Raw genomic sequence first — 69,068 nt, 5'->3', positions numbered from 1 at the left:
CGGCCGGGCAAATTGTACATGTTTCAAAACAGCAGTTGCCGGGCCTAAAACCAAGTGTGGGGCCTGCAAAGCTCAGGCCCCGCGTGACTGCCCAGCCACGGGTCCTTGAGCTGCTCTGCAATGACCCCCTTCCCGGGCTGGGCCAGCTCCCAGCTGACACTCCTGTCCCAGGTCCTGTCGCCCACGGCCTGGGCGCGGGCAGGTATGCGCCCGTGGCTCAGGGGCGGGAATGAGGCTCTGAGAGGTGACCGGAAGACTCACTGTCCTGTGGGCACGGGATGAGGGTAGGATTCGAAGCCGGGTCAGCTGATGCTGACTCTAACGTGGGGGAGGGGGAGGCCTGGGGAGCAGAGTCCTGGGTGTGCAAGGCGGCTCCCTCCTTAGGGCTGGTCTCCCCCTCGCCCGCCCTGGGCGTTCTCCGAGGGCTCAGTGGGAACCCACAGGCCCCACGGGCCCCTGGGCTGGGAAACGGGAGTGGCTCTGCCTGTCCTGGGACGGGGAGGGCGGAGGGGCCAGGGAGGCACCCCTGAGCACACCCAGCTCCGAGGCAGGGCTGAGACCTGAGTCAAAGGGGCGGAGCCGGGCCGGGCCTGGAGGCCGCACTTCCCAGACTGAAGTTCAGCCTCTGCCACGGACAGCGCCTGGCATGCCGTCCCTGCCCCGGGGCCGGAGGCAGCTGGCACCCAGGGACCCCGGCTCCCCTCTTCCATGCCCCTCCTCCCACAGCCCTCCGTGGGCCTCCCGGAAACCCGGTCATTCCCGCCCCAGGGCCGTGGCTCTCGCTGCGGGTCCTGCTGGGAACAGCCTTTCCCAGGCTCCGTCTCCCCTCCAACCCTAGTTCCAAGGTCACCTCGGGAAACAGGTCTCCGCTCAGCATCCTTTCTAGAACACACCGTACTCACCGCTGCCGCCCTGCTGGCCAGTCGGCCCTGACCTCCCTCATCGAGTCAGCTCCTTTGTCCACAGCTGGGCTCGCTTCCCTGGAATGAACACAAACAACCCTGAGCGCAGGGGCCGCGCTCGGCTCCGTCCCCGACGTCTCACCCGGCCACCATCTGGCGGGGACCCGATGGTACATAGTAGTTGAATCCGTGGAGACATCGGGAAAAGAATGTGTGCTCTTTGGGCCTCGGTTTCCCCGTCTGTAAAATGGGTTAATGCCTATTTGAGATTAACCCTCACATGGGCGTGTGGGTTGAAATAAGGCTGCCGTTCACGGAGGGCGTCCTGTGTGCCAGGCGCTGCCCTAGCTCCCCAAACCCGGCGTCCAGAAAGTGCTTGATGACTATTTTTTTGAATATATTTTTATTGATTTCAGAGAGAGGAAGGGAGAGGGAGAGAGAGAGAGAGAGAAACATCAATGAGAGAGAACCAGCTGCCTCCTGCACGCCCCCTACTGGGTGGGGATCAAGCCCACAACCCGGGCACGTGCCCTGACCTAATCGAACCGGGACCACTTGGCTCTCGGATGGACGCTCAACCACTGAGCCACACTGGCCGGGCCGGGTAACTATTAGCCACAACCGTGACTTGTATTACTGTCGCTGCTACTGCTAAACTTCATAGGTTGGGGTCCCTGACGGTTGGGGCTGTGTCCCCCGAGAGGCACCATGGCACCTCCAGGCCCGGAGCCGGTCCCGGCCGGAAGCAGGCACAGCCCTGTGGGAAGGGCCGCGGCCCTGAGACGGGGAGGCTTCCTTCTCTGGATTCCTCCCTGGTCTCGTGACTCGCCCGTCCTGCTCCACCCTGGGAGCCCCGCCCGGCAACCACACTCTAAGAATAAGCCCCACGCCCTGCGTGCCTTGGGTGTCACCGTTTCCTGCCTCTCTGGTCACGGCTGCCGGGCCCCGAGGGATTTTCCAGCTCAGGGCAAGGCCGGGGGCCGAGGCCGCATGACCTCGGAGCCGTGATGCAGGCCCAGGGGCAGAGAAACCCCAGGCGGCCGCCAGCGCGCCGGAGGGGGGCCTGGGCGGGGGAACGGGCCGTCTCTCGGACTTCGCCCCTTGCCCGCCCGGGCTGGCCGTGGCTTGCTGACGGCACAGGCTGTCCTGGCTCTTGGCCAAGGGCCTCCGATTGGCTGGGCCCAGAACAAGAAATACCACTTCGTGTCTGAAAAATCTACGGCCAGGCTGGATCCGAAGCGATTCCAGTCCAGGGCCCTGCCCCTGCCGCCCCCCCCCCCCCGCAAGAAAGGCCGGTGTCCTCTGCCTTCCCTTCCCCTCAGACAGCCCCGAGGACGCTCGTGTCCTGCGCTGACCCCTGGCAGCCTCGGGGACACCATCGCAGTCGGATACCGTCCCCAGAGGGCTGTGTCCCCGCCTGGGCCCTCGCCCTAATCTCCCTCTGATCTCCCCACTCCCTCCGCACCTGTCGAGGGAGCTGGCTTCCAGTCGGCCTGGCACTGACTCACCATGACGCTGGGCCATGCCCAGCCTCCTCCGGGCCTCGGTGGCCCCTCTGCAAACTGAGGCTCAAAGGGTCCCGTTAGCTCTGACCCTGTGGGACTCGGCGTGCAGAGGTGCAAGCACGGGTCCCTACCGAGGCCCGGCCCCCACCCTCCCCCTCCCGGGCCACCAGGACGGGATAGCTTCCCGCCTGGCAGGGCCTGCCCCTGGGCAGCTGTGCCCGGGACTGGCCTCTGGGGTGGACAGAGGGGATGTTTGGAGGACGGAGAAGGCCGCGTGTCCACCAGTGTCCCTGCCGCCTGCAGGTGTGCGCGGCTGGGAAGGAAGCCATTCGGGTTCAGCAGGAAACAGGAAGCCCAAGGTCACCCGCGGCGGGAGAACCCGGCGTTCAGCCACGTTTGCAGCGTCCCCTGTGGGCACCGGCTCGCCTGCGTGAAACGGGGGTCAGGAACTCCGGGCTCCAGTGCAGGAGGCAGAGTCCTCAGCGAGGGCTCTCTGGCCCGAGTTCCCTGCTCCCCAAGCCATGGCCGTTGAGCACAGGCGTGCAGGGGGGGGTTCGCTGCCCACGGCGCTGGCTCGGTCGGCGGGGCCGAGAGTCAGGCCTCAGCTCGTCCCCGGCCGTGGGCAGCCACTGTGCTGCTGCTGCTGACACTGGCGAGAGATTCCCCAAATGTCCTAACGGGGGACCGGGAGCCACATCTGGGCCCAAATTCCACCCCCAAACCTCAGTGCGGCTGCAGGAAGCGCGGCCCGCACGGGGCGGCACAGGGGGCCGTGTTCTCGCGGAGGCGGAGGCAGGAGGGCCCCGTGTCCAGGAGGGCAGCGCCAGGGAGGCCGGAGTGGACGCCTCCCCCCCCCCCCCCCCGGTGACCCCGGAGTGCTTTCCGCGGGGGAGAGGGGGTGAGCACATTGCTGCCGCCCTCCACCGGGCCTTTCCAAGGCCAATTTCCTTCTCCTAAATTCGTTCCTTTCTAAATGTGAAACTTACATTCATTTTTAAATGACCACGGACATTTGCAAACATAGTCACAGGGGAGAGAACAGCATTGAGAACCTCGTACCCGCCCGGCCGGCGTGGCTCAGGGTTCATCGCCCGATGAACCAGGAGGTCCAATTCCCGGTCAGGGCACGTGGCCGGGTTGCGGGCTCCATCCCCATTGGGGGGACATGCAGGAGGCCGCCCATCCATGATTCTCTCTCATCACTGACGTTTCTCTGAAATCAGTAAAAATATATTTAAAAGAAGAAGAAGAGGAGGAGGAGGAGGAGGAGGAGAGACTCCTAACCAATACCTCGTTTCAAGAATGATCCATTTATGGACAATTTTATTTTATTTGTGTTCCTGCCCCCAAACCGGATACATTTAAATCAAATTCCAGACGATCCACAGTGTCATCGGTAAATGCTTTGATTGGTTGCTTCCTTTTTGAAATGCAACTAATCCATTCCAAGGGGGAAATGTTTTTAATTAAAAAAGAAACAAAATTGCCCACAATGCAATCACCCAGCGTGGGTTTGAACAGAGCGGCTCCGTCCGAAGGAGTCGCTCCGACCGGGTTCGGATCCTCTTTGTCACCTGCACTCGGGCGACCCTGAGCCAGGGGCCTTTCGGAGCCTCGGCATCGAGGCCGGGCTGTGAGCAGGAGGGCGACGGGCGCCGCTGGCTCCACCAGCACCGGGCGGTCCTGAGGCCTATGACGGGCTTGGCCTCGGAGCTGAGCCGGAGCGCAGCTGCTTCCCACAGATGCACGGAAGGCTCCGGAAGGCAGCGGCCGCGTGGGAGGGACGGACACTTGTTTGCCGGTGGGGGTTTGGGACCTCAGCTCCCGGCCGCCCACATTGCGTCCAGGAGCGGGCCTCCGTGCCGGGCTGCTGACTAACGCTCACATTTGATCAGAGTGACTTTTGCCTTCGGATTCCGCACACGCCCTTTGCTCCGGAGGGAAAGGAAGAGGAAGGGCTGAGCGGCAGATGCGGCCTGGGCATGTCCACTTCACAGATGAAAAAACTGAGGCCAGCGCGGGAAGCCAGAGCTGGGATCCAGAGCTGGCCAATGGCAGGGCTGGGGCCAGGGGCCAGGGGCCAGCCCTGTGGCCTGGACAGGCTGACCGCGTGGGGAACGCCAGCTCAAACCACCCACTGCCCCTCGCCGGCGCTGGTCAGAAACCTCGGAGAGGGTTATGCGGTGCGACGAGCACGGCTTCATAGAATCAGGGCCATCAGGTCTCTCCCAAGAGACTTTCGAAAGCCAAGCTTGCAGGGACCCCTGTCCAGAGAGACGGAGGTCACGGCCGAGGTGTCTGGCCCAATACAAACGACTTCCCTCCCTGTTCTCAGGAACCCCGATAAAGGGCTTCCTTCCTCTTTCTGGCCGGCGCTCACCCCTGTGCCTCCTCACCAGCCCCTCCTGTCACACTACCCTCCACCCCCTCCACCCTCTGGCCGCCCGCACTTGACCTTGCCCGGGAGTCGGGGGCCACTTGACTCTGCTCGGCTCGCCGGTTCCTTCTCTTCTTTCTGACGCGGACGGGGTTGTGTTTCACTTCTCCAGGCGAGAGCGGGGGGCCGGGGTGCAATATGCCACCGTCACCTTATTTCTGGCAGCTGCGGGGGGGCCCTGGGGCGAGGTGTCTCATTCTGGTTCTGCCACCAGACCCGCCCCTCCACCTGGCCCGCTCTGGTTTCCTCTTTCACGCCCCGGGGAGAGGCGTGTCTGCCGCACAGGGCGGGGTGGAGGGAACCGTGATCGAGGCTCACGGGAACTGAGCACCTACTGTGTGCTGGGCCAGCGCAGGCTGGGTCTCGTGGAACCCCCACGCAGAAAAACAAGCTCAGAGAGAGGGGGTGCTGGCCCAGGATCGCCCCAGAGCGGCGGGTGGGCAGGTGGGAGCATGGAGCTCTCCACCAGGTCACCCCACCGTCTTCCTAAAGTGGCGCCTGCGCTGGCGGCTGCGGCTCAGTGAGCTGGGCGTCGCCTCACGCAACCGAAGACTGCTGGTTTGATACCCGGTCGGGGCACAGGCCCGGCTCCAGGCTCCATCCCCAGTGCAGGGCGTGCAGGAGGCAGCCGATGGATGTTTTGCTCTCACATTGATGTTTCTCTCTTTCTCCCCCTCCCTTGCTCTCTCTCTAAAAATCAATAAAAAAATCTAGCCCTGCCGGAGTAGCTCAGTGGTTGAGCGTTGACCTATGAACCAGGAGGTCACAGTTCCATTCCCAGTCAGGGCACATGCCTGGGTTGTGGGCTTGATCCCCAGTGGGGGGCGTGCAGGAGGCAGCCGGCCGATGATTCTCTCTCATCTTTGATGTTTCTTTCTCTCCCTCTCCCTCTCCCTTCCTCTCTGAAATCAATCCATATATATAAAAAGCCAGCAACCAGAATGCCCTAATGACTGAAAACTGGACCAGTCGCAATGATGCCCACTTTGGCCAGCGAACCAGCCCGATCTGGGGTGGGGCCGGCTGGCCAACCTCCTGCAGCCCCTCCCCTGACCAGTCCTGCCCCCGATGGACCCCCCCACCCCCGTCTCCCCCTCTCTCAATGACTCCATGGGTCCCAGTGGCTCCTGGTAATTTTCCTTCATTCAAAATAGTAGATCCTCTCCCTGTAGAGCACGAGGGTTTGTGGGCTTTGAGCACCCACAGGGGAGGGACTGTTTGGTGGAAGGCGTACTCACGTGCTCTCGCCAAACAGACGGACACACAGCCCGCCCCCCCCCCCCCCCCCGCTCCCCCATCCAGTCTCCTCTCCGCAGGCCTGTCTGCTGAGAGGCATCCACCGCCTAGTTCTGTGGCGGGGGGGGGGGGGTGTGCTCCCCATGTGTGGAGGGGGCTGCCTTGCCATGGGATCGCTGCACGCCCCACACAGGTGTTGGTTTAGTCGTAGTTGGTAAGAAGGCACGAGGCAGGAGGGAGAGGAAGAGAAGAAAAGGGAGAGAAGAGAGAGTCCAACAAGAAAGGGCGTGAGAAACGCAGAGACGAGAGCACGCGAGAAGGAGGAAGACTCAGAGGAGGGACAGGAAGCCCGGCCAGCGCCGCCCAGTGGCTGAGTGTCCACCTATGAACCAGGAGGTCATGGTTCGAGTCCCAGTCAGGGCTTGATTGCTGTTTCCAAAGGCCCACATCCCATCCAAACGTTTCCCAGCTGCCCTGCAGCCCGCACAGCAGCCCGCGGTGTGGGCCACCCGGCCGTCCACGGTCCGTTCCCACCTCCTGCCCAGAGGAAGTGACAGGCTGTTGAGGGTGCAGACAAATCAGTAGGTGGTTCCCACACCTGTGATAAGGGTGATGCCAGAAGTGAGTCCCCGGTGAGTCAGCGCCGGAGGAGGGGCGGCTCCCTCAGCGGGCAGGTGCAAATCAGGGAGGGCTTCTTGGAAGAGGGGGACCACGGGGCTGATTCCTGAGAGGTGAGTGGGAACAGGTTCCAGAAGGATCCTGATGAGGGCAGGGACTTCTCCTCGCGTTGCCTCCCAGGTGGTGGACACGGCTGTTCGCAGCCCTACACCATCTCATCGAACCGGATTGTTCTTCTGGTTTCTAAGCAGAGGAGGCTGAACCTGGCCGGCGTGGCTCCGTGATTGAGCATGGACCTAGGAACCAGGAGGTCTCTGGTCGATTCCCGGTCAGGGCACAGGCCCGGATTGCAGGCTTGGTCCCCAGTGTGGGGCATGCAGGAGGCAGCCGATCCATGATTCTCTCTCATCATGGATGTTTCTATCTCTCCCTCTCCCTTCCTCTCCGAAACCAATAAGAACATATTTTTTTTTAAGCTGTATCTTTTAGAAGAAGAAGAAGTGTAGTTGTTTCTCTCTTTTCCGCGTCCAGCACGGAAAGAGAGCGGGTCCAGTTCCTGAGTAGAGGAGCTGGGGATTGAGAAATGAAAGAAAGAAAAAGAGAAGACACAAAACGGAAGGAAAAAGCTGGGACCGGGTGGGACCACCGTCCTCTCTGATGGAGGGACAGGGACCCAGAGCTGATACAGGGAGTTTATTTATACCCCCAATACCAGGGGGTTTCCCCAGAACTTAGGATCAAAGGAGATCATTTGCATTCCTGAGTAGGTCCGAGCATTCCTGGTGCTTGACTGGATTTACATATCAAAGTCACACTCCCCGACACCTGGGCAAAGGTAAGAGTCGGTGCTGATAACACGTCTGCCTTTTTGGTAAATGTGTCGCCTTGGACTCAGCTGACAATAATTTAAAGAATGCCCATATGCCTTCCCAGGGGGCCCTTTACAAAGAAAAAGAAGGAGAAAAAGAAGGAGGAGGAGGGGAAGGAGGAGGAGGAGGAGGAAGAGGAGGAGGAGGAGGAGGAAAAGGAAACAGGCACAGAGAGGGTGAGTAGCTTGTCCGGGGACACACAGCCCACACACAGCTCTACTGCGGAAAACTCCGTGGGAGAGCCGCAGGCCGTGTCCGGGGCCGCGGGGCACACTAACAGGAGGGCAGGCAGCGCGACGGGGCCGACCCTCGGGGCACATGAAGGACTCAGGGCAAGGCATGTGGTTGGGGATCCAGAGGCAAGAGGCTGGCGGGAGAAAACCAGGCCCTGCTGGGAGCCAGCCTTTTCCTGCGGGGAGAGGGAGGCCCTGAGGCTCAGAGGCCCCACCGCCCCTGCTCCTCTCCCCGCCCCCACTCTACAGGAGAGGTCATGGAGGCCCCAGCACGACCCTCACTTCCCCAGGTCACACAGCCCAGGGGGGTAGGGGGGCGGGGGGGGGCAGGGCTGCCAAACCCAGGTCCGCTCGCCCCAGGGAGTGCCGGGCGCAGGGAGCAGGCCCAGGTCCAGGCTTTCAAGGGTTCCTCGGAAGATGAAAGGGTTTTCTAAGCCAGAGACGCGGGTCTGCCCGCCTCCTTCCCCTCTCACACCGCACACCCGGTGGGCCCACCTGGTTCTGGCCTCACCCTCCCACCCACCAGCCTGTTACAAAAGGCGAGGGCTAAGGCTCTTTTCTAGAACCCAGGCGGGCGCCCCAGCCTGGGCTTCCGCTGGCCCGGCCGTGGGGGAAGGCGGCCCGGTGAGCGGAGCCAGGCCTGCGGAGCCGCCACCGGGAGGGAAATGAAGTCCCGCACAGCACGGCGGCCGGGCAGGGCGGGCCGGGCCGGCCGGGCGGAGGCCAGCCCACGGGACGGGGCCCAGCCTGCGCCCGGGTAGTGCCCACGCGGCTGGGCCGGTCTCTGTGCCGCTGCCCGGGCTGCAGCCCCGACGCGGGGCCGTCTGGCGCCTGACTCTGCGGCCGCGGCTGGGCCTGTGCGGATCCCAACCGCTGCCGGCTCCGGGAGACACTGCTGGGCCTACACAGCACGGTGCCCTCACCCGGCCGGCCCGGGGCCACGGGCAGGCGATCCCTGCTCTCCCTGCTCTCCCGGGGCTCAGGTGACGGCGACCCACACGGGGCTGGTCCCCTTGGCTGGGCTGCGAGGGGCTGTCTGGGCATCTCCAGTGCTTAGCGGCATCGCGGGCAGCAGCCGCCCTGGACACGACCCCCCGCAAGGCCTGCAGACGTCACCTAGCGCCCCCACCGGTGGGGGGGGGAGCGCCCTGGGCCCGGCCCCCGAGGGACACGCCGCCGGCCTCGCGCTCAGCTGTCCTTCCCGAGGACGCGGCAGCAGAAAGGTGCGGGGAGACGAGTTCTCAAATACGTTGTCTCCCCCAGCACAGCCTCAGACATGGGGCCCCCGCACCTCCCAGCTGCACTTTAACAACCGCCCAGGTAGCCGGGGCGCGGGGAGGCGCGGGGGACCTGGGCAGGGCGAGGGCGCGTGGCCCAGGTGCGGGCACTTCAGGGGTGCCGAGGTCGGTACAGAGAGGCTGGCTCAGCGCGCAGACGCCGGTCTCTGTCCGCGAGCCCGGCCCTCGGGGTGCCCATCCGCAGAATGGGGTGTGAGGCGCTCTCCGGGGTGGGGGGGGACTTAGGGCAAGCCCCTTGCACCTTCCTCTGGGCAGCTCCTTGGCAACGGGTGGATGGGGGCAGGACGCCGCCCGGAGAGGGGACCCCAACCCCACGGGGGCCCCCGAGGTGGGACCCTGCGGAGCAGCTGGGCGGGGCCCTCACTCCGAGCAGGCGTGTACGTGCGGGCACGGCGCTCACACTCACACTCAGGAGCCGCACGGGAGCGTGTGTGCGGAGGGGGCAGAGCGCTGCCGCCTGAGCGTCTGTCCCCACGGCCAGAGATGGCGACACGGCCATCCAGGAGCTTTTCCAGGCCCCCGCCCTCCCCCCGTCCTTCCTCAGGAAGCCCCTCCTAGGCCTCCCCCTGCGGCTGCCAGGGAGGGGGCCAGCCCTACCCCCACCCCCAGCCCAGCCCCCAAGATGGATGGGGTAAAGCCCGGGGCTCCCCTCGAACGTCAGGCATTTCTAGTTACAATTCGTCCAAAGTCAAGGTGCTTATTTCACCCCCCCCCCCCCCCCCCGCCCCACAGCTCCACCGGCTCCCTTCCTTCCCTTCCTCAGCTTCAGCCGCTCCCCAGGCAGCCGGAGGGGTGATGGAGAGTCAGGAGGGCCGAGCCTGAACCCTGCTGAGAGGGGGTGAGCAGCCCCCCAGTCACAGTGGGGTTCAGGTGAAACCAATGGTACACCATGCAGGCCGGGATGGGTCGGCTGGGGATGGTTGTAGGGGGGATGGGGGCAGGGGGGATGGGTGTAGGGTGATGGGGGCAGGGGGGATGGGTGTAGGGTGATGGGGGCAGGGGGGATGGGTGTAGGGGGATGAGGGCAGGGGTGATGGGTGTAGGGGGATGAGGGCAGGGGTGATGGGTGTAGGGGGATGGGGGCAGGGGGGATGAGTGTAGGGTGATGGGGGCAGGGGGGATGGGTGTAGGGTGATGGGGGCAGGGGGGATGGGTGTAGGGTGATGGGGGCAGGGGGGATGGGTGTAGGGGGATGAGGGCAGGGGTGATGGGTGTAGGGGGATGAGGGCAGGGGTGATGGGTGTAGGGGGATGGGGGCAGGGGGGATGAGTGTAGGGTGATGAGGGCAGGGGTGATGGGGTCAGTGGGGATGGGTCAGGCAGGGGTGGGTGCCTGGCCCAGAGGCCTCAGGGAGGGTGAACCCTGTGTCCTGCAGCCCCTTCCTGGGGAACAGCCAGAGTGCTGTGTTGGGGTTCCTGCCGTGGGCCCCTCTGGGGGAGACAGTCGTATTTCTGAGGTTGCATTCGGCCACGGGGAGTCAGAGGCCACGGTTGGGGGTGCATTCAGCCACGGGGAGTCAGAGGCCACGGCTGGGGGTGCATTCAGCCATAGGGAGTCAGAGGCCACGGCTGGGGGTGCATTCAGCCATAGGGAGTCAGAGGCCACGGCTGGGGGTGCATTCAGCCACGGGGAGTCAGAGGCCATGGCTGAGGGTGCATTCAGCCATAGGGAGTCAGAGGCCACGGCTGGGGGTGCATTCAGCCATAGGGAGTCAGAGGCCACGGCTGGGGGTGCATTCAGCCATAGGGAGTCAGAGGCCACGGCTGGGGGTGCATTCGGCCACGGGGAGTCAGAGGCCATGGCTGAGGGTGCATTCAGCCATAGGGAGTCAGAGGCCACGGCTGGGGGTGCATTCAGCCATAGGGAGTCAGAGGCCACGGCTGGGGGTGCATTCAGCCATAGGGAGTCAGAGGCCACGGCTGGGGGTGCATTCAGCCATAGGGAGTCAGAGGCCACGGCTGGGGGTGCATTCAGCCACGGGGAGTCAGAGGCCACGGCTGGGGGTGCATTCAGCCATAGGGAGTCAGAGGCCACGGCTGGGGGTGCATTCAGCCATAGGGAGTCAGAGGCCACGGCTGGGGGTGCATTCAGCCACGGGGAGTCAGAGGCCACGGCTGGGGGTGCATTCAGCCATAGGGAGTCAGAGGCCACGGCTGGGGGTGCATTCAGCCATAGGGAGTCAGAGGCCACGGCTGGGGGTGCATTCAGCCATAGGGAGTCAGAGGCCACGGCTGGGGGTGCATTCAGCCACGGGGAGTCAGAGGCCACGGCTGGGGGTGCATTCAGCCACAGGGAGTCAGAGGCCACGGCTGGGGGTGCATTCAGCCACGGGGAGTCAGAGGCCACGGCTGGGGGCCGCTTCCTGGCGCCGTGGCCTTGGGTAGATCACTTAGTCCGTCCGCCCTCAGCGCCTCCTCCGTGCGGGGTCGCTTACAGCTAAAGCCCCTCGCAGCGCTGTCCGCGCGGTAACACACAGTGCCGCCGCCCTCGCACCCAGCGCCCGGCCTCGTGCGCCCGCTCCTTGGCAGTGAGTTGCCGGAGGCCACGCGGCTCGAGCGGAGCGGAGTCCACTCGGCCGGCTGAGGCCCGAGGCCCAGCGCCCCGCCAGGCTGACTCACAGACAAACCAGCTCCGGCCCCCTGACCCGCAGCCCGCCCTCCCGCAGGCTCGCATTTCTGCGCAGGGAGGGGACACCTACTGCCTTTGCCTGCCAGCAGCCATTCCCTTTCATTCCGGAAGCGGCCTTTCTTTCTCAGCCTGGGCGGCGTTTTTGTTGAGAAAGAGGATTTCTCTCCAGTGAGGTGGTTCAGCCGTGAGAATGTGGGCCTCGAGCCACTGGGGAGATTCTCGCCACCCCTACCACACCCCCACCGTGCGCCTACGAAGGCAGAGTTCAGAACCGGAGAGCAGCCCATCCCGAACACTATCACGTGGGCACCTGGATACAGCCGTGCCTGAAGCCGCCCCCCGGATGTCTCTCCCCCTCTCGCTGACTCACGTCCCATTTCTGTCCCTGGCAACCAAGAGCACCTGGCTGACGAAGGCCGGGCTTGTCTGATGCAAGGCTCCTGTACCTTCAGCCATACCAGGCTGAGTCAACCGTGCAGAGACGACAGAGGGAAAAGGCAAAACAAACAAATAAAAACTTTCTCTTTCGTGCGCTTTCATCTTCCGGAGACGGCGCCTGGGTTAACGGTTGCTGAATGAGTGTGCAAGCGCGTTCAAGGAAGCCCCGCCCATGGCCACTCGTTAATAACCTGGTTACCTGCGTCAACACCAGGGCTCTCTGAGCCAACCGGCGCTGTCCGCGTGGCACCTGTGTCACCGCCACGCAAACCTGCCCAGCCCCGTTCCCGGTGGCCCCGCGGGAGCCGGCCGGAGCCGTGACCGCCCCCGAGGCCACCTGCCTGTCTCGGCGGTGCCGGGGACGCGTGCTGGCCGCGGCCCCCCTCCGGCGCAGGACCCACTCAGCAAATGTGTGCCGCCCGCTCCCGGGTGCACTCTCTTAGGGCGTCCGAACCGGGACCAGCAAGAGAAGCAGGTCCGTCCGTCCCACCGTGTCTCGGACAGCTAGCATTCCAGCGAGCAGGACGCAAGCCCTCTCCCGCCCTTCCCGGGGCCGCGGACCCCGACCGGGCAGCCCGGGGCCCCGGCCTCAGCGCGGGCTGCGGTCCCCCGAGGCCTCGGGAGCCCATCTGTCGGGATGTCGAGTCACTGAGTCATGAGCAGGAATGTCTCCCGCTGAACATCGCACCAAAGCTGCTAGACTTGCAAGTCCGCCGGCGGGTGACCCAGCTGCCCCAGGGCGGGGGGGGGGGGGGGGGAGGCGGGGAGCTGCTCTGTGCAGACAGTCACCCCAGGATGACCTCACCTGCCAAGTCAGTGACTCACGCCCTCTGCCCCCTCCCGGCCAGCTCCCGCTCGCTGGGAATACCTGAGGGGAAGGCCAGCCTGGGCGCTCGGTGACAGGAAGCTGGGCGAGGAGCTATTTTTAAAGGCCTGACGCTGTCTTGCTGTGGGTCGGAGGCGGCACCCCTGATGTGGGTCTCCTGTTAAAGCTGCTCCCGCCAATCAACCCCGGAAAATCCCCTGGAGCAGGAGACATTGAGTAAGAAGGGAGACAGCTGAGGCCGTGTTCTCTTCATTTATTTTTTAATACATTTTTAAATATATGTGTTACATCGATTCTTATGGATTTCAGAGAAAAAGGGAAAGGGGGAGAGAGAGAGAAACATCAGTGATGAGAGAGAACCATGGATCGGCTGCCTCCCGCGCGCCCCCTGCTGGGGATGGAGCCCGCAACCCGGGCCTGTGCCCCGACCGGGAATCCAACTGCGACCTCCTGGCTCCTAGGTCGAAGCTCAACCCCCGAGCCAGGCCGGCCGGGCTCTCTTTCTTTTTTAAACTTTCCTAGTTGTGGGGAAATATACAAACAGCTGAATGTGTCACGTCAGCCACCACTGAGTGTGCCATTCCGTGGCTTGAGGACAGTCACACTGATGCGTAACCACCACCATCTCCAGACCGTGTTCACCGCCCCGAGCAGAAACTCCCCATGAAGCCCGGACGCCCCACTTCCTCCCCCTCCCCCACCCCTGGGAACCCTGTGCTACTTCCTGTCTCTATAGAGCTGTCCGTCCGAGGTCCCTCCTCTGCGTGGACGCGGACAAAACGCGTCCTTCTGGGACTAGGCTGGCCTCGCCGAGCAGGTCTTCAAGGTCCGCCGTGGGGTCCCTTCCTTTCTGAGGCTGAGAGCCCTGGTGTGTCCGCGCCATCGCCCCTCCATCCTTCTCCGGGTGACAGACGGGTGGCTCCGTGCCACGTGGGGCTGTGGCGGGGGCAGGGGGGGGTGTCCTGACAGACCCCTTGTTTTCTGTAGCAGCTGTCTCCCCGGCACAGTGTCTCGGAGTTCACCTGTGCGTTGGGACCAAGGTGGCCATCTCTGACGACTTGCTTCTCAAGAGTGCCGAGAAGATGGCGTTAGAGGCCTGGGTAGGGACGTGCTTTTTAACGCTGAAATGTCCTGTAAGAAGCATGTTCTGTCCTGGCTGGTGTGGTTCAGTGGATAGAGCGTCGGCCTGCAGACTGAAGGGTCCCAGGTTTGATTCCTGTCAAGGGCACATGCCCGGGTTGCGGGCTCGATCCCCCAGTGGGGGGCGTGCAAGAGGCAGCTGATCCATGATTCTCTCATCACTGATGTTTCTCTCTCTCTCCCCCTTCCTTCCTCTCTGAAATCAATCAATATATATATATTTTTAAAGAAAACAAGCATCTATCAACCAAAGGACTTATATGCATGCATATGAGCCTAATCAATGGACACAGACAACAGGGGGTGGGGCATGAGTGGGGGGTGGGGGGTAATGGGGGAATAAGGACACATATGTAAAAAAATAATAATAATAATAATAATTTAAAAAATAAAAAAATTTTAAAAAATTTTTTTAAAAGAAAAAGAAAAGAAAACAAGCATCACTTCACTGAAAGAGGGTGCAGCCGGCCAATCTTCTGGAGAGAATCACGAGAAACTGCTCCGAGGAAGGATAAGCAGAGGGAGAGGAAGGAACCCCTGGGGGGACAAAGCCCACCTGGCAGGCGCGTGCTGCCTTCCAGCTTCTGCAGCTTTCGGGGGGAGACCCTCTGAGACCTTGACCCCGCACCCAGGGTCCCAGGAGGCCGGGGCCCCGCAGGGCGCCCTCAGGGGACCATCTGGACCACAGCCAGCGGTGAGCCGGCTGAGCACTGGGTCACTCCCGGGGGCGGGCTGACCTCACCCAGGCTGCCAGGATGCTGTCGTCTCCATGACAACAGAGGTGAGCCAGGAGGCGCCCAGAGTGCTGTCACCCTGCGGTGCCGAAAGCCCCCGCCCCCGCGCAGCCCGGCCCCCGCGGGGGATTCTTCTGGGAAGACGGTGACGTCGCCCAGGACCAGGTCACCCAGGCCGTCCGGGCGGGAGCCCTCGGGAGGAGCCGCAGCTCCGGGCTGGGTCCTCCCCCGAAGGCCCCGGGGGAAATGTGCCTTTGCCCAAACCACTTCCCCCTGCTCTTCCCAGACGCCCCGGGAAAGCCCAGCATCCCGACCGACCGACCGCACTTGGGCCAACGCGAAGGGCCAGCGGGCTCCCAGGCGCTCCCGGGCCGCCCGGATCACGAGGGAGCCCCGCGTCTGGGTGGGGTGGCCGCGAAGGGCCTCGGGCGGCGGGGGCCCGGCCGGGCTGGTCTCCATCGCCCTCTGCTGGACGGACGGCAGAGTGGCCCTGGAGTGCCGCGGGGACACTCCCTGGTGTTGCGGGGTGTGGCGGGACGGCAGCGCGGGGTGGGGCTGTCCTCCTAGCACAGACCAGGCCACCGGCTCCCTCCCGGAGGCCGAGGGACCGGCCCGAGCCCCGAGCTGCCCCGGGACCCAGGACGGAGGGTGCGTTGACACCCCGTGGCCCGGTCTCCGTGCTGTGTAAGCGAGCTTCTCCCCACATCGCCCCGGTTCTCGCCGTGGTCCCGACCCTGGCCCTTTCCGGGGGACACACAGTCAAAACCATTTCCACCGCAAAATCCTACGGGGAGACGGGCCTTTTTCGCGGTTTCTCCCCCACGCCGTGCAGCGGGGGTTTCCGAGGAGCACGGGAGCGGGATGTTGTAACAGCCCGAGCCCAGGAGCAGAGGGAGGGCCGTCCGGGAAGGCAGGGTCCAGGAGAGCAAGGAGGCAAAGCCATGCCCTCTGCCCATCGACTCTTCCCGTGTGAGGAAGCGTAGCTCCTTTCATAAACACATGCTCCCAGGAACTGTTTATTATTTCAAAGCGAATTAACAATATTTTTTAATTCTTTTTTATTGATGTCAGAGAGGAAGGGAGAGGGAGAGAGAGAAACATCCATGATGAGAGAGAATCATGGATCGGCTGCCTCCTGCACGCCCCCCACTGGGGACCGAGCAGGCAACCCAGGCCTGTGCCCTGACCGGGACTCGAACCGTGACCTCCTGGTTCATAGGCCGATGCTCTACCACTGAGCCACGCCGGCCGGGCCAATACTTTTTAAGCTTCCAATATGGCAGATGCTAATAGGTATAACCCACGTGACCAGGCTCTTTAGGGTCCCCAACATCCTGGAGAACATAAACGGTCCTGAGACCCCGCCTGTGGGCGCAGGGCCTCTGTGGACAGCGGCCTCTTCCCCGCCGCTGTCACATCCCTTCTTTCCCGTACTCCACAGGCCTTGTCACTAAAGAAATTCACTTGTTTCATCGATCTGTCAATCAGCTGGGGATCCTGATCAAACTCAGGTTTGGATTGGGTGGGCGGGGCTGAGGGCGCCGTGAACAAGTCCCAGGTGCTGGCGCCTCCGCCGGCCCCGCGGCCACGCTTAGCGAACCGCCGCTCCAGGGCTCGCTTTGTCCTGTCCTTCCCGGCGGGCTTACAGGGGCCCCTCAGGTGAAAGGGACCGCATGGCAGCAGGGAGAGAGTTTAGGATGGTTGTGGGGCAGCAGGGAGAGAGTTTAGGGTGGTTGTGGGGCAGCAGGGAGAGAGTTTAGGATGGTTGTGGGGCAGCAGGGAGAGAGTTTAGGATGGTTGTGGGGCAGCAGGGAGAGAGTTTAGGATGGTTGTCGGTCGGCAGCAGGGAGAGAGTTTAGGATGGTTGTCGGTCGGCAGCAGGGAGAGAGTTTAGGATGGTTGTGGGGCAGCAGGGAGAGAGTTTAGGATGGTTGTGGGGCAGCAGGGAGAGAGTTTAGGATGGTTGTGGGGCAGCAGGGAGAGAGTTTAGGATGGTTGTCGGTCGGCAGCAGGGAGAGAGTTTAGGATGGTTGTGGGGCAGCAGGGAGAGAGTTTAGGATGGTTGTGGGGCAGCAGGGAGAGAGTTTAGGGTGGTTGTGGGGCAGCAGGGAGAGAGTTTAGGATGGTTGTGGGGCAGCAGGGAGAGAGTTTAGGATGGTTGTCGGTCGGCAGCAGGGAGAGAGTTTAGGATGGTTGTGGGGCAGCAGGGAGAGAGTTTAGGATGGTTGTCGGCAGCAGGGAGAGAGTTTAGGATGGTTGTCGGCAGCAGGAAGAGAGAGTTCACACCGTAGGGCCAGCTCCTCTTGCCGGGGGCTGAAGCCCAGTGGGAGACATGGACGGAGGTCAGCTCATTTGCCAATCGGGAGAGATCAGAAAAGCAGGTGTCGGCCTGAAGAGGAAGTGGGGGTGCCTTTGAAAATCGGCACGGAGCTCCGGACAGGAAACTCAGGAGCGATTCCACCAGTGAGCACCGAGCCCGCCGTGCGGGGACCCCGGGGCTGAGGCTGCGCACAGGCGGGGGGCGGTGCTGCTTCAGGTCCGGGTCTGCTGTCAGCCGGACCCATCCTCCGCTCTCCGAGCACGGGGTCGAGGGTTAAAGCATGGGCCTCTGAGTTGTCGTGAAGAAAGCCGTTACTGCGAGAGGGGGGTGTTCCGCGTATGGCACGGAGCATGTTTGCACTGGGTGGGGATGTTTAACACCAAGCTGCCTGTGGCTGCATCCGCCTTGGACGGGAGGCGGCCTCGTGGGCATCTGCGGGCCGGGTCTTCCACGCTCCGGAGGGGAGAAAGGAGGCTGAGCACGGCCTCAGCCAGGCCTGTCCTACCCCCAGGGCAGGGATCACCAGCAGAAGCTTCCAGAGGCCGGGTGAGTCACGCCGGGATCTAGTGGGTTCCGGGGGAGAGCAGGGGACCTGGCGGGTCCTGGGAAGAGGAGCCGCCTTGCCCTGGACGCCCCGGCGTGTTGCCACCAGCATGACGGGGGGCCCCTGGTGTCCAATCTTCCCGTTTTCTGGAGAGAAGCCTGAGTTCAGGGCGTTTTGTGAAATGTATCCTTTTTTTTTTAATGTCAGGGAGAAAATAAAATTAAACATGCAACCGAGCCAGAGTGTTGTGTGGGGGCAAGCAGAGCACACCCTCCAGGCTCTGAGACCAACGAGGTGGGAGCTGGGTGACGGCAGTCCTGGCTGAGCCCCCCCACCTCCACCCCCACCCCCACCCCCGGGGCAGCACCTGAGCGGGAGGCGGGGCTAAGGCGGAAGGGCTGTGAGATGACAGCGTGTCTGCAGAAAAGGAGCCGCTCAGAGGCGGGGCCTGGGAAACACGAGAAGAAAATGTGAGGGAGAGAGAGGGAGACGTGTGTGTGCGTGTGTGTGCGTGTGTGTGTGTGTGTGTGTGTGTGTGTGTGTTTTATATGTATATTTTTTTAACTGATGTCAGAGAGGAAGGGAGAGGGAGGGAGAGATAGAAACATCCATGATGAGAGAGAATCACGGATCGGCTGCCTCCTGCACGCCCCACTACTGGGGATCGAGCCCACAACCCAGGCGTGTGCCCTTGACTGGAATCGAACCTGAGACCCTTCAGTTGGCAGGCTGACGCTCTATCCACTGGGCAACACCAGCCAGGGCTGTTTTTGTGTTTGGTTTAAGCCACTGTCCTGGGTGACCTTTGGGGGCCTCTTTCGACTTTGGGGCTGGAAGCTGCTGATTCAGAACTGCCTGTGACCCTGACACATACGCAGTTTGTCACAGCCTCGGGGCTGCCAGCGTCAAACCTCCTCTCAAGTTGACACAGCGAGGGGGGCAGTCGTGACCTGAGAAGCTGGAGGGCCGTTGAGGTGGTTCACCAATGGGGGGAGGGGGGGCGGGGGCGGGTAGCTGACACCTGGGGTCTCAGGGACCGGAGCCAGAGACGCGGCGCTGCCCCCGGCCCTCTCTGTCCATCTGCCTCTCGGCCCTTCCCTCCCGCCGGGCGGCCCGGAACAGGGAGGCCGGCGCCGCGGAGGGCAATAGGCCTTCTCGCTGGCTCTCTGGCAGCATCTGTGGGACCCCAGGCCAGGACGGAAGGGCCCAGCCTTCCCGGGATAGAGGCTCATTGGGAAAACAAGGCAGGGCCCCTCCCCGCTGGGAGGCCTGGGAACGGGGTACAGGAGCCTCAGCCGGAATCTGATAGAGGAGGGAGATCTAATCTGTTCTTATTGACTTCAGAGAGGAGAAGGGAGAGGGAGAGAGAGATGGAAACATCCATGATGAGAGGGAATCATGGATCGGCTGCCTCCTGCACGCCCCCCACTGGGGATGGAGCCCGCAACCCGGGCCTGTGCCCTGACCGGGAATCGAACCGTGACCTCCTGGTTCACAGGTCAATGCTCAACCACGGAGCCACACCGGCCGGGCTCATTTAACATTAAAAAACGCAGATCAGACTGTTTCATTTCGCTGCCTGAAACCCCTCTGTCGTCTCAGGGGAATGTCCACACCCCTCACTGAGGCCACGCGCTCCGCCCTCTGCCTCGCTCTGTGGCTGCTCGGCACCTCCGCTCCCCTCAGGACACCGACCGTGTCTTACAGGCTTCCGGCTTTTTGGCAAATGCTGCCCCTCCCTGTGCTTGTCATAGCTGGTTTCTCCCCCCATGTTGGGCCAGCACCTACTTTTCCTTCCCGGTGTAGCTTTGATATCACCTCTTGCATGAAGGCCTCCCTGATTGCCTCTGACAAACACCCTCAGTCATGCGTCTGCCTCCTTCAGAGCACCTCTCGGTGCAAAGGGATGGTCCTGTGTGGGCTGGCCCCTGGGCGGCGAGCCCCGTGAGGGGCGGGGGCCGCTGCTGCCCGGTGCATCTGCATCCGCAGACCCAGGGTGACGCTGGGGCCTGGCCAGAGCCCGGGAAGTATTTGCTGGGAGGCTCCAGCGCCTGCTCGCGGCCGCCTCCTCCCACTGGGGAGCGTCAGACTGTGTGGGTGTCCGATTCTGTGACTTGGGGAGCACCTGGGTAAAGAGGGCGTGTGTCCGTGGGTGGACTCGGTTAACTTCCCGAGGGCGCGGCGGTTTATTTGCAGCCTCTGAACGAAAAGGCTAGCGGGGCCATCTGCTCGGGTAGCGGGCGGACTTCGAGCTGAAGAGAGGCTCCCCGGAAACGCATCCCTCCTGGGAGCCCCGCCCCTCCGGGGACGGCTGCCTCCTCCTCTCCCCTGACAGGTGCCCCTCCTCGCCCCCGACTGCGGCCCCTGCTCAGCGTTTGCTGCCCCGCGAGGGGGCTGTTGTGAGAACTGGAAGCGGCCTCTCTGAGAGCAGTTGGCGGCGGGAAGAGCCGGTGTCATCCCGGGGCTGGATGCCAGGGCTCCGAGCAAGACAAGTGGTCCCAGCTGCCTCGCAGAGCACAAGGCTCAGCTTTGCCGTCAGCAGGAGCCAGGCCTGCTGAGCGGGAGCCTTTTCTGGCCTCGCCCGCCCGAGGGACAGACCCGGAGGAGCTGTTCTGTCCGCTCTGCCTGCCCTGGCTGGGCCATCCCAGCGGGCGCTGAGCCTCTGGGCGCGCCGGTACAGGCAGAGGCCGGGCCTTGATGATTGATGAGCCTCCTGTTTGCCAGAAGGTGCTGCGAGCCTGGACGCCACTTCCCCAGAACAAATCCTGCCTGGATTTCAAAGCAGCTCACGTGAGCACAGGCCGCCGACTCCCCCGGTGACGCTGACCTCGATGAGTAACTTCCCGGGAGGAGTTCTCAGGAAGCGAGGGCCCTGCCTAGTCCTCGCTCACGGTGCCAAGCACGCCGCCCCTTCGCGCAGACATGGCACTCGGCCTCCACAGCCCGGAGAGGCGTGAGGGTGCTGCACGGGGGCCTCTGTGAACGGGTGAGGCCACAAGGCGGAGAGGGATCCTGGTTGTGATGCCATCCCGGTCGCTAATCAGCTGACGCTGAGGTGGGAGGTGGCCCTGGAGTACCCACTGTGACCACCAGGGTCCTTGTGGACTGAGTGATGGGAAGGGGCCCTGGCCGGTTGGCCCAGCGGATAGAGCATCGGCCTGCGGACTGAAGGGTCCAGGTTCAGTTCTGGTCAAGGGCACAGGCCCGGGTTGCAGGCTCGATCCCCAGGGCAGGATGATGCTCTCTCGTCATGGACGTTCCTATCTCTCTCTCCCTCTCCCTTCCTCTCTGAAATGAATAAAAGTCTATTTTAAAAAATAATGATAAATAAATAAAGGTGGAAAGGGGCCCCTGGAAGTCACAAAGAGGCTCCCGGACAGCACGGCTCTGCGGACACTTGGTTGTATCCCCGGGAGACGAGTCTGGCACCTCTGACCTCCACGCTGTCAGGGGACCCATTTCCGTGGCCGCGTGTTTGCTGAGGTGTAGCTGACATGGAACGTGATATTGGTCTCGGGGGTGCGCCGTGATTCCCTATTTGCTCTGCAGAATGGCCCCCGCGGGACGTCCAGTTGCCATCCGTCTCCGTCCGAAGTTACCGGAGAGAGAGCCAAGCGGGACCGGGTTCTGAGAGAGGAGGGTGTGGAGTCCCAGCCGGTTCGAAACAGCGCCTCCCGGCTCCAGGAAGGGCCAGGCGAGTGTGGGGGGACAGGGAAGCCGCCCCCGGGGGGTCCCATCTCACGGAGACTTCACAGGGCATGTGGGAGGGAGGCTCGCGCTGTCTCGCGGCTGAGAAAGGGGGATGCGGTAGGCGCAGGTCGTGCTCGGGGCCCGGCTCCCCGCAGGCCTGGCTGCCGGGCTGTTCAGTACCAGGCGGAGGAGCTGGCGGAATTAACGGTTGTTGTTTGATCCTCACCTGAGACTGTTTTCCCCCGGTGACTTTCAGAGAGAGTGGGAGGGAGGGGAGAGAGAGAGAAACGTTGATGTGAGAGAGACACATCGATTGGCTGCCTCCCACAGAGGCCAGGATCACGCCTGCCACCGAGGCTCGTGCCGTGGATCAGGAATCGATCCCAAGACCCCTCGGTCTGCGGGCCGGCGCGCTAACCACGGAGCCACCGGCGAGGCTGGAATCAATTTTCTAAAATGTCCTTTGGAGGAGGAGGTGCATCTGAGCTTTCGGTCCATCGGCCACCGGCCCTGATACAAACAGGATTTCCGAGCCTACGCTGGCTCTTCGCCCAGCTCCCTCACTGACGTCACCCCGGGTGCCCTTTTACCCGGGGCGGGCAGGGCCGCGGTGACAAGGGAAAAAGAGCAGGTGTGTCCATCTGCAACGGGATCCGGGACTACACTTACCCAGAGGAGGGATGTGGCTGAATTGTCTCTGAAGCACCTCCCCGTGAACCAGGGCCCGGCCATGCCCCTCCCCCCAACCCCTCTTGGATTAGCCTCAGCGTCAGAGGAAATTTGGCATCCGTTCCAAATTCAGCCCTTCGCCCGGCCGGCGTGCTCAGTGGTGGAGCATGGACCTGTGGACCAGAAGGTCAAGGTTCGATTCCTGGTCCAGGGCACGTGCCCGGTTGCAGGCTCGATCCCCAGTAGGGGGGCGTGCAGGAGGCAGCCGATCCCTGATTCTCTCTCATCATGGATGTTTCTCTCTCTCCCTCTCCCTTCCTCTCTGACATCAATAACAATATTTTCTAACAAATAATAATAAAATAAAGTTCAGCCCTTCCCCAGCCTTGATAGCCACGCTGATTATGTCCTAAGAGACCCAATCGAAGAGTCCAGGGGGTGGAGCGAGAAGTGCCCCCCAACCCCCACCAGCACGCGGCCCCACAGCTGGCCCCCGAGTTGCTCGCGGCCCGACTCCAGGCCGGGCACTGACTTCAAAGCCCAGGCCAGCCCCTAAGGGAGCTCACAGGTGGCAGCGCCGCTCACCCCATCACCGCACCCTCCCAGCTGCCGGGGAGGCACTTTCCCAGGCGATGAACCGCGGGGGGAGGAAAAGTGACGCGCATTCACCACGGGCCCTCGCTCAGGGCTCAGGCCGGTGGCCAGTGCCTCGCTCTCAGGGCCACGCCCGCCTCCTGCTCCCTGGGAGCCAGGCTTTGTTTCAAATCCCCCTGAGAGGTCTGCGGGCGGCTGTGGACAGGAGGGTCCCACATCGGCTCGGGGAGCGACCAGACACCGTGCCCCGGCCCCGCGGGAGTGAGAGGTGGCGGCGGGCTGCGCCACGCACCCCCCTCCCAGGCCCCCCACGAGGATGACAGCTGCTGTAGAACGGGGAGTTGCCACTTTTTAAAATCACACCCAGGCCCACCAAGGGATTGTGACGGAGCGACCGGCGGGTTGGAGGTGTGCGTGTCACTGTGAGCAGCCCTGGGCGCTGCGGGACCTCCTGCTGTCCAAGGCGCCGTCCGTCCGTCCGTCCGTCTCCCGGGTCCCTGCGGGTCAGCATATTTAAAGACGGACAGACTTGAACTTGTCACTCGGCTCCCGCTCGGTGTGAATCACAGCAGGACTCTGCCCGGGGACAGCCCGGGTCTCGGAACCCGGAACAGCAGCCGGGCTTGTCACAGTCACGGTGGGGCCCACGTGACCATGCCCTAGGCCTGGGGGGCTGGGCGCGTAGCCCCGATCACCTCCGCTGACAGAGACCTGAGTCGCACCCAGTCTGTGGCCGGACCCGGGCGGAGGCCAAGAGCAGGGTGGCCCCTCCCTCTTGGAGATGCTGTTCCCAACGGGAGGATGAAATAACGGCCACAACACACGGCTCCCATTCCCGGACCCTCAGCTGTGAGGACGTCGTGGGCGTGGCTATTGCCACTCCACTGATGAATAAATGGCGCCATCCAAGCGCCCTCTAAGCAGCGATTGTTCTCGCAACAATGCTTGGTGATAAAGAGATCGGATGGCATTTCACGGTTACCATCGCCTCGCGCTGATCACGTGCGTCTGAGACGCGATGACAGCTTGCTGGGCCTCAGTTCTCCCATCTGCAGAATGGAGACCATAATAGTCTCTGCTCCAGAGAGCCATTGGGAGGGTTGGATCGGATCATGTCTGTAAAGCCCTTAACAGCACAGCGAGGGCTCCGTGATTGGAGGGGGTCACTAACTTAGAAGCAGAATGCTGGGAAACGGCTGTTTGTGGGCCTTCAAGAAGAGCTGGCCCAGGAGGTGGGGGAGGAGGGGGAGAAAGGAGGGGGAGGGGAGAAGGGGGAGGAGGAGGAGAAGGGGGAGGAAGAGGAGACGGAGGAGGAGGAGGAGGAGGGGGAGGAGGAGGGGAGGGGAGGGTTGGCCTTGTGGGGCCAACTGCTCTCGGCCTGCACCTGGTCAGCATCTCGAAGGATCTGAGCTTCCCACTAGTGATGATCGGAAGGAAAAACCAAGAATGAAATCACCTTTACAAGCAAAGTGCGCTTTCTCAGCCATGAGCCATATATGGTGGTGCTCAGTGGCCGCCCGTGGACTTGAGCCGGGCAGGGGGGCGTGGTGGTGGGCGGTGGTGGGCGGTGGTGGGCATGGTGGGTGGTGGTGGGCGGTGGGTAGTGGGCGGTGGTGGGCGGTGGTGGGTGGTGGTGGGCGGTGGTGGGTGGTGGTGGGTGGTGGTGGGCAGTGGTGGGTAGTGGGCAGTGGTGGGCGGTGGTGGGCGGTGGTGGGTGGTGGTGGGCGGTGGTGGGCGGTGGGCGGTGGTGGACGGAGGTGGGCGGTGGTGGGCGGTGGTGGGTGATGGGCGGTGGTGGGCGGTGGTGGGCGGTGGTGGGTGGTGGGTGGTGGGCAGTGGGCGGTGGTGGGTGGTGGGCGGTGATGGGTGGTGGGTGGTGGGCGGTGGTGGGTGGTGGTGGGTAGTGGGTGGTGGTGGGCGGTGGTGGGCGGTGGTGGGTGGTGGTGGGTGGCGGTGGGCGGTGGTGGGCGGTGGTGGGTGGTGGTGGGCGGTGGTGGGCGGTGGGCGGTGGTGGGCGGAGGTGGGCGGTGGTGGGCGGTGGTGGGTGATGGGCGGTGGTGGGCGGTGGTGGGTGGTGGGTGGTGGGCAGTGGGCGGTGGTGGGTGGTGGGCGGTGATGGGTGGTGGGTGGTGGGCGGTGGTGGGTGGTGGTGGGTAGTGGGCGGTGGTGGGCGGTGGTGGGCGGTGGTGGGTGGCGGTGGGCGGTGGTGGGCGGTGGTGGGTGGTGGGTAGTGGGCAGTGGTGGGCGGTGGTGGGTGGTGGGTAGTGGGCATTGGTAGGTGGTGGGTAGTGGGCAGTGGTGGGTGGTGGGTAGTGGGCAGTGGTGGGTGGTGGTGGGCGGTGGGCGGTGGTGGGCGGTGGTGGGTGGTGGGCGGTGGTGGGCGGTGGTGGGTGGTGGGTGGTGGGCAGTGGGCGGTGGTGGGTGGTGGGCGGTGATGGGTTGTGGGTGGTGGGCGGTGGTGGGCGGTGGTGGGTGGTGGTGGGTAGTGGTTGGTGGTGGGCGGTGGTGGGCGGTGGTGGGTGGTGGTGGGCGGTGGTGGGCGGTGGGCGGTGGTGGGCGGTGGTGGGTGGTGGGCGGTGGTGGGCGGTGGTGGGTGGTGGGTGGTGGGCAGTGGGCGGTGATGGGTGGTGGGCGGTGATGGGTGGTGGGTGGTGGGCGGTGGTGGGCGGTGGTGGGCGGTGGTGGGTGGTGGGCGGTGGTGGGCGGTGGTGGGTGGTGGTGGGCGGTGGTGGGAGGTGGGCGGTGGTGGGCGGTGGTGGGTGGTGGGCGGTGGTGGGCGGTGGTGGGTGGTGGGTGGTGGGCAGTGGGCGGTGATGGGTGGTGGGCGGTGGTGGGCAGTGGGCGGTGATGGGTGGTGGGCGGTGATGGGTGGTGGGTGGTGGGCGGTGGTGGGCGGTGGTGGGCTGTGGTGGGTGGTGGGCGGTGGTGGGCGGTGGTGGGTGGTGGTGGGTGGTGGGGGGTGGTGGGGGGTGGGGGGCGGTGGTGGGTGGGGGGTGGTGGGCAGTGGGTGGTGATGGGTGGTGGGCGGTGATGGGTGGTGGGTGGTGGGCGGTGGTGGGCGGTGGTGGGCGGTGGTGGGTGGTGGGCGGTGGTGGGCGGTGGTGGGTGGTGGTGGGTAGTGGGCGGTGGTGGGCGGTGGTGGGCGGTGGTGGGTGGTGGGCGGTGGTGGGTGGTGGTGGGTAGTGGGTGGTGGTGGGCGGTGGTGGGCGGTGGTGGGTGGTGGGCGGTGGTGGGCGGTGGTGGGTGGTGGTGGGTAGTGGGTGGTGGTGGGCGGTGGTGGGCGGTGGTGGGTGGTGGTGGGTAGTGGGTGGTGGTGGGTGGTGGTGGGCGGTGGTGGGCGGTGGTGGGCGGTGGTGGGTGGTGGGCGGTGGTGGGCGGTGGTGGGTGGTGGTGGGTAGTGGGTGGTGGTGGGCGGTGGTGGGTGGTGGCCGACCCAGGAGGGAGGAATCGTTTTCAGCTTTCCTTCCTGCCGGGGCTTAGCACCGAACCCCAGCCCTCACCAGCAGATGGAAGGGACGGAGCACCTGCTGGTGGGCAGGGAGGAGGGGAGCCCCCGAGGCCTGTGCTGCCACCCGCTGCGTCGGCGAGGAGGGGGGACGCCGGTCTGTGCTGTGAGCGGGGCCTAGAAATAGGGGGAGAAGTTGCTCCGAGATGCATTTCCAGTCGGGAATGTCGGCGCCTCGTTCCCTTGAGAGCTGAGTTGTCTGCGGGTCTGATTATGTCGGGGAGTCCCGGGCACTGCCCTTCAGGGAGGAGGGATTCCTCCCCTCCCCATCCACGTCCTTTCCGCTGACGTCCCGAGGGCTGACCTGCACCAGCGCCGGACAGCCCCGCGGAGGACACGGGAGAGGGCGCCGCCTGGTGTCTGCCCTCGGGAGTGCTGGCTCTGCTGGGAGGCCCCTGCCCCGCAAGCCCTGTGCCCGCAGAGGCCCGGGCAGCAGAGGGCAGAGGCGGCCCTGAGGGTGAGCGTGGGCCCAGGCCGCGCCCCAGGCTGGGCTCTGAGGACGGGTGTTTGAACCGAGGCCTGCAGCCTGAGCAGGAACTGGCCGGCAGAGTGGGTGCCGGGGACGTGGGTGACGGGACGTGGCTGGGGAAGCTTAGGGTTTTTCGAGAAACAGGGAAATGGCCAGTGTGGCCGGAGGTCAGACGCCAAGGGAACTGTGGCGTGATCAGGAGCTGTGGTGGGGGGGAGCGGGGGCAGGAGGGGCCCAGGGCCGCCGCCTCCCTCTCTCTTTGTATGGCTCCTCGTGGTCAGTGCTGAGGCGGCCCAGACCCGCCGTGGGCCCAGGTCTGCAGGCGGGGGCGCTCCCCCCAGGCGTGGGGTGCTGAGGCTGTCTGGCCTCTCCCTCCCTTTTCTCTCTCTCTCTCTTTTAAATATGTTTTTATTGATTTCAGCGAGGAAGGGAGAGGGAGAGAGAGCTGGAAACATCACTGATGAGAGGGAATCATGGATCGGCGGCCTCCTGCACACCCCACACTGGGGATCGAGCCCACAATCCGGGCCTGTGCCCTGACCGGGAACCGAACCGTGACCTCCAGGTTCATAGGTCGACGCTCACCCCCTGAGCCACGCCGGTCAGGCCCGGCTCTCTTTTCTCTCGGGTGGGGCTGCTCAGCCTGTCCTGGGAGCTCAGCGGCCCCCGCACCGAGCCCAGTGCTGCCCACCCTCAGAGACTGGGGAGCCGTGGCTCAGCCCCTCGGGGCGCCTGGTTTGCTCTGTGACTGGTGCTGCCTCGTCCCCCAGTAAAGAAACCCAGTCCCACGTCTCACCCCGGCACCCGTGTCTGGTTCCTTCTCTCGTCCTCGTTCATAACAATGAGAATGGCGGCCTCCACGGGCCCTGCCTCGCCAGTCCGTTCAACTCGGGGTGACCGTGGCTGCCCAGCGTCCAGTCCCCGGGCACCCAGGGGAGCGGAATCGGACAGGGTCTTGCTCTTGACCCAGGCACCCCGCCGAGCACCTTCCCTAGGACCCTGCCCAGGCGGCAGGGACTGACGTTTGTGCCCATTTCATAGACGAGGAGACTGAGCCAAAGAGAAGTTCAGCAACTGGCCCACGGTCACGCTCTCAGCGGGGGGCAAGGCTGGGATGTGAACCTGTCTGACCCCAAAGCTCAGGTTCTTTTTTGTTGTTTTTTTTCCTCACCTGGGGATATTTTTTCCATTGATTTCCAGAGAGAAGGGAAGGGGGGCGGGGGGGGGGAGGCAGAGAAAGAAACATCGCCGGGAGAGAGACATCACTTGGTTGCCTCTCACACACGCCCAACCAGGGCTCGGGAGTCTACAACCCAGGTACGTGCCCTTGACCGGGAATCGAACCTGAGACCCTTGGTCCACAGGCCAATGCTCTAACCACTGAGCACCCGGCCAGGGCCCAAAGCTCTTAACCAGCACCCTCTGTTCCCTCCACTTGCCTCTCTCTCTCTCTCTCTCTCTCTCTCTCTCTCTCTCTCTCTCTCTCTGAATTTCTGAGGCTGTCCTTACACACTGTGATTCTTCTACAGCCGGGGACTCCTGCCCTGCCTCCCTCCCCTGCTTTCCCGTGGGTCCAGGGCACCCCCTCCCTGCCCCCCCACACACGCCCTGTGTGTCCCTGAGGGCCTCTGTCCCTGTCATCGCCGCCTGGATTCCCCTGTCACAGCACAAGCTGCTCTTCGGAGCTGGAGTTTCACCCACAGCCTGAGGCTCAGCCTGTCACTCAAAGGGGCAGGTGTCCCCTTTTCCCAGCACCGTCATTTCTGCTCAGGGCACGCCACCTGCCTGGCGCACCCCTGGGTCCCCAGCGGGGGGACAGGGTGCGGCGGACGCGCTGAGGTGACCCAGGGAGTGACCGAAAGACCCCAACTTCTCCTAAGGGTCGTGACTTTAAGGACGTGTTTCCCAAAGGGGGTGCCATCCTCCTCAGAGGAAGTCTCCTTGTGACGGAGCTTTTGGTTCCCACGGGGACCCCAAGGGCGGGGGGGCGGGGGGTGGAGCGAGGGAGTCTCCTGTCCGCCTGGCTTTGGGGGGAAGCATTGTCTTGTGTCTTGTGTCCCCTCAAGATTTGAAATGTCCCTCCAGACATTGACACAAACGGAACCTATTTTTTTAATTATTTGAGCACAGACCGTATATTTTTTATTTTTTATTTTTTAATATATTTTATATTTTTTATATGTAAACACAAGCACCAGCACAGTTTTTTGTTTTTTCCAAATGTATACTTTAAAAAAAAAACTTTAAAAAAAATTTTTTTTTTTTTTCAGAGAGAGAGGAAGGGAGAGGGAGAGAGAAGCAGAAACGTCAGTGATGAGAATCATTGGTGGGCTGCCTCCTGCACGCCCCCTACTGGAGATCGAGCCCGCAACCCGGGCTTGTGCCCTGACTGGGAATCGAACCCGTGACCTCCTGGTTCATCGGTTGACGTTCAGCCACCGAGCCACACGGGCCGGGCTGTCCACATGTATTTAAAGCCAGGGGAGCTGACTTTGGAAGTGGCTGTATTTGCCCGTGTTTAGACATCTTCATTGAAAGATTCTGAGTGACACTAAAAGGAGCTCAGAGAGGGAGAGCGAGAGCGAGAGTGCCCACACCTCCAGTTTTATCTCAGGCTCCGTCTGGCCCCAGAACAAGGTTTTAGCTTTTGCAAGACACGGGGCACGAGCGCCACCTGCTGGCCACGGCTGAGCACGTGCCAGCGCGCCCTCAGGACAGAGAGAAGCGTGGCGTTCAGAGAACAGGCTGCCCCGGAACCCCAAAGAAATCAAAGAAATGGGGCCAGGCTGCCGCCAGGGGGGCCGCAGGGAGCACCTGGGTTTGGAGCAGACGCAGCGGACTGGAATCTCACCTTTGCTTAAGCAAGTGGCACGTCTCTTCGCCTCTGGACTCCAGAGCAGCGAGCCCAACAACACTTTCCGCAATGTGCAATGTCCACCATCTGGCTGTCCATCCGGCTGTTCCACGCGGCAGCCACGGTCACCGGTTTGATGACCAGCCAGGGCACATGCCTGGGTTGCGGGATTGTTCCCCAGCATAGGTGTGCAGGAGGCAGCCGATTCATGATTCTCTCTCATCATTGATGTTTCTGCCTCCCTCTCTCTCTTCCTTCTCTCTCTAAAAAATCAATTTTTGAAAAACTAGATATTTTTTAAAGTATGTTATTTCTGCCCCGCCTCAGTGACCTTAAGTTCCTTCTCTCCCCTAAGCCTTATGGTCCATCGCTCAGCTGGTCTGGAGCACACGGGCGTTGGGTAAAGACCTGGGATCTCTCAGGGCGGGCTGTGCTGTGAGAAAAGGTGACGACAGTGTCCCCGGCAGTGCGTGCCCTCTGCCGCCCGGGCTCTGAGAATCGGAAAAGCGCGTCTGGATCTTCCCCAGGGTTCCTTCCCCATGGCCCTTCCCCGCGGTCCTTCCCCGTGGCCCTTCCCCGTGGCCCTTCCCCGCGGTCCTTCCCCGTGGTCCTTTCCCGTGGCTCCTTTCCTGTAGCCTTTCCCATAGTTACTTCCCTGCTGTCCTTTCCCGTGGTCCCTTTTCCGTGGCCCCTTCCCCCCCACCCCCCCGGAGTCCTTCCTCGTGGCCCCTTTCTGGTGACCTCTTCTCCATGGCCCCTTGAAAACCTCCCGCCGGTGCAGTGCACCCCGCGGCCATCAGGGGGAGCTGGGGGACCGGCAGCCGCACTGCCATCCTTCCGTAGCCAGCCCACCTGCCATCCTTCCGTAGCCCGAAACCAAACCGGGCAGAGGTTCACTTACATCTCACTTTTCTACGCCTTTTTCTCTCTTTTTTAAAATATTTTTATTGATTTCAGAAAAAAAGGGAGAGGGAGAGAGAGATACATCAATGATGAGAGAATCATGGATCGGCTGCCTCCTGCACGCCCCCTACTGGGGATCCATCCCACAACCAGGGCATGTGCCCTGAGCAGAATCAAACCTGGGACCTTTCCGTTGCAGGCCTATGCTCTATCCACTGAGCCACACCGGCTAGGGTGGGGGGAGGGAGTATTTTCTAGTCCAGTTGTTTTCAAATGAGGGTCTCCCTTTCCCCCCCCCCCCCCCCGCCCCCGGACATCTGTCAATGTCTGGAGACATTTCTGGTTGTTACACCTGGGGGCGGGGGTGTGGTACGGCACCTTGAGGGACGCAGGAATTCTTAGGGTGTGCGGTGTGGCCTGTTCTGTATGACACGGCGAGGGTGGATGCGTGACGTACACGTCAGTGCAAACCCAGAGAATGGACAGAAGAGCGAACCCCCCCCCCAAAAAAAGAGTGAACACTAATGGGCGTGACGGACTCCGTGAATAATAATGGAGCGATATTAGTTCCTGAACTGGAACAAATAGAACAGATGTGATTGGAGGGTCAGTGAGGGGTGGGCGGAGGGTCATGGAAGTCCCTGTACTCTCTGCTCCATTTCTGTGAGCCTTAAACTCCCCTATAAAGTAATGGCTCTTCTGAAATAATGAAGAAAATAAACTGATGGACAAAATAGTCCTGAGACATGGAAGCGTGGAACAGACTGTGGAACCTCGGAGGGAAGGCGGGGAGGGAGGGGGGTGGGTGGGATCCACCAAAGGACTTGTGTGCACAGATGCATGACCCACGGACACAGACAATAGGGGGTGGAGGCCTGGGGCAGCGGGCGGGCTGGACAAAGTTCAAGGGTCACTGGGGGGGAGGGGACCTAAATGATACTTTCCACAATAAAGGTTTAAAAATAAATAAATAGAACCAAGTAAAATAGAGAATGCCTCCCGTTCCCACGCTGGGCCGCTCGGAGCAGTGCAGCCGCCGCGGGGAAACAGAGGTTCCGGAGCGGGAGGCCCTGCAGCTTTATCTCCCCCAAACCCCTGACCGACGGGGCAGGAAGCCCAGAGGCAGCGGCTGGCCAGGCGGGGGTGGGTAGGTTGGCGGAGCCCGAGGCTGAGCCGGACGGGGACCTCCTACCCCGTTAGGGCGCCTCCTCCCCGCCCCGCGCCTGCGCACCCACGCTGCACCGAGTGCTTCCTACCTTCGCGTTCCGTCATTCCCGAAAACGTCTTACTTTTTTCTTACGATGAGGCGTCTGGCCCAGCTCTAGAAGAAAGAGGCGCGTTTGTCCTGAAGGGAACTCCCTGCCGCTCCCTTCTCTTCTCCTGAGCCCACACTCTCCGTTTGTTTATGGACTAGAGGCCCGGTGCACGGAGATTCGTGCAGGCATAGGCCTTCCTTCCCCTGGCTGCGGCCCCGGCTCCACTCCGCACCCGGGACCCAGGCCTTCGCTCTGGCCCTCCCGCCCTCCTGTAGCTCCCTCCACCCCTACGCCCCCCCCCCCATAGCAGGCGTCCCGCCCCACCCCAGCCACTCCACGCCTGGGCATGCGCGCTGCCCAGAGGCCCGGAGCGGCTGCTGCGGGGTGGAACACCTGTGTCGTCACCATGGCGATGATGCAAGCATCCCGGCCTGGCCGCCGCCATCTTTGTCATGTCAATTTGCATATTCCCTCCTTATTGGCTGTGGGCACCGCCATCTTTGTCCTGGAGTGGCGGTCAATTTGCATATTCCATCTTTATTAGCTAGGCTTTTTCTTGATTTCAGAGGTGATGGGAGAAGGACAGAGACAGGAGCGTCAATGATGAGAGGGAATCATTGATCAGTTGCCTCCTGCATCGAGCCCGCAACCCGGGCATGTGCCCTGACCAGGAATCAAACTGTTCACAGTTCCATGCTCACTCCGGCCCGGTTAGGGTGGGTTATGGTTACGGTTAGGGTGGGTTAGGGTTAGGGTTAGGGTTAGGGTTAGGGTTAGGGTTAGGGTGGGGGTTATGGTTAGGGTTAGGGTTAGGGTTAGGGTTAGGGTTAGGGTTAGGGTGGGGTTAGGGTTAGGGTTAGGGTTGTGGTTAGGGTTAAGGTTAGGGTTATGGTTAGGGTTAGGGTTGGGGTTAGGGTTAGGGTTAGGGTTAGGGTTTGGTTAGGGTTAGGGTTAGGGTTAGGGTTAGGGTTAGGGTTAGGGTGGTTAGGGTTAGTGTGGGTTATGGTTAGGGTTATGGTTATGGTTAGGGTGGTTAGGGTTAGTGTGGGTTAGGGTTAGGCCGGGGCAGCTCGCACTCCTTTTCCCCGCCGGAGCTGCCTTTGCCCCTGCGGGTTATGTCTGAGACCTGAGTGACATCACAGCTGGTGACAAACTCTGGCTCTGGGGCCTGACTCGGCCAAAATGTGGGCACCAGTGCCCCGGCTCAGCACTGGCTGCTGAGATGCTCCGAGGCGACAATTGGAACTGAGGGAACATCACTTCGTTTTCTTCCTTGTCCCAAACCGTGATCCCATCAGACAAATACCAGGCTAGCCACGGGGCCTAAGGGACTGTGTTGCTTTAAGTAGACTGGCCCTGACCTTAAGGAGATGACACTTAAAACAGGTCCCAGCTGCGACATGTGCTGGAAGCTCAAACCGGATGGGTCTCAGGATGCGCCCGCTGGGGCCGCGGAAGCTTCTCTCTTACACAGCAGCCACGCAGCCACGGAGCCACGGAGCCACGGAGCCGCAGAGTGAGGACGGGGGCCAGTCCTCTCTGCTGCCCGGTCCTCGCCGCCCACATCCCGGGGCTCGGACACCTGGCCTTTGCCCGTGGCCTGCCGGCGGTCCTGTGTCTGCGCCCATGATCCCGGAGTCCCATGTGTTGAACTTAGTTCTGGACAAAGTTCAAGGGGAAGCATGGACCCCACCCCCACCCCGACTTCGTACACCAGTGGACTGACTCCCGCAGACAGTGCCCCCTCCGTTCCAACCTCGGTCGGGGTGGTGTCCGCACCCCCGGCCCCGGGTGAGAGCGGGGCCGCAGGCCTGTGCACGGGCCCCGTGCTCCGAGATAATAACGATAATAACGGCCTTTACGAAGGGCAGCCATTGTGAGAGCTTCGTGCGGACGCCTGCGTTCCCTGCTCCCAGCGACCCTTCGGGCAGACCACAGTGCCCGTTCCCGTTCATGGAGCACAGAGAGGTCAGGCAGCTTGCACAGTTCACACAGCCGATGGGAAGAGGAGCTGCTATCAGAATCAGTCCTTCCAACTGTGTAGGCTTCCTACAGCCAACTCTCCACCGAGCTGCCAGAGTGAACTTCTAAAAACAGAGATGGGCCGGCCAGTGTGGCTCAGTGGTTGAGCATCGACCTAGGAACCAGGAGGTCACCGGTTCGATTCCCGGTCAGGGCACATGCCTGGGATTCTAGTTGGATCCCCAGTGTGGGGTGTACAGGAGGCAGCTTATCAATGATGTTTCTGTCTCTCTCTCCCTCTCCCTTCCTCTCTGAAATCAATTTTTTTTTAAATCTTTTCCCAAAACTAATCCCCTGGTGTCCCATCCCAGCAAGAATAGAATCGATCCAGGGCACCGGGCCTCCTTCTCCACCCACAGCCTCCCCGCCCCCTGCCTGCCTCACCTGAGCGCCCGCGGACTATTGCCATTCCTGGAGCACCCTGTCCCTCCAGATGCGGGCCTGGCTCTGCTTCCCTCGCCTTCCCAAGCCAGCGCCACCCCCGCCAGGAGGGCTAGTCGGACCCTAACTAAAACCTGGCCACTCCCGCTGCCCCGTGCCCGCTTTCCTTACAGAGCTCAGCACTGCATGGTGGTACAGCGTCTGTCTGCTTATTGTCACAGGTCTCCTCGCTAGCATGTGAGCTCAGGAGGGCAGGGATTTTTTTAAAATTTGAAAGCCTTGCCCTAACCGGTTTGGCTCAGTGGATAGAGCATCGGCCTGCAGACGCAAGGGTCCCAGGTTCGATTCCGGTCAAGGGCATGTACCTTGGTTGCGGGCACATCCCCAGTAGGAGGTGTGCAGGAGGCAGCTGATCGATGTTTCTCTCTCATCGATGTTTCTAACTCTCTATCCCTCTCCCTTCTGCTCTGTAAAAAATCAATAAAATATATTTTAAAAAAATAAATAAATAAAAAAATAAAATAAAATTTGAAAGCCTTGCACATATTTTTATTGATTTTTTAATTAAGTTGAACTTTGGAACAGGCCATCATTTACGTGGTGGAGAGTCAAAAGGGAAGGTTCATTCACTCCCATGCCTGCCTCTGGCTATCCAGTTTTCCCTGCCCCCAGGAGAAACCACTTTGATTGGTCTCCCAGCATTTCCTTACACATCGCTTCTCGGCCTTCGGCTAAGGTCAAGTGCAGTATTTCTTTATGCAAATGTAATACATATTTGTGCGTATGAGCCCATGTAATCTTCTTTTGCTACTTAGACCAAAAATATCACAATATACATAGGCTGCACCTTGCAATTCTCCCTTGAAAGTGTGTTCTGGATGGACATCACATCAGTTCACTGAGCGCGTCCTCGTCTTTTTCACAGCTGCGTAGTATTCCCTTTGGGGGACATCCTATAGCTGACTCCATGAGCTCCCTGCCGATAAGCACGTGTGGCTTCCGTCTGCTGCTATTGCCACAAACGCAGGGCAGGGACTGTTATGCTGAGCCTCACCCACCAGTCTTTTTTTTTTTCTTTTTTATTGCATTTATTGGGATGACATTGGTTAATAAAATTATAGAGGATTCAGGTGTACCATCCTATAATACGTCATCTGTACATTGAATTGTGTGTTCACCACCCCAAGTCAAGTCTCTTTTCATCACCATGTACCCTCCTCTTCTACCCCCACCCCACCCCTTTCCCCCTGGCAATCACCATACAGTTGTGTGTGTCTGTGTGAACCCCCAGTCTTGACGTCTTTCTGCACGGAGTCAATAAACAATGGTGGCAAGAGCGAATTAACCGCCCGCCTGGTGTGGCTCTGAGCATCCTCCCAGGAACCAAGAGTTTGCTGGTTCGATTCCCGGTCAGGGGCCCTGCAGCAGGCAGCTGATCGATGGTATTCCTCTCTCATCGATTATTCTCTCTATATATCGCTCCCCTTTCCTCTCTCTCTAAAAAATCAATTAAAACACCTTTTTTAAAAACAATGACTTAACACGAAGGAGGGCGTGGTGGAAAGGAGCGCAGGGCGGCCCCGGTACTGCGCGGAGGCCCCGGCAGGGGGCGCTGCAGGCGGCGGCCGCTCCCCGCCGGCGGGTCCTCGCCGCTCTTGCCGCGCGCGCCGGCGCAGGGACGGCGCGGGGGGGAGGGCGAGTCATATGACCCGCTCGGCTTCCTGGCTCGGCCGCCGCCGCCCGCCCGCGTCCGTCCGCCCGCGTCGCGCCGGGGCCCGCAGCCGTTGGGGGGTCGGGGCCGAGGCCCGCTCGTGTGGAAGCCGCCGCCCGCCCGCCCCGCGCCCGCCGCCGCCATGCTGGCGCTCATCTCCCGCCTGCTGGACTGGTTCCGCTCGCTCTTCTGGAAGGAGGAGATGGAGCTGACGCTCGTGGGGCTGCAGTACTCGGGCAAGACCACCTTCGTCAATGTCATCGCGGTGAGCGCCCGCCCGGGCCGCCCCTCCACCGGGGGCCGGGCCGGGCCGCCGGCGGCCGCGCGGGGGGAGGCCGGGGCCGGCGGGGCCTCCGGGGCCGGCGGGAGCGTCCCGAGTGCCGGGCGCTGCGTTCGGGCCGCGGGGAGGGCGGACGTGCGCTCGTCTGGTGGTTACCACGCCGGGGGGATCGGGGCTCCCCTGGGGCTTGCTTGGGGGGGGGGGTGGCGGGAGCAGCCGAGGGGTTCGCCCCAGCCTGCCTGTCACTTCCCCGGAGGGCGGGCCTTGGCGAGCCCGCGGGCCCGGGAGCAGCAGGAGAATCCGGAGGCGCTGTCCGGCCGCCGCTCGGGACCCAGCGCCCGGTGCGCGCAGCTCGGCCCCTGTCCTCCGGGCGCGGGTGGCCCCGGCTCCCGCGGGACCGAGATGAGCTGGTGGCTGCTGCGCCGGCCCCTGGACGTGCCGGGCAGAGGCGCAGCCAGCCCGGGCTGTGCCACCGCCTTCGGCTCTGCTTTTCAGGGTTCCTGTCCTCAAGTAGGGGGCCGGGGGAGGGGGGACGACGGATCTGCAGAAAGTTAACTACCTTGACAAACGGGGTGTGGGGGCGTCGCTTCCAAGAGGAGGGAGGGCACTGGGCGGGGACCGAGCTGATGCCAGGCCCAGGGATGGGTGTCCGGAGGGGAGTCGCCCCGGGAACCCATCCACCACAGCGCGGCGTGGGTTCGGGAGCGACTGCGTGCAAGGGGTGCAAGGGCGAGTGTTCGATTCCGGCGGCGTGGTGGTTGCGGGAAGAAAGAAGAGGGGAAGAGCCTCGTCGATCTTTATTTAGAGCCCACGAGCTGCCGTGACTCAGTCTTCGCCGCGCCCGACCGGCTGGTCCTGGCTGGTGCTCCTCGGGACGAGCCTGCAATTATTCCGGAGAGATGGCAGCGCCGCTTGCACCTTTGGGGTGACAGCTGGGGCCCTCACTTACCGGGAGGCTGGCCGTCCAACTGGTTTGCTTGCAGGAATGATGCAAACACGCTCCCTCATTGGAGAGAAGAGGCGGCATGTGACTGTGAGCCCTCGCACCAATGGAGCAAGGATGAGTAAGGCCCTGAGGGAGGGCTGAGCAGATTTCCTTTGAAGAACGGGGCGTATAAGTATAAGCAAGCTTCCTATGTGCTTGCCTCGTTTGGTGCTGTCATCTTTTCCCCTGGAGGTGACTGTGTTTCAGCAGGTGTCGTAGGGTGGAATGTGGCTCTAATGCCACTAAAATGAATGGGGACAACTTTGGGCTAACTCTCCCTATTAGGACCTTAACATACTTTATTTTGTTAAACATATTTTTATTGATTTCAGAGAGGAAGGAAGAGAGAGAGATAGAAACATCAATGATGAGAGAGAATCAATGATTGGCTGCCTCCTGCACACCCCCCACTGGGGATCAAGCCCACAACCAGGGCATGTGCCCTTGACTGGAATCGAATCCGGTCCGCAGGCCGACGACACTCTACCCACTGAGCCAAACCATCCAGGGCAGGACCTTGATATACTTTAATGTGCTGCGGGAAGGATCAGCTGAGTGCCTGTGAGCTCCGTTAACTGGGCATTCTGTGGCAGCCCCTGTCTGTCAGGCTTGGAGTCTCCTTACCCTTTTGACAAGACTGAGTTAATGAGAAGTGCAGGTCGGGGTGTTGCTACAATCTGTTGTGTTTGTTGCAGTGAAGCAGTTATGAACTTGAGCCAACCTTTGAGGGACTCAAACAGCGCAGCTTAAAATGAAGAGCGGGAGCTGTGAGCCAGGCAGCCCTGGGTTTGCATCTGGCTCTGCGCTCTGCAGCCTTGTGTCCTCGTTGGTCTCTGCTTTCTCACCTGCGAAGTGGAGGTGATCATATGTTTCTCACAGAGTTGCTCTGAGGGGTGAGTGAAATGACGTGTGTGACCTGACTAGCATTGTGCTGCCCACAGAGGTGCTTGGTCAATGGTGACGGTGGGTTTCACTTGTCGTGGGTACAGCCCTTCAATGCAGAAACATTGAGAAGGGAATTAACTGGGGTCATGTCCTTCTTTCAATCTGTGTATCCAGCTGTGGGCTGCAGAAGTGGATTTATGGATTGAGGAAGGTAATCCCAACACATCACATCTCTCCCACCCGCATTTTAAAATTTACATTATTTTTAGCAACAACAGAACTTCTGGGAAGCTGTTGAACTCAGAATGAACCAGTGGTTCCACTATTACTTTAACATTAGACTATTGACTGTGTATTGGCTAAGATGCTGGGGGGAAATGAGGCCTCCGAAAATGTCATACTTTTTCTTTTTAAACCTCAGACTCGAGTCTAATCTGTGATTCTCATGGAATATATTGAGGGTGAGGAAAAGGTTAGTAATTAAGGCTGATTTTACAGACTTTTAAATAGAAAGTGTGTCCAAAATAGTAAATCGTGCATTATCTTTTTTTAAATCAATTTTATGTCCTTTGTATTTTGTATAAAATGTTTTATAGGCTCAAAAATACAGATGTGTTGAGCACTGTGTCCCTTTTATTCAGATTCAATAAGTACCTTCTCAAATATGAGAAGCTTCAGGTGGCCGAAACCGGTGTGGCTCAGTGGATAGAGCGTCGCCCTGCGGACTGAAAGGTCCCAGGTTCAATTCCGGTCCAGGGCATGTACCTTGGTTGCGGGCACATCCCCAGTGGGGAGTGTGCAGGAGGCAGCTGATCGATGTTTCTCTCTCATCGATGTTTCTAACTATCTCTCTCCCTTCCTCTCTGTAAAAAATCAATAAAATATATTTTAAAAAAATAAAAAAGAAAAGCTTCAGGTGAGGCCAATTTTCTTTGGGTAAAAACCCATCTTTTGTAAACATCAAATTAAAATTTGGCTGTATTTCTGTCTTAAAGGTTTAAAAAACATACCAGATGTTATTTAACTTACTCCAATGGCTTGTGAAGCTGAAATACATACAGTAGGGTTTGGTTCATTCTGAAATGAACTTACAGAGGGTGTCACTCCTAGAATGCATATTCTTGTGGCTTTAAAGCTGAAATGACAATTCCTTTTCCCTGATGTTCTGTGCAGAGGCACTTGATGTACATAGTGTTCTCTGTGTTAGACATTGAGAAAAGAGACGCCTCTCGTCTCTACTGCTCTGCATGGTGTCAGGGACGATACAGGGCCCGCAGCTAAATGTTCCGGCAGTTATTGCGCAATAAGTCATGTGTCCTATATGTGTAATGTATGTTGAGCAATCTTTATTTTTAACTGAGGCTTAGATGGGTCATAGGATAGTTGCTAAGAAATATTTAATAGGCTCTACCAAAATGTTATAGGATAAGTTTTGTAGACATTGTGTATTTTTGAAATGAATAGCAGTATGAATTTTTGTTTACATTTTTGTGACGTGTTATACCACAAAGGTTAATCCAGTGAAAAGTTTATTACTGCTGAGAATTAGGGAAAGGAAAATTTGGGAAGATTATAGAAATATTAACCTGGAATCACTTGTTTTGTTTGTTTTGAATCCTCACCCGAGGATATTTTTCCTTCCTTTGATTTCTAGAGAGAATGGAAGGGGGAGTGAGAGAAACATTGACGTGAGAGAGACACACCAATCAGCTGCCTCCTACATGTACCCCAACTGGAGCTGGGGAACCTACAACCTAGGTCCGTGGTCAGCAAACTGCGGCTTGCGAGCCACATGCGGCTCTTTGGCCCCTTGAGTGTGGCTCTTCCACAAAATACCACGGCCTGGGCGAGTCTATTTTGAAGAAGTGGCGTTAGAAGAAGTTTAAGTTTAAAAAATTTAGCTCTCAAAAGAAATTTCAATCGTTGTACTGTTGATATTTGGCTCTGTTGGCTAATGAGTTTGCCAACCACTGTCCTAGGTGATTCCCTTGACCGGGAATCCAACCCAGGACCCTACAGTCTGAGGCCTGATGCTCTAATCACTGGGAAAAACTGGCCAGGGCATGGAATTATTTTTTTAAGAATTTGTAGAAACCTCAATTAAGTGGTCTAATTTTACCCTCATTTTATAGATGTAGCTAGGAGATCCAATATTCCTACACCACAGAGCTAATGAATAGAGAGAGAAAATTGGAACCCAGGGCCAGTGCACTTTCTGCTTCTCCTGTCTGCCTCTGTAGATCCAGTTGAGGTTAGAATCATAGAGCTGTGAATTAGGAGATCTTAATCCTTAAAATCTCTTTGTATATAAGTATGCTCCTCTTATGAGTCTGGATAGCATTATTTCATTATTTGGGGTAAGAATGGCAAAAGTAGTTCTTAGTGAAAATTTGCTGTGGCTCATTCTAAAGTTGGACAAGTCTGAACCTTTCCTGTGGACACCAGCCTTGCCCTGAGGGATTTCTTCGGAACCTGAGGTCCTGCCAGGGAGCCTCTCTTCAGGGTTCCTCACCCCCCTCCCCTGTCCCATCATACTTTCCAAGCAGACCCCGCACCTCCAAAGCCCATGTCTCATTAGCAAGCTGTTCAGGTGCAATAGTGCGTTTAAATACTGACCCAGGACATTTCACACCATAAAGCACTTTGCAGGTTTCTCCAAGATGAAGTGGATGGTCACTGAGCATGGATACAGAATGCATCTTGCACCTATAAAAATGGATGTTTAAGTGTTATTTTTAGAAGTTTTTTCTGATTATCAAAATCATACAGGGCCATTAGTAGACATTTAAAAAGAAGAGTGTAAAGTAAAAGACACCACCTACCCCCCACCATCCAAGGTTGGCTGCTGTCAACATTTCAGAGTAGTTTCTTTTGTCTTTTGTAAATGCGTGTATCCAAATGCCCTTCTTAAGTTTTGAGATTATACCATCTTTTATGTGTGTATCCTGATTTGTTTTCTTTTAGTTACAGTGTGTGCATTTTTCTACATCTAAAACCACTTTTTCCATTTCTTAAGGCACTGTTTATTTTTTCCAGTTTTATTGAGAAATAATTGACATGCATCCCTGTATAAGTGTAAGGCGTACAGCATGATAGTTTCATTTACATGCATTGTGAAATGGTTACTACTTTGGGTTCAGCTAACATGTTCTCATATCTACCTATATCTTACCTAATAATAGAGAAACATGTAAATTGACTGTACCTCTGCTACGCCCACAGCCAATCAGAGTGAGTATGCAAATTAACCCAACAAAGATGGCGGTTAATTTGCATACATACCTGGGTCCCAGGAACCTCCTCGGCACCCAGGTCACTCCCAGCTGGCCATCAGGCAGAGGCTTTAGGCTTGGGCAGGGGCCGAGCCTGGGATCGGAGGGAAGAGGAAAAAAATCAATGGAAACATATCCTCAGGTGAGGATAAAAAGAAAAATAAATGTCATATCCTATGAAAGACACATCTTGAAAATGCTTAAAGAAAGTTGTCATTTTTTCATGGTGAAGGGACTAGAGTCCGTGTTGATGAAAACACCTTGGCTGCTGTGCTGACTGGCAGTGGCTGCAGCAGCAGGGTGTTGGGGCTGGTGCCCTACCCTGATCAGCCCAGTTGCCTCCCACAAAGGGAGGCCAGACTGTGGCTTAGGTCCGCTCCTAACAGGGAGTGGGCCTAAGCCATCAGTAGGACATCCCCTGAGGGCTCCCAGTATGTGAGAGGGGGCAGGCTGGGCTGAAGGACCCCTCCCCAGTGCACGAATTTCGTGCACCGGGCCCTTAGTATATATATAAAAGCCTAAGCGACTATCCAACCATTTGACTGGTAGCTATGACACGCACTGACCACCAGGGGGCAGACGCTCAACGCACAGGCATGGAAACATGGAACAGACTGATGAATATCAGAGGGAAGGGGGTAGGGGGAGGGCAGGAAGAGATTAACCAAAGATCTTATATGCATACTAGAGGTCCGGTGCATGAATTCGTGCACCAGTGCGGTCCCTCGGCCTGACCTGCAGGGATCAGGCCGAAACCAGTAGTCCAACATCCCCTGAGGGGTCCCGGATTGCGAGAGGGCGCAGGCCAGGCCGAGGGACCCCACCGGTGCACGAGTCCGTGCACCGGGCCTCTAGTAGATACAATAAAAGAAAAGAAAGAGCCCTAACCGGTTTGGCTCAGTGATAGAGCGTCAGCCTGCAGACCCAAGGGTCCTGGGTTCAGTTCCAGTCAAGGGCACGTACCTGGGTTGCAGGCTCCTCCCCAGCCTGGGCCCTGGTCGGGGTGCATGCAGGAAGCAACCAGTCAATGTGTTTCTCTCACATCGATATTTCTCTCTGTCTTTCCCTCTCTCTTCCACTCTCTCTAAAAATCAGTGGGAAAATATCCTCAGGTGAGGATTGAAAGAAATTTTTTTAAAAAGAAGAAAAGAAAGGAAAAAAGTTCTCCTTGTGATGAGAACTCGGGCTTTCCTCAACAAGAGCAGTGTTAGCTGTAGTCATTGTGTTGTGTGTTAATCACATACCTAGACTTCGCCTGTAGATGCAAGTTTGTGCCTTTTGACCACCTTCCTCCAACCTCCCTCCCTCCACCCTCTGCATCTGGTCACCACAAGTCTGATTTTTTTTCCTATGTGTTTTGGGGGGGTTGTTTTGTTTTTCAGATTTAGTGAGATCTTCCAGTATTTGTCTTTCTCTGTCTAACTTATTTCACTGGGCATAATGCTCTCAGGGGCCATCCATGTTGTCACAAATGGTAGGATTTCTTCATTATTTATGGCTGAGTAACGGTCCATTATGTATGTACCACAGCTTCTCTGTGCACTCATCCGTCAATAGAACACTTAGGTGGCCTCCTGTCTTGGCTCCTGTAACTAATGCTGCTGTGAGATGGGGGAGCGATGTCTTAATGCCTTAGTTTGCATTTCCTTTGGATCTCTTCCCAGAAGCGGAATATCCAGATCATATGGTGTTTTTATTGGGAATTTTTTGAGGATCCTCCATACTGTTTTCCATAGTGGCTGTACCGGTTTACAATCCACATCCAAGCCAGCATTAGCTACTTCTTGTCTTTTTGATGATGGCCATTCTAACAGGTGTGAGGGATCAATATCTCATTGTGGTTTTAATTTGCATTTTCTTAATAACTAGTGCTGTTAGGCAGCTTTTCATGTATCTGTTGGCCTTTCATATGTCTTTGGAGAAATGTCTATTCAGGTCTTTTGCCTGTTTTGTTTTAAGTATGTTTTTATTGGTTTCGGAGAGGAAGGAAGAGAGAGAGAAACATCAATGATGAGAGAGAATCATGGATCAGCTGCCTCCTGCATGCCCCCCACTGGGGATCGAGCCCACAAGCCAGGCATGTGCCCTGACAGGGAATTGAACTGTGACCCCCCCTGGTTCATAAGTCCATGCTCGACCACTGAGCCACGCTGGCCGGGCTTGCCTGTTTCTTAATTGCCTTAGCAGCTGTTGGGTTTTGGTTTTGGTTTTCATTTTGCTGTTGAGTTGTATGAGTTCTTTTAACATTTTGGACGTTAATCCCTCCTGAGATACGTGGTTTGCAAATATTTTCCCCCATTCCATAAGTTGTCTCTTCACTCTGTTGATGGCTTCCTGTGCTGTGCAGAGCTGTTAGCTTGATGTAGTCCCTCTTGGTAATTTTTTATTGTGTTGCTGGCGCTTTAGGTATCATATTCACAAACTGTTACAAGACCCATGGCAAGGAGCTTTATTTCTGTTTTCTTACAGAGTTTCATGATTTCAAGCTTACATTTAAATCTTTAATCCATTTGAAGTTCATTTTTGTGAGTGGTGTGAAACGTGGGTTTCATTCTTTTACATGTGAACATACATGTGATGAGTATACAATTATCACAGCATTGCTGATTGAAGAGCCTGTGTTCTCGGCTCTGTTGTCAAGTATTAGTGGACCGTATGTGCTTGGGTTTGTTTCTGGGCTCTGGATTCTTCCCATTGGTCTGTTTGCCTATTTTTATGCCAGAATTACTGTTTTGATGACTATAGCTTAGTGCCATGGTCGGCAAACCGTGGCTCGCGAGCCACATGTGGCTCTTTGGCCCTTGAGTGTGGCTCTTCCACAAAATACCACGGCCTGGGCGAGTCTGTTTTGAAGAAGTGGTGTTAGAAGAAGTTTAAGTTTAAAAAATTTGGTTCTCAAAAGAAATTTCAATCATTGTCCTGTTGATATTTGGCTCTGTTGACTAATGAGTTTGCCGACCACTGGCTTAGTGTATAGCTTGAAATCAGGAAATGTGATGTCTTCTGCTTTGTTCTTTTTTTCTCAGAACTTCTTTGACTAGTTGGGTCATTTGTGGGTCCCTATAAATTTTAGAGGAGAGTAAAACTGTTTTGAATGCCTTCATAATTAGTTATGGCACCTCTTGTGGATATATCACAACATATTTGATCATTTGCTCCTTATTGGACATTGGTATCCGGGGTTTGCGGTTGTACATCAATTCGATCTGCATTTCCTGAGGATGGGTTCCAGAGGTGGCATTGCTGGGGTCAAAGGATGTGAGTCTATTTCGTATCAGATGGCCCCTTTACTTCCCAGAAAACACATTCCCGCTAAGGTCTTCCGAACAGATTTCATATATAAGGTTGGACTTCAGTAAAGAACTTTGTCCTTTGATATTTTTAGGGCAAAACATATTTACTAGTAGTTTGTCGGTAAGGTGAAATACAGCAGCAGTATTTTAAAAGTATCTTATTAGCCGAAACTGGTTTGGCTCAGTGGATAGAGCGTCGGTCTGTGGACTGAAAGGTCCCAGGTTCGATTCCGGTCAAGGGCATGTACCTTGGTTGTGGGCACATCCCCGGTGGGGGGTGTGCAGGAGGCAGCAGATCGATATTTCTCTCTCATCGATGTTTCTAGCTCTCTATCCCTCTCCCTTCCTCTCTGTGGAAAAATCAATAAAATATATATTTTTTAAAAAGTATCTTATTAGATAACTAGAGGCCCAGTGCACATGTACCGGTGGGGTCCCTCAGCCTGGCCTGTGCCCCCTCACAATCCAGGACCCCTCGGGGGATGCAGGGATGGGGCAGAACCGGCAGTCAGACATCCCCCGAGGGGTGTGGTAGTGCGCAGAGCAGCAGGTGGCCAGGGAGGAGCCCGAGCCCACGCCCGGGCCGGGTGCCGTGCCGCTCCCGCTCATCCCAGCCTCACCGCGCTGCTTGGTAAGCTCGCTGAGCGGTGCTCCCGCTGTGGGAGCGCACTGACCCCCAGGGGGCAGCTCCTGCATTGAGCGTCTGCCCCCTGGTGGTCAGTACGCGTCATAGCAACAGGTCGGTCAACTGGTTGACTGGTTGCTTGGGCTTTTATATATATATAAATTGCTCTGAGTCTGTGTTTAATGTTTTAAAAAGTAAACTTTGCAATCAAGCCATATAAGTACAACCCATTTCCTTTAGCTATCACAGTCTAATTAGTTTTAACCCTTTGCACTCGCGTGCTTTTTTCTCGATTCCTTTATTCTAATGCTAACCATGTCGAGTCACACTCGACATCCGAGTGCAAAAGGTTAAACTTACTGGTGGATTGCATTAGGAGTTTATCTTCCAGAATTCTGACATATTTCCATGTGATCCTTACCATGTGGGATGCTGGTTTTTTGGCATGGTGCGGGGGGTTAAAAAATATTCTTTATGAAATCAGAGTCTAAGAAGTCTGCCAAGTAGACCATTTTTGAAGCTATAGTATATGAACTTTTTAAGTTGTATGACTTGAGTATCGTTTATAATTACAAAAATCGATGCTTGCCCTAGCAGGTGGGGCTCAGTTGGTTGAGTGTCGTCCCATGTACTGAGAGGTCACAGGTTCGATTCCAAGTCATGGCACATGCCCTGGTTGTGGACTCAATGCCCAGGTTTCGGGCTCCAACCCCAGTAGGTGGCATGCAGGAGGCAGCTGATCGATGTTTCTGTCTCATCGATGTTTCTATCTCTCTTACCTGTCCCCCCCCCCCCCCAAATAAACAAAGGGGAAAAGGGCCAGGGGCTACCTTAAAAAAAAAAAAAAGACACAGTTGAGGGCAAGAAATTGTGTTGGATGAAGGAGAAAACGAAAGGCTGGAGAAGTCGATTGAATCCGCCCCACAAGGCCGCTGCGGAGCACGGGAGCCGCTGCAGGTTTGTCCGGGACTGAGGAAGGCCTGTGTGTTCAGAGGGTGGGTTAGGTGCAGAGACTGGAGAAGGGAGTTGATTGCAAGGTTGTGACAGAGGTCTGTCTGGCTGAGACAGGAGGGTGAAGACTGGCGGAAAGACGAGCGTTATTATGGAAGTAGAGTGGGCACAGTTAGCAGTTGGGTCAGAGGTGCAGGGCAAAGGGGAATTTGTAGTCTAAGGCCTTTTTAAGGACTGGAGTGAGTGACGGGGAATGTGATTTTGCGATCAACAAGTAGCGGGAATGGGGTGGAGCAGGGGTGGGTCTGGAAGAGAAGGGGCTGTGGGGCAGCAATGTACTCTAGTTAATGCTGAGCGGATGCTGCTCGGGGAGGGCATTGACGCTGAGTTTGGATACAGTGTGACCCAGACTGGGAATTCAATGCCATCCGTGCGGATCGCTATCCTCCGGCGGAGTAGGAGCCGTGACGTACGACAAGCCGTTGAGCATCCAGCCCTGGTTTCTCCTGGGAAGCCCGGGTGTGGGTGTTTGCCTCCCTGCTGCTGCTGGTTGTTCGGCGCAGGACGGAGCGGGCTGTTCTCTGCTCCTCGCGGCGCCAGAGCTGACTTGGTTTCCCTGTGGTGCGGGTGCGGTGTCTGCCCAGAGCGCAGGCGCCTCTGCTCTGATTGAAGAGCCTGTTTCTGGTTTGTGGCCTGTCTCTCTGCTAAGAGGGGAGGGTGGGAGCTCTGAGACGGCGAGCCCGAATAAAGGGTGGCCGATCTGGGACTCGGGTGCTGGGAAACGCGCTGGTGTTGGCTTCAGAGTATCACTGTCCTTTCCTGTCAGGTTTCCTCACTGAGCACCTCTCCGTGTGGTGGGACAGACAGAGTGACGCTCAGTCTTCACGTTCCGGGGCTGCTGGGTGTCTGCGCACAGACCCGCTCTCGCCGTCTGCTGGGGGTGGGCAGCGCTCAGAGACCGCGCCGTGTCAGACAGTCAGGAAGCGACTGGCGCCTGCACCGGGTGTTCTTGAGCTGGTGACCCCAAAGGTCGCTCTGACCGCCTGCCGCCCTCCGTCAGAGACGCTTACTGGGTCACCACACAGTCCTGCCGTGATCCACTGCGGACGGGCTGGAGGTCTGGGCAGCCCGCGGGACGGCTGCTGTTCGCTCAGTCTTCGTGGAGGCACGCTTGCTTGTAGTTGCCGGTTTGGGCGTGGCCAGAGAGACTGACTCTGAGTTGGCGTTTTGCTGCATAGGCTGTAGACCAGCGGCCGCCAACCGGTGGTCCGCGAACCACGGGTGGTCGGTCCGTGAGGTCCGAGAGGTTGGCGACCGCCGCTGCAGACTCCGAGCCTCGTATTTATTTGCGACCTCTCAGTTGACCATCGAGTCGGTATGTTGTTGTTGCTGTTGAGCAAGCTAACATTCACTGCCAGCTTCTGCTCAAATGGTGACCTTGCTTCCTACCACCAGCACTCTAAGCGCCTGGAGCGTGCCACTGCAGGAGAAAGTGGCACTGGGGCTTTGGAGTTCAGACCTGGGTTCAAATCCCAGTTAGGCCACTGCTTAGCTGTGTGTGACCTTGTGACCTTGACCTCAAGTTTCCTTTTCTATAAAATGAGGTCAGTAAAGTGAATGGTGTTACGCTGCTATCGTCACTGTTATTATTAACTAGAGGCCTGGTGCATGAAACCCAGGCACTGGGAGGGGGTGGGTCCCTCAGCCTGCCCTGCATCCTCTCGCAGTCCGGACCCCTCGCTCCTTACCGCCCGTCTGCTCGCTGCTCCTTACCGCTTCCCCAGAGGCGGGAGAGGCTCCGGCCACCGCCGCTGCTGCTCTCCAGCCATGAGCCCAGCCTGGCTTCTGGCTGAACGGCACTCCCCATGGGAGCGCACTGACCACCAGGGGGCAGCTCCTGCATTGAGCGTCTGCCCCCTGGTGGTCAGTGCACATCATAGTCAATTTTGGTCAATTTGATGTTAGGGTTTTATTATATAGGATAGGATAGTCTAAGTCAGTGGTCGGCAAACCGCGGCTCTTTGGCCCCTTGAGTGTGGCTCTTCCACAAAATGCCACGGCCTGGGCGAGTCTATTTTGAAGAAGTGGTGTTAGAAGAAGTTTAAGTTTAAAAAATGTGGCTCTCAAAAGAAATTTCAATCGTTGTACTGTTGATATTTGGCTCTGTTGACTAATGAGTTTGCCGACCACTGGTCTAAGTCAGCGACACATATCCTAGCTAATAACAGTGACGTGGTCTTGCTGCAGTGGTCGGGCATAACTGGAAAACATTCTTGTTGCTCCTGCCTCTTCCTGGGCTCCTAATTGCCTGCCAAGCTCCCCGCCAGGTGGTAACAAGTGGGGGTACAGGCAGCTGCTGAATAAATAATGATGTTAGCATCGAGAAGGCTCTGCAGTTTGGAACCTGAGCAGTGTACAATGACTCAGTATTTCAGGATGCCATCATTTCAGAGCTGAGTGTCAGTGTGAAGCAGTGCTGATCACACTGATGGGCCATGGGGTGCTGAGTGTTTCTTCAGAGGGACTTGGCCATGACAGAGAATGTGGTCAGACGGCGGCCTTTTCTAACCACGCCCCTACTGCCAGAGGCGCTGGCAGGCGTGGAGGCAGACGTGTCTACAGCTGTGTGAACAGAGCTCACCGATGGCATGAATTCCCGTCTTAAATGATTTCAGGGAATTAGTCACTTCAATGTTTTAAAAAGTAAAGTTACTAAGCACGCGTGGGGGAGGCACAAAGCAATCCACATGAGGTTGTTAGGGCGGGTGCGGTTGCAGATCTGTGAGGCAGAGAAAGGCTCCAAGCGGCAGCACAGGCTGACAGATGACCCCAGTTCGGGGGATCCTGGTGGCGCCGCTCGCTGCCTCCGGGGCTGACGCCAGCCGTGCGCAGACAGGGTCTTGCTTCCACCGCTGCCGCCGCGGGTTCCTAGACGGGTCTCCACGGTGAGGCGGGAGGACTGCCTGTCTGCTCATGCCGGGGGGTGGGGATGGGGGTGCTGGTAGCTTCCTTCATCCTCCAGGTAGAGAGGAGAGCAGGTACCAGCCGTGCGTGCTGTCACCTGGCGTGACGTGTGACGCGCTGGGATCCTGGGGTGCGTGTGGAGGACCTTCCACTCCTAACCCTTCAGGGTTCTGAGGAGCAGTAGGAGTCGCGGGTTCAGGTCTCAACGACGAGGCGGGTGCTGGTGGCTCCTCAGTGTCGCTGGCATTCTCATTGCAGGCCTGAGCGGCCACCCGTGCACGTGCGGCTCCCGCGAGCAGGACGCGGTTCCCCTGGCAGTGGAAGGAGGCGCCGGGGAATTGTGTGAGATGTTCACCACCTGTTAGGTCTGCCCAGCCCGGAAAACCGCCCCGTCTGACTTCCCGCAAACAAGTGGAGCTGATCGGGGAGCAGAAGGGGTGACACCGAGGCATCCGAGCGAGTCCGCTCCCTGCCCGCGGGCGTCCTGTCCCCGGTTAGGGGTGTGGAACAGAGCGAGCCGGCCCGGCCTCCCTGGTCGTTGTCGTGTAGAGGTGCCAGGCCGTGGCATGTTGGCACCTGCTCTCTGTGCAGACTGCCGTGAGCTGGGTGCTTCCCTGGGGGCCGGGCACGTGGCTCTAAAGTTAAGCTCTCCTGTTGGCTCTTCAGGAGCTCAGCCTCCTGCCTCAGTCCCGGCACATGGTTCCTGTCCTGCATTCTGTGTCCGGGGAACGTTGGAACAGGTTTCCAGGCAGCTTAGCACGGAACCGGGGGTCGGGGTACAGCCAGAGAGCAAAGGCACCCGAGGGAAGCAGCTGTCTGCGGAACCGGCACTGGTCTGGTCTGCAGTTTGAGCCAGAAGAGATGGTTCTGGACCCCAGGAGACGGGTGGCTCCCTGCCGGGACCTGACTCCTCACCTTGCCCACCAGCTTTGGGTGCACAAAACTGACAAGACGACTCCACAAGTGGTAGGTGTTCCTCAGTCAAGGACTGTTGTTCCCAAATCACACCCAGACCGTCAGCTCCCACAGCTCGGCCGTGGACTGGCGTCAGCTCTCTCGCCAGTGATGGGTTCGTACGTCTGGCGCTGTCCCGTGTCATTGGGCTGTTTCAGAACAGTGGCAGCCTTTGACATGGGAAACGCTCTCTTGGTACCAGGGTCATACTGGACTCAAAACGGTTGGGAAATGGACCTGTTTCTTCTGTTTTGGGGAAGGAATTGCGTAGAATTGGTGTTATTTCTATTTAAAACGTTTGGCAGAATTCATCTGTAAAACCGTCTAGGCCTAGAGATTTCCTTTTTTAAAAGATTTAAAATTACTAATTCCTTTCTTTTCCCCCAGTCTTTTTATTAAGTTGTGGTTTAACATCACGTTCAGTTTCAGGCGCACAACATAATGGCTTCATATTTGTATGGACGGCAGAATGGTCACGTGGGGAGGCTAGTTCACGTTCATCACCTCACATAGCTGCAGATGTTTTTCCTTGTGATGAGAGCTTTTAAAATCAACTCTCTTGGCAACTGTCAGCTATGCAGTACGGGACTTATAACTGGAAGTTTGTACCTTTGACCGCCCCCCCGCCTTTGCCCTTCACCCCTCGCCTCTGGCAGCCACCGATCTGTTCTTTGTATCTGTGAGTTCAGTGTGTTTTGTGTGTGTGTTTTTAAATAGATTCCCTGTGTAAGTGAATGTCCCTGTTGGCCATCTGTAGTCTTCTTTGGGAAAATGTTTCTTTTGACCCTCTGACTATTTGCTAATACTTTTGTTTGTTTGTTTTGCTATGGAGCTATCGGGTTGCATGAGTTCTCTATAGATTTTGGATACTGGCCCCATATCAGGTAGATGGTAGGCAAGTGTTTCTGCCATTTAGCAGGTTGCCTTCCCATTTTATTGACTGATTTTGCTGTGTGGAAGCCTTTGAGTGGTTTAACATAGTCCTACGTGTTCGTCTTTGCTTTTGTTGCCATTGCTTTTGGAATCAGATCCAGAAACATCTCTAAGACCAGTGTCAGGGGACTTACTGCCTGTTCCCCTGGCGTGTTGTGGGTTCAGGTCTTACCGTCCGTCTGACCGTTCTGAGCTCACTGCTGGGTGTGGTGTAAGACCGTCGTCTCACTTCATTCTTGGACTGGGGGGTGTTCTCAGCACCATGTATTGAAAAGACTGTCCTTTCCCCCATTTTACCTTCTTGGTTCTTTGTCCTAAATTAATTGACCGTATGGGGTATGGCAAAAGTAGGTTTACAGTTGTGAGTACTTGAAACAGAGTTTACTTTCATATTACTTATTAATTATTGTATTTTCTATACAAAAACTAACCCTACTTTTGCCCCACCCTGTATATGTGTGGGTTTACTTCTGGGCTCTTTATTCTGTTCCAAATATTGCTTTGACTATTCAGGGTTTCATTTCTTTAATAGATTTCTGAATAGTCTATTCAAGTTTTTCTCCCTGGGTGAGTTTTGGTAAATTGTGGCTTTCGAGGATTTCGTTAGAGTTGTTGAAATTATGTGCATAGCGTTTATAGTATTTCCTTATCTCTTTAATATTGGTAGAGTTTAGAGATATCCCTTTTTTCATTACTAATATTGGTATTTTTATCTCCTGTTTTCTTTTGTTAGTTTATCCCTCTTTTTAGAGAATCAGCTTTTGGTTCTATGATTTTCTTCTATGAATTTCCTGTTTTCAGTATTGTTAATATTTACGGCTCTTAAGATATTCTTTTAGCATTTTTTTATTGCATTTAGAGGGGGAGAGAGAGAAATGTTGATGTGAGAAACATCCATCACATGCCTCCTGCACGTCCCCTACTGGGGATCGACATGTGCCCTGACCTGGAATCAAACTGGTGACCTTTTGGTGCCTGGGACAGCTTTCAACCAACTGAGCCACACCGGCCAGGGCTGCTCTTTACGTTGTACAGTATAATGAATTGACATTCATCTATTATGAATTGATTATCACAGTAGTTACTTTAACATCCATTATCTAATATAAATTCCAAAAAAAAAGAGAGAAACAGAAAAGGAAAAAAAGGTTTTTTCCTTGTGATGAGAACTCTTAGGATTTTACTCTTAACACCTTTCAAATGTACCAATCGGCAGTGTGAACTACAGCTATAGTGACATGTGCTCTCTCTCCTTTCTGTGTTCTAACACACACTTGAGTCTGCGTTTCTGAGCACCTCTTTAGCTGCACCCCACAGATTTTGATGTTTTTTATTGAGTTTAAAATATTTTCTAATTTTCCTAGTCATTCCTTTTTGACCCATAGATTAATTATATATAATCCAATGTTTTATTTCCAGGTACCTTTGTATTATTTCTAGCGTAAATCCATTAGCGTCAGAGAACACATTCTGTGTGACTTGAACTCTTTTAAGTTTGTTAGATTTTCTTTTATGGCCAGAATGTAGTTTATCTTGAGTGACTGTTCCACATTCACTTGAAAAGAGTGTGTATTGTGCTCTCTTTGAGTGCGGTATTCTGTACATGTCAGTTAGGTCCCGTGTTTCTTAAAGGGCCATGGCGGTGGGCCCTTGGCCTTCGTGGGAAATACAGCCAGACATTGAGCGGCTTCCCCAGTTAGCAAATCGTGTATTTGCTAGGGCTCTCCAGCGCCGACTGGGGAGAGGGGTCACTTCACCCTGTCTGGCCTCATCAGAATTTCTGAAGGTCGAGTGACCTGCCTGTGGGGGTGGCCCCGAGCGGCTGGCAGGGGACGCGCTCTAGGAAGTAGTCCCAGACAGCAGCTGCGCTTCCCTTCGGCGTGTCTGGATCTGGGGTTAGTGGGGCTCCTGGCAGCACTGGGGGCGGCTGGGAAGGGATCCCTTCAGGAACGGGGTTCGCAGGAGGGAGAGTGTTAGGCCCTCGTTGGAATTGTGGGTTTGAGACCATTTTAGTCCTCAGGAGTGGTCTTTGGAGAGGAGGTTGCTGCAGAGCGGCTCTCTTGGTGTCGCAGGCAGTGAGGGTCATTGAGCCGCGACAAATGAGTTGAAGTAGAATGACAGCAGGCTCTTAATTAGTAGGTAGAGACTCCCTGTGCCCTTTGCTTTATAAAACGTCCTAACCTAGCGGATTTTCATCTGTTATATTCCGTGTTCATAGCCTGATGTCACAGAAAACTGGAGCCTTGCACTCCGTGTTCATGTCACCCAGAAGGAACTGGGTTCAAGTCCATGTTGCTGCTGCTTGGGTGTTGTATATCCTGACGGTGTGAATAAAGCCTACAGCAGTCAGCTTGAGAGTAAAACTTGGCACCCCCAGTCCTGCCAAGATAAGCCTGGTTGCCTGCCAGATGACTGTAAACTTCACAGCAACAAAAAGACAAAACCAAAAACCCTAGCAATGGTACAGTCAGCCTGGAGACTGCTTCCGCCCTGGACCCTGAGGGGTCAGGAGGGTCCTTCCCGGATGGAGGTTGATCAAGAGCCGCCGAGGGCATGGGCGGTGCCTGCAGGCCTGGTAGGCCCCGTGCAGCTCAGCCGTGAGGAGTTAACGTTGCGTCTGGGGCTGGAGTGGGTCTCCTGGGGGTGAAAGGATGCCGTGTCTGCTGAAGGCCAGCTGCCTGGGAGCAGAAACTGCTCTCCGCAGGAGCTTTGAGACTCAAAGAAGGAGGCGAAGCCGAGGAAGGGAGTGGCGAGCGCGGGCGATGGAGATGGATCGGGCCCTGCGCAGCAGCAGCTGTGCGGGATGGGGCGGGAGGAGGGGCAGCCCTGACATTGAACGTTGCCGTGCCACTTGGTTCTGTGCGGTGAGTACTGACCCCTCAGTACTTCCTCCCAAACCAGCAAACCCGGCGAATTAGAGAGACTTATTTAACTCTGATTAATAATCGGTAACTGCCCAAATGAGTCTTGACGTTGGCTTTTAAACTGGTGTCGGTGGGAAGGGATTTTGTCTGTAGTTGCAAGTAAGTCCGGGTTTGCACATAAAGCTGGAGAACAAGTCCCTTTCTTTGGGGAATTACTTCAGGAGCGAGTGTTCAGAGTGTTCTGAATTAGGAGAAAACGGGCATCATGTGATCCTTGAAACGCTCCTGCAGCTGATGCCGACCAGAGGGGTCCGCTGGCTTGTGCACATCAGAGCCCAGCGAGGAGGGCGGGAGTTCCCGCAGAGAGAGGGAGGAGTTCCTGCACAGAGAGGGGGGAGTTCCCTCCCGCAGAGAGAGGGAGGAGTTCCCGCACAGAGAGGGGGGAGTTCCCTCCCGCAGAGACAGGGAGGAGTTCCTGCACAGAGAGGGGGGAGTTCCCTCCCGCAGAGACAGGGAGGAGTTCCTGCACAGAGAGGGGGGAGATCCCGCAGAGAGAGGGAGGAGTTCCCACAGAGAGAGGGAGGAGTTCCCGCAGAGAGAGGGAGGAGTTCCCGCAGAGACAGGGAAGAGTTCCGCAGAGACAGGGAGGAGTTCCCGCACAGAGAGGGAGGAGTTCCCACAGAGAGAGGGAGGAGTTCCCGCAGAGAGAGGGAGGAGTTCCCGCAGAGACAGGGAAGAGTTCCGCAGAGACAGGGAGGAGTTCCTGCACAGAGAGGGGGGAGATCCCGCAGAGAGAGGGAGGAGTTCCCGCACAGAGAGGGAGGAGTTCCCGCACAGAGAGGGAGGAGTTCTGCAGAGAGGGAGGAGTTCCCGCACAGAGAGGGAGGAGTTCCCGCACAGAGAGGGAGGAGTTCTGCAGAGAGGGAGGAGTTCCCGCACAGAGAGAGGGAGGAGTTCCCGCACAGAGAGGGAGGAGTTCCCGCAGAGAGAGGGAGGAGATCCCGCAGAGAGAGGGAGGAGTTCCCGCAGAGAGAGGGAGGAGTTCCCGCACAGAGAGGGAGGAGTTCCCGCAGAGAGAGGGAGGAGATCCCGCAGAGAGAGGGAGGAGTTCCCGCACAGAGAGGGAGGAGTTCTGCAGAGAGGGAGGAGTTCCCGCACAGAGAGAGGGAGGAGTTCCCGCACAGAGAGGGAGGAGATCCCGCAGAGAGAGGGAGGAGATCCCGCAGAGAGAGGGAGGAGTTCCCGCAGAGAGAGGGAGGAGTTCCCGCAGAGAGAGGGAGGAGTTCCCGCAGAGAGAGGGAGGAGTTCCCGCACAGAGAGGGAGGAGTTCCCGCAGAGAGAGGGAGGAGTTCTGCAGAGAGGGAGGAGTTCCCGCAGAGAGAGGGAGGAGTTCCCGCAGAGACAGGGAGGAGTTCCCGCACAGAGAGGGAGGAGTTCCCGCAGAGAGAGGGAGGAGTTCCCGCACAGAGAGGGAGGAGTTCTGCAGAGAGGGAGGAGTTCCCACACAGAGAGGGAGGAGTTCCCTCCCGCACAGAAAGGGAGGAGGGCCGTCACTGGAGGGAGTGCCCACACCCGGTCACAGGTGAGCGGAGCTTCCGGGGGTGTTGAGGATAAAAACCCTGGTCGGCGCTGGTCACTGGTCATTGCGTCTGGTCCTGGTGTCGGCCATGGTGCCCTTCATCTGGTTTCGCTGCTTTTCGGTAGAGCGTTCCTCTTTTGGGGTTTGTCTGGCGTTTTCTCCGGACGAGGGTCCGTTCCTGCGTTCTCCGCTGGCACACTGCATCAGGCACATGTGGTGTCACTCTGAGGCAGGGCTGTCCCTCTGAGCCTCGGCGATGTGATACGGATTGCCCGGGTTCAACTTGTCACTGTGACTCCAGCGCGCCCCCCCCCCCGCCCCCCCAGCACTGGCGGTTTGTGGGGATAGATCCCGTGAAGGCATGGGATACCCTGCTGCCCAGCAGCGCTCCCCGAGACCTGGCATCCGCTTGCCTTCAGTTGTAAGCGCTTCACAGCGAAAAAATAAAAATTAAAAAAGTTGTTACTCTTCTTACTAATGTCTCTGGAATATAAGAGCAATATTATTACCGGAAATTCCACATATTAGAGACTGTAAGGCACCATCATGCTACCAACTAGGAAAAGGAGTACTGGTAGCCCGGCTGGCGTGGCTCAGGGGTTGCGCATCGACCTATGAACCAGGAGGTCACGGTTCCATTCCCGGTCAGGGCACAGGCCCAGATTGCGGGCTCCATCCCAGTGGGAGGCGTGCAGGAGGCAGCCGGTCCATGATGCTCTCTCATCAGTGATGTTTCTCTCTCCCTCTCCCTCCTCTCTGCAGTCGGTCACAATATATTTATAAATAAATAAAGAGAGAAAGAATGAGGGCCGTGAGGCCGTGGTCCCCCGGAAGCGAGCTCCTCCCGGGGGCGCAGAGCCGGGCTGCGAGGCGGATGGCCGTTCTAACCACGTCTTCTCTTCCTCAGTCAGGGCAGTTCAGCGAGGACATGATCCCCACCGTGGGCTTCAACATGAGGAAGGTGACCAAAGGCAACGTCACCATCAAGGTACGTCACCCGCCCCTCCGTCCGGGTCACCAGCAGGTGCAGCGGGGGCTCCTGTTGGCTGGCTCTTTGCGGGAGTGTTAGCAGTTCCGAGCTGACAGCGGCCTGTGCCCTGGGCGTGGGAGTGTCCTCGCTCTCGTCCTCAGAGCTGCAGGAGCCCGCAGAGCGCTGGGCGCTGGCAGAGCCACTGTCGGTGGGTGGTCCTGGGATGAACCCTCTTCAGAGCGTGTGGAACATGGGGCCGGTTCTTTCCTGACAGTTGTGTGTAGAAAATGAGTAATTTAATATATTTGGGGCAGCAAATACGGTAACCAGTTTTCCCTGTCTTTACTTCTAAGCCTTAAAATTGAAACTATAACAAGGGGAAGGTTGACTAATTTAACATAATTTTGTTTTTAGTAGAAGCTTGAATCCTGACTGTGGGCTGTCTGGGAGCGGCCCTGTTTCAGTGTGGGTGTTGGTTTGGTAGGCTCAGTGGCTCATGGGAGTTTGCTCCTAGGGCCTGGCCCTTGTGGCCATTTCCCCAGTCCGTGGGCCCCCAGCAGCTGGTCACTCCGCTCCTATGGAGCTCATCCGATGCAGCTCCTCGCTGCTCATGCAGATGCTCCCATGCGTGTTGCCAGGGCCTGCCGCTCAGCGGGAACCTTTTGAGGGTAAATACCATGACTTGGGCCCCTGTGTCGCCCATCGTCTGGAATAGGAGGCCTAATAACGGCATTATTGGGGGTAGGGCTTTCTTATGGTGAAATTAACGTATGTAAGAAAAACTAGGTAGGAAATGTTGCCTGTGTTGTTTACAGAATTATTAAAAACGATTAGGCATTAATGTATATATCCAGTCAGACAGTTAAACGTTAATAGATTCTGAATGAACCGTTTTCTGTCTTGGCATTCAAATCTGGATGGTGCGTGATCCTGGAGATTCTAAGTGTTATGTCAAAGGTATACACAGTAGTCCCTTATCTGCTGTTTCAGCTACCCACGGCCAACCACTGTCTGACAGTATTAATGGGAAATTCCAGAAATAAACAATTCAGAAGCTTCAATTTGTGCCACCCCACTCTGTCCCACGCGGGCACGAATCGTTCCTTTGTCTGGCATATCCACACTGTATATGCTACCTGCCCTTTAGGCACTGATCATTGTCACAGTTGTTCTGTTTTATTATCACTTATTGTTGTTCATCTGACTGTGCCTAAAGTATAAGTTGCACTCATCATAGGCACGTACATAGAGGAAAAACGAGTAAAGAGTTCGATACTGTCCGTGGTTTCAGGCATCCACTGGGGGTCTCGGAACATACTCCCTGCAGAATGGGAGGACTGCTGTATTTTCAATATTGGAACTTCATTGGTAAACAGGCAAAACACGCATTGCAAAAAAACTAAATCTTTGCTCAGCAGAACTTGTTAGGTTTCGTGTGACATTTTAAATGTGAGCTTCGAGTTTAGAAGGGGCCCCAGAAACTTCCGATTCAGAGCTGGCTTGAGCTCAGGTTTCTCAGAGGGATGTGGCTCGTTGTGGAAAGAGCCCGTCCGCCTGGTCTTCCTCCTCCCGCGCACGCGTGATCTGAAATGTCCGTGTTGAGAGTGTCTGTCTTGCTTGCAGATCTGGGACATAGGCGGGCAGCCTCGGTTCCGGAGCATGTGGGAGCGGTACTGCAGAGGGGTCAATGCCATCGTGTAAGCCCTTCTAAAAGCCAATTTAGGGGGCGGGAGCAGGGTGAGGGGTCAATGGGGGGAAGGGGGGACAAGTCAATTTAGGTTTCAAGGAAAAGTGATGTTTTTAATCCTTCCAAAGCCTCTGTTTTCATTTTCAGTAGTAATAGTCGTTCTTAGAAGTCTCGTAGTGTAACTCATTAACTTGAGACTTTAAAATACCTGATCATAGAATGAGAGTCTTATTTATGTTTTTGTTTATGCTTCTCTATGCTAAGGAATATAGTTCTGTTACTATCATGTATTAATTCCTAAGACGGTCTATTTAAAAGTATTTTGGGGTGCTGAGCTTTTTATCTAGGGTTTTATTTTTTCCCCATATCCTTTCCCATCTCTCCCCACCCCCTCCCTCTAGAGCTTTATTTGATGAGCAGCTTCAGTGGTGTAAATGTTAACAGTGAACATCTGTAATATTAATTGTGACCATCACAGAATGTGGCACATTGAAATCATGTGTGTTTCAGTTACATGATAGATGCTGCAGATCGCGAGAAGATAGAAGCCTCCCGCAACGAACTCCATAACCTTCTAGATAAGCCACAGCTGCAGGGAATTCCAGTGAGTATGCGGTGCTCGCTCTCACCCCTCGCCATTCACACGCTAATGTTCATGCTGGCTGACGTCAGCGCCGGGCCGTCTGTTTTCAAGTGCCTGCCATGTCCCGGGCGCTGCGCCGTTTCTCCTCTCCCTCCTGGTCGTTTATTAAAGCCCCGGGAGCCGGAGCCGCCCAGCCCTGGAATGGTCAGGCTGTTGTCTAAGTCCTGACTTCAGCGTAAGAACGGAGTGAGGTGGAGGAGGGAGCGTAGGCGCAGCATGGGGAGCGGTGGCGGCTGTCCCGGCAGGTGACTGTGCAGAGAGGGCGGTGGCGTGGGAACAGCCCCCAACGCCAGGGACTAGAGGCAGGCGTGGGAGCATCCCTGCGTCCTGGCCGCGGCGTCAGGTGGAGGTGGTGCCCTCGGGTCAACGAGGGGATGTTGGCAGAGGACCAGCTGCAGCCTCATGCGAGTCCGTGGGTGTCAGACACGAGATGTAGCCCCCACGTTACCCTCACAACACTGCGCGCGGCGGGACCCTCCTTAAACGCGGCGGTTAGCACTCGGGCACCTGGCCGCGGGCATGTCGCACGCCAGGTTTTACGTCCGTGTCTGTCAGACTTCGAAGCTGCTCTTTTCCTTCCGCAGTAAAAGCCAGGTGTACACGCCCGAGGAAAGCCAGGTGTACACGCCCGAATAAAGCCAGGTGTACACGCCCGAATAAAGCCAGGTGTACACGCCCGAATAAAGCCGGGTGTACACGCCCGAGGAAAGCCAGGTGTACACGCCCGAATAAAGCCGGGTGTACACGCCCGAGGAAAGCCAGGTGTACACGCCCGAGGAAAGCCGGGTGTACACGCCCGAATAAAGCCAGGTGTACACGCCCGAATAAAGCCGGGTGTACACGCCCGAATAAAGCCGGGTGTACACGCCCGAGGAAAGCCAGGTGTACACGCCCGAGGAAAGCCGGGTGTACACGCCCGAATAAAGCCAGGTGTACACGCCCGAATAAAGCCGGGTGTACACGCCCGAATAAAGCCAGGTGTACGCGCCCGAATAAAGCCGGGTGTACGCGCCCGAGGAAAGCCGGGTATACGCGCCCGAATAAAGCCGGGTGTACACGCCCGAGGAAAGCCGGGTGTACACGCCCGAATAAAGCCGGGTGTACGCGCCCGAGGAAAGCCGGGTGTACGTGCCCGAGGAAAGCCGGGTGTACACGCCCGAGGAAAGCCGGGTGTACGCGCCCGAGGAAAGCCGGGTGTACGTGCCCGAGGAAAGCCGGGTGTACACGCCCGAGGAAAGCCGGGTATACGCGCCTGAGGAAAGCCGTCTTCCCTCGGCCCGGCGGGCTCCCACTCACCCGGAGCAGGCCACCCTTCCCGCAGCCAGGCCGCCCCGCCCTGCTTTCCGCCTCTGGCTCTGTGATCAGGGTCTGGGCTGCCCTTGGCCTTGGGTCCCTGCTCTAGCTGAGAGGAATGCTGGGAAGGAAGCCTACAGAAGCAGCAGCTTTATTGGGGGGGGAGGTTCAAAAGGTGGGAGAGCTCCTAAATGTAGGAAGGGGGCGAAGACCCAGCCAACCCCCTCACCGACAGCTGATCACAGAGCCCGGACGCAGCTTTAGAAACTCGGGCAGGTCCAGCGTGGGAACCCGGAGGGCTCGGTGGGCGTGAGGAGGGCTGAGAGCCGGGGAGGGAAGGCGGCTGGCCAAGCGCACTGGGGTTTGGCTGGGCTCCCCGGCCCCGCGGTGTCACACCCCTTGGGAGCTCCCAGGGCCCACTCTGCCTCGGCCTTTGGGTGAATAAGAATAGACCTCCGGGGGACGCGGGTAGAGTCCACGGGGTGGCTGTGAGTGAGAGGAGTGGGCGTGGCAAGGTGGACATGGAGCGCCCTCGTTAGCACGTGCCAGAGCTTCAGCTCTTGGGAAACACTGACTCAGAGTGTGGACGGCCCCGAGTGTGTCTGTGTGCCCGTGCCCTTTGCTTCGGTGAGGCGGGAAGGGTAGGCCTGGGACGGGGGAGGGAGGGGGGGGGAAGAGAGGGAGGGAGGGGGAGGTGGAAAGCCTGTGTCTGCTTTCCCTCTTTTCAGAGCACACCTGGCAGCCAGGGGCTTTATTCCCGGAGCGGCCTCAGCGGCCTCACCCCGCCCCCAGACTGACCGTTGTCTCAGCGTATCTACACGAGCTATTCTATAGGCTGGGTCCTGAATTTTAAAAGCTTACGTACACGTTCACATAATTAATAGCTTACAGATAAAAAATGGTTAGAAATTGTTTCTCCGCCCCTGGTTGTTAAGATCACATTTTGGCAAAGACTTGTTAAGAAATAGCAGAATGTTGCCGAAACCGGTTTGGCTCAGTGGATAGAGCGTCGGCCTGCGGACTGAAGGGTCCCAGGTTTGATTCCGGTCAAGGGCATGTACCTTGGTTGCGGGCACATCCCCGATGGGGGGTGTGCAGGAGGCAGCTGGTCGATGTTTCTTATCGACATTTCTAGCTCTCTATCCCTCTCTCTTCCTCTCTGTAAAAAATCAAAATATATTTAAAAAAAAAAAAAGAAATAGCAGAATGCACACGTACACTCAGTTTAAGTAGAAGTTGGCAGCCACATGCTGGATAAAGGCATCTCCGTGGTGGGAGTAAGAATAATGCTGATGTGAGTGATGAAACGAGTGAGCGAGGCCCGCAGTTACACAGGTGCTTTACGATTACGGTGGGAGCGGGGGGGGGGGCGGGGGTCCCATCTCATTCAGCACCAACGAGTCTGACGGCTTCTGTGGCGTTTCCTCGTGTTACGTTCACTCTCAATGTCTTGTCTTTTACAGGTGCTCGTCCTTGGGAACAAGAGAGATCTTCCCAACGCCTTGGACGAGAAACAGCTCATCGAGAAGATGTATGTCTTGCGCGTGAGGGGGGCGGTGGGGTGATGGTTCTGAGCTGTCCCGTGCCGTTCGCCCGGCTCCACTCAGCGGCGGGCTAGCCGTGGCCAGGGAGACCTGGCTACAGAGGAGTGAGCCCTGGCATTTCAGTAGTGATCCTTCCGCTCAGTGATAAACAAGGAGAACTGAGCAGTGATGGGGCTGAGGCTGCTCTGAGGGCAGGCTTACTCTTCATTCTGCTTCTTCCAGGAACCTGTCGGCTATTCAGGACAGAGAGATTTGCTGCTATTCAATTTCTTGCAAAGAAAAGGATAATATAGGTAAGAAGCGGCGGGTGTTCTGGAAGGAAGGGCTACCCCGGAAGGGGCATCTAATGGCATTTCTGTTCATTGTCCCCTTCTGTGTCAGTGGCTCCTGTACAGAGCCCTGCGGCTGCGGCTGCGGCTGCGGCTGTGGCTCAGGAAGGGAGTGGGCGCCGGCGCCGTGGCGGCCGGTGTCCCGAGTCCGGCTGCGCTGTGAAGGCAGCGGCTGCAGCCGCACTGGGGTTAAGCAATGGGGTCCACTTGGGGTAACTTGCGCAGACCTCGCACCCAGCTGTGCTCTAGAACACAATGGCATTCTGGAATAAGACTTCACGAAGGGCCCTAAACATTGTTTTCATCGATGGGACCAGCATATGACTGCCTGTGTTACCCCTGTTGGCGGGTGACCCCAGATACCCTGTCCCTACTTCGAGTCTGTCCTGATGGCCTAGGCCCGCCACAGCCAGCACCACACCCTGGGCGGCTGGAAACAGTTTGTTCTTTCAAGGTCAGGAGGCCGGATGCCCGAAGTCCAGCAGGGGGCGTGCGGGAGGCAGCCCGTCAGGGCTCCCAGGCTTCTCCTTTGGCTCCTCCATCCCCTCAGCCGGCCTTGCTGCCGGCCTCGAGCTCTCCTGTCCCCGTGGACAGCTCTGTGCTGGCAGCCCTCACGGCGTCCTCCGGCTGCTCGTGTTGATCTTACTAAATACGCTGTTGCTTTCCCTGCTTACAATGCTCCCACACCTTGCTGTAGACTTGGGAGTAAATTCCACATTTCTTGGTGCCTAGAATGGCACTCAAGGCTGTCTGGCTCCCTTTAGCCCTGTGGTTCTCAGCCGAGGCCGGTGTTGCTCCCCGGGGGACATGTGGCAGTGCTGGGCGACATTATTGGTTGTCACAACCGAGGGGGCAGGCGTAATGCATTTAGTGGTAAAGGTCATGGATGTTGCAAAATACTCTACCGTGCCCAGCAGAATCATCTCCTTCCTTCCTCCCGGCAAAGCATTAACCAGCCCAATGCCAAAGGGGGAGGGGGAGAACCTAGCTTTATCAGTGAGGGCCCCCACCCCGCCCTCTGCCTCTGCCTCTGCCTCAGCCGCTTCCTATCACTTACAGCCGCTCAGAGAGCCACACGTTTCTGGTGGCAGGCGGCCCAGTGTGTGCTGGGAGTTGGCTGCGTTTTAGATACTCTCTCTGGTGTTTAGTTTCTTCACTCCAGTGTCTTAACGCCTTTGTCCCCTCCCTCTTTAGATATCACACTTCAGTGGCTTATTCAACATTCAAAGTCTAGAAGAAGCTGAGAAGCGGCCCCAGTCTTCCGGTCCTCCTGGCTCTGACCCTAGAATTGCTGTCCGTCCCTCTGAAGTTCTTCCCGGAATCCGGTCCTTCCTGAACCCAAGAAACTGCCTGTCAGAGTTCATTTCTCATGTGCACTGCGGAGCTGTGTCCCAACCTCCCCGAGCGTCAGCCAGAGGTCACGTGCCGTCGGCACAGAAAGCTTCCTGCACACACACCGTGTGTGGGGCTTTTTAAAAACATACTTTTGACCATCTTAAATCAAGAAAATTGCATATTTCTGTTCTGGTCTTTCTGGGCCAGATTTTATATTGGTTTTCGGTAAACGTCTATTATATTATAGTCTAGTAGCTTAACCTGATACTGACTTGATACAGCATGAAGTTTCTAGTGCCACACACAGTACTTAGAAAACCTGTAGCCTGACCCATGTGGGGGTAAACATAACGTCTACACGTCCCACGATGCATGTGAAATGTGTGACTGCACCTCGGAATTGAAACGGCCTGGGGGGCTGAGCGAGGCACCGGCCCACGCCCCGGCTTCTGTTCGCGGTGAGACCTTCCGTGTGGGCTTCCACTCTGCCTCGGGCCTCCTCGCAGGGCGGGCCTGGGGCGGGGCTGTTTGTATCTGTCCGGATCATTACTTCCCTGTTTTCCTTTTTTGCTGGTTCAACACACTTTTTTAAGGGGTTGGGAACTGAAGATTTTCTCAAAAGCTTTCATGAATTTAGAGCATTCCGGCCAATATAATAAAACGTGTGGAGATCTCAGACTTGGTTCTTCTGTCTCAGTCATGTGTCAGTGCAGCGGCCTGACTGTCCGCCACGGAGTCCGCGTTCAGCACAGACGCTCACGCGAGGAGGTGCTAGTTCTCGTCCTGATGGGAGGCTCGGCACCATCACCGCTGCCTTTAGGCATCTCGGTTGTGGTGACGGCCCCAGGCCTGCCTGCTTTCTCTAACCTCTGAGTGACCCATCTCACCAGCACTGAGGGCCTGAGGCTGTTCCCCGCTTCTGAGAGACAGATGGAGGCGCAGAAACGTAAAACGAACCCGTTTTGTAGGGTGGTGACCTCCACGTCATACAGGGACATGCTGCTGCTGGCTCACCGGCCCCTCCGTGGCGGGGCTGCGCCCGCCTGCTTCTATGACCTCGTGTGCGATTGCTTTCTGTGGTGCAGCAGCGCTCGTGGATGGCGCATCTCCACGTGTGTTCAGAACTCATGTGGACGGCACATTTCCATGTGTGCTCAGCTCATGTGGAGGGTGCATCTCCACGTGTGTTCAGAACTCATGTGGACAGCACATTTCCATGTGTGCTCAGCTCATGTGGAGGGTGCATCTCCACGTGTGTTCAGAACTCATGTGGACGGCACATTTCCATGTGTGCTCAGCTCATGTGGAGGGTGCATCTCCACGTGTGTTCAGTTCATGTGGACGGCGCATCTCCACGTATGTCGAACACTCATGTGGACGATGTATCCACGTGTGTTCAGCACTCACATGAACGGCACATCTCCACGCATGTTGCACGCTCAGAGTGCGGCCGCAGTAAGTCCTAACGAGCAGCGGTTCTGGTTCACGCCTGCCGGCCTCGCCTCCGTCCCGCACAGCGCTGCGTGGGCGCAGAGCCTGCCCGTCTCTCCCGCCACATCGTGAGCAGCAGCTCGCCTCTCAGTTCTGTCCTCTGAGACGCTCACACGCCCTGGGGGGGTGGTTCTGTGCGGAGGGACAGTTCAGCTGCTCCTGCGGCTCGGTGCCAGGCGTGGTCCCTGCAAAGAACGGCGACTTGCTCGTGCCTAAGAGGAGGGCTCGGGACTGGGAGGTGAGACAGGACCGGTGAGACGGGACCGCCAAGTCTGCAAGTTGACCTGTAGCTAAAGCTCGCGTGTCTGTGTGTCTGGCCATCGCTCTCAGCATTTCAGGACGTCCAGACACGCCGACAGGCTCCTGTGCGCTCCCCTCTGCGTGTGAACGCTTACAGCTGCTGCGCTTTGCAAACCGGGTTTGTTACTTAGGAGGCTGCGTTTTTCGTCTGTTCCCGCTCTTCTCCGCTTTGTCAGGGGACTTGCGTTTTGAGGGTTGTGTTGCCAGTTTTCACTTGGACGGTGCGTCCTGTGGGGGTGTCACTCCTGGGGGAGGGTGACGATCGTCCCAGGGCGGGGCCCACGGCGTGTGCAGGAAGGGAGCTCAGCTCCCAAACGTAAACGGTTCCTGTTCCGTGTCCACGTGAGGGAGGCTGATGGGGGGGGGGGGGGGGTCCCCGAGCTCGTGACCCGTCAGGATGCACCACATTTGGGGCTTAAAGAGCTAGTTACGCATTTTAAAATCCAGTCCTAAAAGTCAAAACAAAACTCGACTAGTAAACGGAAATCGCAAGACACGCCTACGTCAGTTCCCGGATGAAAGGATTTTACGCTGAAACGGTGGTTTCCCACAAAGGCACGTTTTCAGAGTAAAGCGTTTGGCCTTTGGCTGGCATGTTACCTTTTGCGCCGTGAGAGTGAACGATGTCTCACCAGAGCTATTTGAGAACGGACACGATGGCCAAGCCGCTGTGCTTCAGGGGCTGAGCTTCGGCCCAGGAACCAGGAGGTCACAGTTCGATTCCCGGTCAGGGCACGTGCCCAGGGTGCAGGCTCAGGCCCAGTAGGGAGGTGCAGGATCCATGATTCTCTCATCGATGTTTCTATCTTTCCCTCTCTCTTCCTCTCTCTCAAAGCCAATAAAAACATTTTATTTAAAAGAGAAGTGACGTTTTGTATTTTTACTCAGAGAAGCTCAGCTTGGCTTTTCCTGTGTCTGTGCTGTCGGTCTGGGCAGCCACACCCGGTTGGCCAGCTGGGTGCGTGTGAGCTCCCCCGGACAGAAGTCCCCGGGATGTCGGCTAAAAGTCTCTTAGTGAATTTGGTCCTCTTCTCGCCACCCTTCTATCCGGGCGGTTTTTGAAGGAGAGAGTGAGTGTGTGGGGGGCTGGGGCAGGGAGATAAAGGTAGCTCACTTCACTTTGAGTCTAAGGCTAGATCTGCTTTAAACCTGAGCTTTCTACGCCGAAACCGGTTTGGCTCAGTGGATAGAGCGTCAGCCTGCGGACTGAAGGATCCCAGGTTCGATTCCGGTCAAGGGCATGTATCTTGGTTGCGGGCACATCCCCAGTAGGGGGTGTGCAGGAGGCAGCTGGTCGATGTTTCTCTCTCATCGATGTTTCTAACTCTATCCCTCTCCCTTCCTCTCTGTAAAAAATAAAATAAAATATAATTTTTTTAAAAAACTCGCCCTCCTGCCTTGGCCCAGACGAGCGAAAGGGCCGAACAGGCAGACGGAGCGCCTGGGAGTGCTGTGATCCAGCAGCAGCCTCCTCACCCCGCGCTGCCACGTCTCCAGTAGAGGGACCGGGGACATAGAGCCTGACGAGGGCCCCGCCTCCCTTCCCTGGGGCGTGTGTACCGGAAGGGATGCAGCGGGAAAAGAACTGTCCTTCCAGATGTCAGTGTCGCCCCCCCAGGGTGGCTCCGTGGTTGAGCGTCGACCTCTGAAGCAGGAGGTCACGGTTTGATTCCCTCCCGGTCAGGGCACGTGCTTGGGTTGGGGGCTCGATCCCCAGGAGGGGCCGCGCAGGAGGCAGCCGATCCCTGATTCTCATCATTGATGTTCCTAGCTCCCTCTCCCTCTCTGAAGTCAGTAAAAAGACATTTTTAAAATCGTTCATGTCGCTTGGTTCTGTCGCCTAGCGCTGAGAGAGGGCTTCTCTCCTCCGCGTGTGGCTGGTGAGTGCTGAGCCCCCCCTCTGGCCCGTGGCGTCCCAGCCTGCGGTGACCGGTCCCGATTGCTGAGAACTTCCCCGCTGCGGGCTGTGGCCTGGCAGCCTCGCCATGTGAACGGGAATGAAACGAGAGACAGAAATGCCCTCTTACCTCGTAAATGTGTTTCTTCCGCGTGAAAATAATCCAAACAGAAACGCTCCCGTTTTGTGGCTTCACATTTGGACACAGTCACGGGCTGCGGGTCACACACACTTCGCAGAGAGAAACTGACTTACATTCTGTCTGAAAACACGCCGCGAGCACGGGGCTTGTATTTCGGGAGAGCGTTTCTCCGACGGCAGAACGGATGTTGGTACACGATGTGGGAGACACCAACTCGGGGGGTGGCTTGGAGCCGCTGGGGGCAGGGTCTGCGGGAGTGTCCGTGGCGTTGGCGGCACCTGGGCTACATCCTTTCTAAGCACCGAGGGTGGGCCCGGCAGCAAAGCCCTGTGCTCCCTCCGAACATGGGGTGGGAGGGGAGAGGAAGGGGCGCTGACCATAGTGTCCCCTGCAGCCAGCTCTCCTGTGACCCTCCGAGGGGCTGCAGGCCCTCCGCTTCGTAAATCGGTAGCACGCGATACGCTCTCGTGTCTCCATTTTTTGTTGTTAATCCTCATCAGAGGGTATTTTTTCCATTGCCTTTTCAGAGAGAGTGGAAGCGAGAGAGAGAGAGAGAGAGAGAAACATCGACTGGTCGCCTCTACCAGGGATGAGAAGTGAACCCGAAACCCAGGTTTCGTGCCCCTGACCAGGAACCAAACCTGGGACCTTTCGGTCCGAGGTCTGAGCTCTGACCACTGAGCTACCGGCTCAGGGCTCTTGTGTCTCCCTTGTGAGGGAGTCTGTCGTGTCCAGCTACGAGCACGTGAGTTAGGCATCTCCCTTCTCAGTCTGTGATTGGGGAGCACGCCTCCTCGCCCGCCCTTCACGGGGGGCGGGGGGGGGGGGGGGCGCTGCCGTCCCTGCTCCTCTGGAAGCATCGGTAACCGCAGGCACGTGGCACAGGGGCGCTGAATGTCAGTTCTTTTTTTTTTATCCTCACCTGAGGACATGTTTATTGATTTTTAGAGCGAGAGGAAGGGAGAATGAGAGAGAAACATCGATTGGTTGCCTCCTGCTCACACCCCAACCTCCCGGTGTACGTGATGACGCCCGAACCCACACACCAGGTCTGACTGTCAGTTCTCGATCGGCAGTGGCTGCATTTCGTTTACTGGTTTACTAGTGGGAAGGAAAGCTCACCTTTTTCATTTTTGGACAAGTTGATTTTTAATAGGCAAGTCACATCGTTCAAAAAAGTGAAAATACGTCAAGAGCCGGGCCGGTGTGGCTCAGTGGTTGAGCGTCGACCTATGAACCAGGAGTTTGATTCCCCATCAGGACTCATGCCCGGGTTTCGGGCTCCATCCCCAGCAGGGGGCGTGCAGGAGGCAGCCGGTCCAAGATTCTCATCATTGATGTATCTGTCTCTCCCTCTCCCTTCTCTCGGAAATCAATAAAAACATATTAAAGAGCCAACAGCACTGCAGCGAGCCGTGGTGGGACGGCGACCACTCCCAGGAGCGTGTCTGGGCCGGGGGTAAGCCATCGTGCGTGAGCCCCCTTCGTGGGGCAGACCCGTTTCCTGCCACCTCGGTCCCCCGTGTCTTATCAGCAGTGTGTTGGCAAACCTCTGCGTTTCTGCCCATCCAGTAGGTGGGAACGATAATACACTATTAAATTTTAAACCAAATGTGCAACTTAGCTCTCTTACCGAGCTGAGGAAAAATACGACCTCAATTCTGAAGTTGGCTCTTTCCCAAATTAATAGTGGGGGAACAGGAAAAGTACTGTCAACCCCTTCTTTTTTCCCTTAAGCTTATCCCCCCCTTCCCCCCATACCACAGTATAGATTGCTCCCGAAAGACGCAGTAACCAGTTTGAAAAGCCACTATTCCATCACGTGGGTGTCTTACACCATTGCTTTGGATAATTCAGCATTTCTAGCTTCCTAGAGCAGTCAGAGCCCTCCTGTGGTAGACGCGTCGAACCCTGGTGTTGGCCTGGGAGGCTCTGGGACCCGCCGTCGGGCGAGGGCTCCCCCTGGCCTGGCAGTGTTAGGCACCCGACTCACCAGGCAGGTTCCGCACACTGGACCGGGCGTCCCCATTGACCCACAATGGAGGGTGTCTTTAAAGGCACCGAGTCCTT

The 69,068-nt window shown here is 57.6% G+C and overlaps 1 protein-coding gene across 2 annotated transcripts; it reads left to right on the top strand.

The window, feature by feature from the left end:
* The first annotated feature begins 35,769 nt into the window (after nt 1-35,769).
* Nucleotides 35,770-63,844, top strand: ARL8B (ADP ribosylation factor like GTPase 8B). Of its 2 annotated transcripts, none has more exons than XM_054729706.1 (7): nt 35,770-36,047; nt 56,275-56,355; nt 57,961-58,034; nt 58,535-58,628; nt 61,424-61,491; nt 61,727-61,797; nt 63,028-63,844. In XM_054729706.1, exons 1-7 carry the CDS (start codon nt 35,925-35,927, stop codon nt 63,075-63,077), a joined length of 561 nt encoding a protein of 186 aa, XP_054585681.1. In that variant the 5' UTR covers nt 35,770-35,924; the 3' UTR covers nt 63,078-63,844. The 2 variants fall into 2 exon arrangements, with proteins under 2 accessions (XP_054585681.1, XP_054585680.1); XM_054729705.1 differs by lacking the exon at nt 35,770-36,047 and adding an exon at nt 49,719-50,003.
* The last annotated feature ends 5,224 nt before the right edge of the window (nt 63,845-69,068 follow it).

The sequence above is a fragment of the Eptesicus fuscus genome, chromosome 18, assembly GCF_027574615.1.
Source record: "Eptesicus fuscus isolate TK198812 chromosome 18, DD_ASM_mEF_20220401, whole genome shotgun sequence".
Classification (NCBI taxonomy): Eukaryota; Metazoa; Chordata; class Mammalia; order Chiroptera; family Vespertilionidae; genus Eptesicus; species Eptesicus fuscus.
The sequence above is the reverse complement of the archived record's forward strand: the minus strand, read 5'-3'. Positions and strand labels throughout refer to the sequence as shown.

Coding starts and splice junctions, on each gene's coding strand:
- ARL8B (XM_054729705.1), top strand. CDS start 49,734: ATGGTTCCTGTCCTGCATTCTGTGTCCGGGGAACGTTGGAACAGGTTT. Junction 58,035..58,534: donor AGAGGGGTCAATGCCATCGT/GTAAGCCCTTCT, acceptor TGTGTGTTTCAG/TTACATGATAGATGCTGCAG. Junction 61,798..63,027: donor CAAAGAAAAGGATAATATAG/GTAAGAAGCGGC, acceptor CTCCCTCTTTAG/ATATCACACTTCAGTGGCTT.